We start from the raw sequence: 72089 nt of genomic DNA, 5'->3' as shown, positions 1-72089 counted from the left end.
AATCTTATTTGATATAATTTAGTTATTATACATATTAAGAAAAATATATTAAAATAAGAAACTAACAAAATTATCGGCAATAAAATATAATGTCGATAATATTATCGATATTTGGATGTTATCGGTAATGTCTTCCTATTTCATCATATGTAAATTTCATTTTGAAGATATTAACGATAAAGAAAAAAGAAAATAGTGACGAAATCGATCGTGCTAATATTATCAACGCTAGATTTATTGTCAGCAGAGTTTAACGAAAAAAAATACTAATGACCAATAGATAATCACTAATTTATTAATAACTTTATTTATGATAAAATTTTAATTTTTACTGATAAAAAATTTTCATCAGTATATTTTTATTTTCTTATACTAAATTGATATTAAGAAATTTATTATATTATTTTGTTAGATTTTTAAAAAATAGTGTCCATATTAATTTATATTTTTAATAGTAAAAAATATGTAAAGTATTTTAAATATTATGAAAATATTAATAATGATGTTAAAAAAATATTTTCAATGTGAAAAATTAAATATTAATTGATAGTTGGATATAAATTGATATACGAATATAATTTTTAATCGATAATTAAAGTGTTTGTTTGAAAAAAATAAAATATTTATTCTGAAATATAATATTTTATGCACGTTGAATTGTTAATGGTAATTATGAGATGTTCAACTTTTTAAATAATACTCTGTCGAATTTTCTATGTGGAATTATTTTTTATAAAATGTATATGTTTAACTTGTCTTTTAATTGCAAAGATGGTTAGAAACAAACACTTTTTGGTAATTACATATAATCTAAATTTAGAAACTCTTTGACCTCTGTAAGTGAGCCTTTGAGACCATAATCACATCCATCGGTTCACTCTTATGATCAACAACTAAGAACTCACAATGATCTCAGTCTTTGGCTATGAATAATTTTATGAGGCAATGGCAAATATAGTTGCATGAAGGAGAGTTATGAGTATTTTATTAATATTTTAAGGATAAACTATATTTTAGTCTCTGAGTTATACCATAATTAATAAAGTAATCCTTATATTTTTAAAATCAAACACTTAAACGCTCTATTTTCATTCCATCCAAATGTACAGTCCCCCATCAACTTCTCTATTAGTTTAAAGGTAAATGACTGTCAAATCTCTAAAAAATCTTTTTTCTTTCCACAGTACTCTTATTGCACCATACGGCACATATAAAATAAATTTTTACATCCAAAAATTCAAATCCTCCTTCTTCCTTTCTCAAATTTGCTGCAATTTTCAATTTCATTGCTTCAAAATTCAAGTAATTTTAAATATAAGTCCTATTTTTATATGTTAAAACACATTAAAAATTTGTATTTTTCTTAGATTTCCTACCTTTTTCAATTTCCTTAGTATAAATTTAAACTAAACAAATAACAATTAGCTCCTTCATTTTTTATATACTAAAAAATACGTCCTTGTCCAAAATAATTTGAATTTTTATGGCTTGTTGCATTTCTTAATTTTCTGGGTATAAAATTCAACTAATTATAAATATTTAAATTCTTCATATTTTATATATTAAAACACATCACTCCCTGCGAATAAAATCTGTAATTTTCTCAAATTTTCTATCATTTTTATTTTTTCTTATCTTTTACAGCCACAACAATCATTAAAAGACTAACACTTCATTCATTCAAACGTTTTATACAACTAAAATATTTATGCTACTATCACAAGTAATAAAAATATATAAATTAAAAATAAAATTTTAAAATTTTCTAATACATATTTAACTCTCCCAAACTTTTCTAAAATAATTTTAGAACTTTCCTCAACTTTCTTCACATTATAAAATGCCCCATAACCATTTGAAATGGAGATTTCTCCGCCTGCAATGAGTGACGGATGCAAAAATTCAGTTTAGGGGTTCAATTTAAATAAATATCTTCAGTTTTATTATTTTATCATTTTTTTTATTATTGTTCTAAAATTATTGTTCATTTTCTTTGGTTATAGTAACATATAATTGACTATTATAATTCTATTTATATTATTTCCAAATCAACCTATTATTAATTATTATTTTTTCAAATAAGTATTCAAAATATCTTTTAATATTTAATACAATTTAATATTTTTAATATAGTATAATTGAAAATTTAATAAAATAAATTATCTTTTTTTATATGTGTAAAAATTTTATATTCAGAAAATAAATTTTTATAAAAGTGAATAAATTATTATAATTAAATCATGGTAATTCTAATATATTTTTCATTCATTAAAATATATTTTTAAAGATATTATTATCGGCATTTGCAAATATATCCTTCAATATAATTTATTGATCAATTATTTGTAGTTCATCACTATAGAGTCAAATTTTAATGATATATACTATTGAAAAACTTCTTTCCACTATTGTTATAACATGTAAATTTATAAAAAGAATTATTAAAATAATATAATATTTTAATATAGGGTTTACTATTAAAATTTAATTTTTCTTTTTAAAAAAATATTCTAATCCATTAAAAATTATTTTCGTATAATTTCAATGGTATAAATAGATTAGTAACTAAGTGAGATAAATAAAAAAAACTATAACTTAATAATAAAGATGACGTATAAAAATAAATTAAATAATGAGTGAATAATTTAAGAAAAATTTACGTGAAGACTTGAATTTGAAATCTTGAAAATAAGAAGAAAATTTTTTAGATTGAAAAGTAATATAAAAGATGAGGGACTAAATAGTAAAAATTTATTTGATAAATGGATTAAAGAATTTGAAATTATAAAATATAATGATGATTTAATTAAATAATTTTGAAATAAGGATGAGTTGGTAAGTTTTTTAAATATGTAGGGATCTAATGATCATTTTTCATGTTTTAAAAAAATTACCTATATACCCTTAACAAATTTTAAAAATTTTAGGGGGCCCATAAATGGGTCCGTCTCAGCCTGCAAATATTATTCAGAGAAGAGAATTTTTCAGAGAAGAGAATGAGAGAGGAAGGAGTAGGAGTTGTATTTTCAAATGTAAAAGTTTTCTTTAAAAATGTTGTAGGCAGGGATGGGAACGGATCGGGTATTTTTGGGTATCCGATCCGACTGAACCATAATAAAATGGATTTGGATAGTTATAATCGGATTTGGGATGAATTCGGATTTTAAAAATAATACCCGTTGCGGGTTCGAATTTTATGTACATGGTATCCACTATTCGAACCTGTTTATATAAATAATTAATTTAATATAAAAAATATATTTTACAATAATATTTATAAATTTTTTTCATATATTTTATTTAAAAATTTAAATTTAAATATTCTTTAGAAATATTAGATTTTTTAAATGAAAATTATTAATGAAAAATATTTTTTTATATAAATTATTAATTAAAATATATAAGATTAAATGGGTTCGGGTTTTATTCGGATAATAATAATTGAGTTTGGGACGAATTCGGATAGTTTAAATTAATTTTTAATCGGGTTTGGAACGGGTTCGGATATTATTAATATAAATCAGATTCGAATTCGGGTAGTTTAATTTTTGTGGGTACCCTACACGTTTACATCCCTAGTTGTAGGGTACAATAAAAGTATTATAGAAAGAAAAATATATTTTGTTAGGTTTGATCAGCCATTTATTTTTGAAATAAAGGAGAAATGGATGGAGAGATTGTTCATTTGGACCGAATGAAAATAGAGGAGTGTAAGTGTTCAGTTTTAAAAATATAGGAATTGATCTGTTAATTATATTATAATTCAGAGATTAAAATGTAATTTATCTATATTTTAATATTTTATCAAATTTATTTGTATTATAGATTTTATTTAATAATATTATACTTACTTCTGTGTTGAAGTTTTCACCTAAATCTGTTTGTACTCATATCATTACTAGTATTTTAAAAAGCGAATTGATGTTAATGATGTTAATCGGAAAAGTGCCTCATATGAGATAAAAAAATTTTATTACAAATAATTTATGGTAGTAAATGTATTAGTTCTTTTGAAAAATATTTATATTTATATTTTTTTTAAAAAAGTGTCTCCTATAGTAAACCGGAAAGTATGGGGAGCATGGGGAATTGTTTAGAATTCAAGAGTAGTTGTGTAAAAAATATGTACATTTCCCTTTGTGATTGCTAGTTTTTATACTGTAGGAAAATGGAATTGAATATAGTATCTTTTGAAAATCTACCAATGATGTGGCCGGCTGCTTGATAAGAGATCTCACCAGCTAACCAGTCGGTGATCTCATGCTTATCGGCGTAATAGGAATATGCTGGACTATGTCTGCTAATAATAACTTTATGCTGAGACTCGATCTATTCAGGAAATGGCGAGTTTTGATGATGAATCGGTTGTTATAGTGTCCAAATCTTCCTTTTATCCGGTAGAATCATGTATTAATTTATCATATTTTTTTGCCATACAGTCTTATTTTATGGTAATAACTCATGATTTACTTTGCACGATTACAGTATATTACCAATATGTTTGTACAGTAAAGCTCAAGGTGGAAAGAAAAAGTTTAAATTAGTATGTTAACCTAATCTTAAGGATCCGATGCTTGATAAAAATTTGAACACCTTTAAATCCATTAATTATATTTTTTCATATTATCAAAGTAAAAAAAAAAGCTACTGAATAATTATATTCTTATTTTTATATTATTTTAATACATAATAATGTGAAAATTTTATTCTATATCTATCATAATAATATTAGAAATGAAACTTAAGTACGTAATTTATCAAATAAATATTGGTTGTTAAAAATTTTTAGCGATAAATAATTATCGTAAATGTTGTAGTTATTAATTAAAGTGTTTAGAAATAAGCTTTAATACTTTGATGGATAAAATTGATTTGGATAGTAATTTTATCTCAACAGGCTATCGAACACTCCTAAATATAATCTTATATGAATTTTAAATTTGTTAAAAGCAAGTAATTAAATTTATTTATAAATTTGAAAACTTAAATTTGAGCTTTCCAACAATTTAAAAGTTTTTACTTATTATACTTCATAAATTATTGAAAAATAAAATTACTTGAAAATTTTTAATTTTAATTAATTTAATCAAAATTCAATTTTAAAAATTTAGGTTTCAAAAATGGTTCCTTATTTTGAGGGCGTGCGAAGATTTCAAACTGAATTGAAAAATCGTACTAAACTGAATTAAAATAAAAAAAAATGATGGTATAGAAATTTAATCGTACTGTACTAAATTTATTTACATATTTAATTTTAATTTTGATTTTTTTATCAATAACCATACTAAAACTGAAATTATATCGAAATTAAAAAATTAATTTATATATTTTTTTAAAAATAATTTTTAATAATATTATAATTTTAATATATAATTTCAATAATATATTTTATATATCATATAATTTTAATAAAATTTTAGATTGTTTAGTTATTAAATATTTTTACTATTTTATTTAATTAATTTAATTAGTTGATTATAATTTTCTGCTATTTAAATAGATTTTATATATATATATATATATATATATATATTCTTATAATTATTATTATTTTTTTTTATATAATAATAATATAAAATTATTATATCTTTTAGTTATTGGTCAATTATTAAATATTTATAATTATATAATTTAATTAATTTAATTAATTAATTAAGTTTTTTTACTACCTAAATAGATTATGTATATATATTAGCTCAACCGTAATATAATTATACTAATAAAATATAAATTATTAAAAAATTTATATATAGATGGATGATATGTATATATAGGTACTTATAACTATTATTTGTAACTTTATGAATATATAATTATTATATATTTTATTCACTAATTAATTATTAGAAATTTATAAAAATATAATTTAACTAATTTAATTAATTAATTAATTATATATCATCTCCCCATTAATAGAATTTATATTAATAGAATATAAATTATTAAAATCAATTACATGTATATGTACTTTTAATTGTTATTATTACTTCTATATACACATAATCGTTAATTAAATTATATATATTAATAAAATATAATTTAATAAAATTAAAAATAAAATAAATTAAAATAATCATCACTATTTAAAAAAATAATATTTAATTAAATTATATAATTTTACATTTTTCTCGTAATTTTATATAAAATTACATGTTATAAAAAATAAAAAAATTAAATAAATTTACAACATATTTTTATTTTACAACATAAAAATAAATAAATTATTTATGAGCCTCGAAGGTTCAATTTGATAAAAACTCGATTGGATTCAATTTGATTTTTAAATAAATTAAACTCAACCTTAATTTTTTAAGTTTGTTTAATAAATGAGGCAAAATTGAGTTTTATAGTATTCAGTTTATTAAAATTCATGAGTTTAATTCATTTTTAAATTCATAAGAAAACTCACGAATAGATCTGTGGATAATTTTGCTAAGTAGGCTGAAATTAATATATAAAAAAAATAAATTTAAATTCTACATATACTTTTATGAGTCAAATCTAAATATATATATTTAGATCATTAAGATTTAAGAATTTATCTTTATAAATTTACAAGTTAATTTATATATATATTTATTTAATTAAAATTATTTAATTTTAAATTAAAATTTATTATATAAGTAAATAAATTAAATAATTTTTAAACTATTTAAAATTAAATTCGATAAAAACTCAATTTATCTAAACTCGTCTACTAACCGATCTAAATTTTAATTTATTAATATTTGGTTCGAATTCGAAATGAATAAAATTCTAATTCAAATTTAAGCTCGTAAAATTTTTAATGAATTAAATTTAAATTTTTTAAAATTTAACTTAATTCAGTTAATTTACTGCTTACTAATAATTATTAAATCGGTTAATATTAAATCGGTTAACGTAGTAAAATGTAGCCTAAATTTTTAATATCTTGATGGTGACTAATCATTTTTTTACAATTAAGAGGTAGTTGAGAAAATATCAAACCAATTCTATGTTAGGCAAGGACTTCATTTAAGAAAGAAAATCCTAGCTAGTCCCCACACTACTTGAAATTTTTTAAAAAATTTTTTTTTAATTGGCTCCCTAAATCCTTTTGGAACAAAGAGTTTAAAGCATGTTTTAAATGCATTGCCACCTCCCAAACACACATCTCACATGTGATGTATTAAATTTCATCCCGTTCCTGTTGTATATGAATCCAAATTTATATTTAAGCCATACTCAATTAAATTTTTTTTTAAATGAAAATTAGAGATTAAAAAAATAAAACATGAGAACTTTCAAATTTATTAAGATACACTTACTATCAAATTAAATCTATGAACGTTCAATTTAAAAATTTATTATCACATTCTAATATATATATAATCAACCAATAGAATGTAATTAATTTAAATTTAAATATAATATATTATAATTTTAATTTTATTACCATTTACTTATTAATGGGTTGTATGTACACTACTCGATTGCTATATTTCTAGTTTAAAATTTTGGTTTATTTTATAGAAAATATTTTTTAAAAAAATATAAAAAATATTTTTTTAATTAAAAAATTAAACTATTTTAAAAAAAATAATTTCTTTTGGGAGCGTACCGCCAAAATAAGAAGGTTTTAAAATTATGAAAATGATCTAAAATAAGGAGGCGAGAAAACATCATTGTCTCCATATTTAAATTCTTTATTTATTATTTTTTATTATTACATTACTATAATATTAATGGTAATGTCTATAGCCACTTTATTTTAAATACAGGAAGATTATTTTTTTTATAAAAATAAATTAAATTTTATATTTTATTTAAAATTTATTGTGAAGTGAATTTATTTTTCTTAATTATAAAAGATGATACATATATTTTCATAAAGTATTATTTTATGAAAAATAAATGCAAGAAAATGACTTTTTTATCCAGAAAGTCTTATTTATTACTATATATATATAATTAAAAGCTGAAAAGAGTTGGATAAACCTTTTGATACGTCATGTATTTTGTAGACAAAATTACCTAACCACCCTTTCCTTAACATTGTTTTCCTTTTTCAATCGCTGGTATTCTGCTCTCTCTCTCTCGCCCTTCCTTCTGCGACATTCTATCCTCTCTCTCAATTCTATTAGGCATCTTTTTATTTTTTTATCAATTAATTAAATTTAAAATTTTATTTATCTGTAAAAATAATTTACATTTAAAAAATATTTCATGTGAAAAAATATTTTTTAACAAATAATTTATTTTTTATTATTTTATTTTATTTTAAAAATAAATAATATTAACAAATTTATATATAAAGATTTTAATAAAATCTTTAAAATGTAAAAAATGAAATTTAATTTTTTTTAAAAATAACTTAATTTTTTTAAGTTAAAAAAATATTTTTCGTTAATTAAATTTTTAAAATAAATTAAATATTAAAAAATTATTTATTAAAAATTATTTCCTTTGTTTTAGTTTAATATAATATTATTTTCATCATTTTATTTAATTCAACTTAACAATTTCAATTTAAATTTTAGTTAATTTGAAATCAAACATTTTAAGGTAAAATTTTGATTTCTTGATTTAATCTAAAAGTCAAGATGCTTAATTTCTCAATTTTTGAGTTAAATTTCTTTTATTTTTTGAATTAATAATGATGATCTGAGATCCAAAAAATAGGGTTTACAAAGCGTTCTATAAGTTTAGAAATACTTGATTTTTTGTCGTACAGGCTCATACGCATGAATAATGCAGTGACCTTCCTTATGTCAGGCGGCCATTTAATTCTCTCGTGCGCGCGAGCAGACATGGTTGCGAAGTGACTGGACTTATTGTCCTTTCCTATCATGACAGGGTTGGAGAGAAAGAGACCGATCCTAGGAGAGATTCGGTCTCAGGACCGAATGGACTGGACCGGTCTGACTGGGAGTTTAGTAGGAGTCTAGTTTTGAAACTGAGTGGGATGAATCGGGCTCAATCGGGAAGTCTAAAGGGCTCCAAGTCGTGGACCGTTCTGATAGGCCAAGTCAGGGCCTGAAGTAAAGAAATCCTGCTGTTATCATATAATATTAATAAATTTTTTTTTTTTAATTTCTTTCTAAGTCAAATTTAAATTTCAAGTTAATTTATAACAAAATTAATAACATAAATAAAAAGAAAAAGGATAAGACAACGGATGTGTATGGATTTAATTTTTTTAAAATATTAATCCGAATTTTATAGGAATGAGCTGAAATTTGAAAATAACATATGATTAAAATTTTATATATTAGATATTCATAGCTTAAATTTATTTATATTAATAATTAATTAAATATTTTTTATATTTATAATAATGTTTACATACTTACATAGATTATTATTATGTTAAATATGTACAATTTGAAAATTTTTCTTAATTCTTAAATTTTAAAATATTTTATATGAATTATTAAATTAAATAAATTCAAATATTTTTTTATAATAATAATTAAATTCCAACGCGTAATACGCAGCATAAATATTTTTACAACTACGATTGTATTTTTAAATTTATTTTAAAATTAAATTAAGAAAAATATATATAGAATTGTAAAAAAAGTTTTCACCCTTAAATTATAATATAAAAAAAAGATATTAATAAAATAGTTCTGACCTGAACTGAACCCTTTTCACATACTTTCCCTGGGCCTTGGGGGCCAAAAGTTTATGATGGGCCCATATAATTATTGGATATTATCCTCTAATGTGGGATCCAGTTTGCAGACAAAAACATAGAAACTGGTATTGCCACGTGGCTCCAAATCTAATCCTCTTTATGCTTTCTTCAATGATAATTTTACTATTTAATTTCTCTAATAAAATTTTTTGATGATTCAATTTAAAAAAAATAGATTGAAATACTTGTATAATTTTAAAAAATATATTAAAATATTTTTAAAATTTTAAAAAATTATTATTAATCAGTTTATTAATTTTAATTATTAAATATTTTTTTATTTAATTTATATAATATAAAAAAATTTTAATTGATTTTTTAATTTTATAATATTTAAAATTAACTAATAAATTTTTTAAAATTTCACATATATTTTAATATATTTTTAAAAATCAATAAATTAATTAATAAATTTTTTTTAATATAAAGATTAATTAATAATTTTATTAATTAAAAAAAGAAAAGATAAATCATCCAGTAATGGTGAGGTCCACTCTATTCATAATAATAATTAAAAAAAAAATAAAAGATTGATTTTTTAGACTATATTTATTGAGAGGAGTAAGTTTTCCTTATATCTGAAGGTATATATGCAAACAATTTATAAATACCACATTATTTAAATTATGGTGATATTATAAAAAACTCTCCTAATTTCATATATTAAAACGAAAAATTTATTATTTATTTTTTATATTATAAAAAAATCATTGATTGTTATGTTGATTTTAAAAATTAATTAAAATATTTTTAATATTTTAAAATTTATATTTTCTCTATTTAATAATTTTTATTCACTTTATTTTTTATTTATATTAAAAAAATATAATTTTTTATTATTTTTTTAATTATATTCATATTAAATATATTAAATTTTAAATATTAAGAAATATTGTAAAATATTTCTTAGAAATAAAATAAAATTAAATAGGATTATAATAGTTAATTTATATGTTATTATAGTCTAAAAATAAATGGATAATAATTTTAAAACGATAACAATCAAAAACAGTAAAAATGAATAAAAATTATAAAATGAAAAGAGTATTAATTAATTTTTTATTAATTTTACTTATTAAATATTTTACTATTTAATTTTTATAATTATATAATTTATTAATTAATTTTTTAATTTTATAAAAAATTAATTAATTAATTTTTTCATATTAAGGCTATTTTAGAATTTTTATACTAACTAAATTACCTGATAGACTGATTACCATTAACATTCTATTAGTACATATGCATATGTCAAAGCTAAAAAGATACGGAATTTAAGAAATTAAACTGAAAATATCTCAAATTTACTCTACTACCCTTATCATCGGCTAGACCTGTAGATGTTATATCTATTTCTATAAAAGATATATTATAATTGCAAAGTTTCTTGCCATAAAAGTAAATTCTGTGTGTACAGTAAAAGGAAATTGAGGCAGAGCCTACAATCCCATATTATAAATACAATTCTCTTTTTCTCTCTTCCATTTCCAAAACAGAAAATACCCATTTGGCTCTCAAAGCAATTATATTTCAATTCAAGAACTCTCATCCCATGGAATTCACAGCAGATTTGCAAGGCTTTAGACCCTCTTTTCCATTCTTAGATATTAATCCAACCGTAGAATCTATGAACCAATTCACAGATTCATTCACTTCAAATTTGGATCCAATCCAGACCTTCAATACATATATGCCTTTCTCTACTGACTACTCCTTTACCCATCAAGCTCTTGCAGCTGCAGAATTTCCAGGGAACTTGGAAGGAAAGTTTCCAAGTATTTTCCGTCAAAACAAACAGAATATTGTTTTTCCTGTTTCTCATGGTCAGCAGTACAAAGGTGAATTTCTTGAAAGCAGGAAGAGAAAAGCAATGGATGTATCAGAAAGCTCTTCTTTGAACTCATCATCCCTGCAAGTTTCTCAGATTGGGAAGGGCAAAACTGTAAATGCATGCTGATTCTTGCTTTTCTATTGGCCTGTATTTGTATTTATATTGAGATTGAACCTCATGGTGTTTTTTGTTTTTTTCTTTAAATGATTTGCAGAGTTCAAGAAGAGGAAGGAGAGACAAAGCCAAGAAAGAAGAGAAGAAACTAAAGGAAGTTGTTCATGTAAGAGCTAGAAGAGGGGAAGCTACTGATAGCCACAGTTTAGCAGAAAGGGTAATATTTTTCTTCCATATTTTTTAAAATTGATAAAATAAATAATAATTTTTTATATAAAATGTTTCTAAAAAATAATCTAAAGTAAAGAAATTGATAATGAATAGGTAATTTTAATGAGTTTAATTTCTTGGATAACAGGTAAGAAGAGGAAAAATCAATGAGAAAATAAGATGCTTGCAAGAAATTGTCCCAGGTTGCTCCAAGGTAGAAAGAATAAATAAAATATTAATCAATTAATTGCTAATATTAATTAATTGTGGTGATTATTTTAACAGACCATGGGCATGGCAATAATGTTGGATGAGATAATTAATTATGTTCGATCATTGCAGAATCAAATTGAGGTAATTAAATTATAATTAGGAGTTTGAAGGAATGTTTTCTAATACCCAAATTGTTTTTTTTTTATTATTTATCTCTCAACTGATTTTTTTTTTGGGAATATTCAGTTCTTATCCATGAAGCTCACTGCTGCAAGTGCATTTTATGACTTCAACGCAGAGGCAGATGATATAGAAATAATGCAGGTGATTTATTTATTTTTCGCTTAAACAATCACAATTTTACATTTGTTAAATTTCACATCGGTTGTGAAAAGGAATAATGTATCCCTTATATGACTCATAGGCAATCCTTCTTCTTGAGCTAACTTTTGGAATGAGTTAGACCTGACACAAATTTAATATAGTATCAGAGTCTCCCCTTCTGATGTTGGGCATCCCATAAATGTGTCACGCACCAGTGCCCTTAGTTATACGCAATCCTCCCCTTGAGCTAACTTTTAGAATGAATTAAACCTGACTCAAATTTAATAACATTTAATTACTATTATAAAAAAATTTTAATATTATATTTAAATTTTTTAACTTTTTATAATTACAGTCAAATTTTAAAATAATTTTTTATCGATTTAAAATTAATGCAAATTGTCATGTGTTATTTATTTATTTTTTAAATATTTAATTAAATCTATGTAATAAATTTTTAACTTTAATTAATCCCACACCGTAAAAGTATTAAACTCTTAAAACTGATGTTTATTAGAGTATATGGTTAATAATAAGAGTTAAATATCTTTAGAATATATAGTTAATTAGAGTTAAATAATTGATTATATAATTTTAATTAATTATTTAAAAAAATAAATAAATAATACATAACACTTGTATTAATTTAAAATTACTTAAAATTATTTTCAGAATTATCTATAATTGTAAAAAAATATAAATTTTTTTGACTAATTTAATAAATTAGTTTAAAAATGGACTATAATTACAATAAATTTAAAAGTTTGAATTTTGTTATTAAAATTAAAGTTTTGATTACAATTGTGTCGTTATCGATAATTTTTTAGTATTTTTAATTAATTTTTTTAAAAAATTAATCATTATGAGTTTTGTTGAGAATATTAATTGAATGGTTGAAAATTTGCAGAAAGCAAAGGCACAAGAGGCAAAGGAGATGGTGAGGATGACGAGAGATGGATATGGAGGATTGAGTGATGACCACCACCAAACATGGTCTCTTTGACTTCATTCATTGGATATTGCTTCTTCTTTCTATACAAAATACATTAAGATTACCCATTTACCAATATTTTTCAGTCTTCATATATTTCTAAAATTTGTATCCAATTTCATATATACTTATGGGAACTCAATTTCTAATTCATAAAAAATCAATCCTTAATTACTAATATTTAAGTAATTTAATAATAAAAATATAATTTATCCTTTAAATTATACCTATTTGACTATTTTAGAATCAGTAATGACTAATCCCATCATACAAGATAAATATAATTAGTGAAGTCCATATCATCCAAAACATGATTAAGCCACCCATAACTATGATAAGACTTAATGTTGAGGGTGTTTTATAGCAAATTAATATTAATAGTGATTAATTAAATATTATAAAAATTAATTTTTTATAATTTATTTTAATGTCTAAATATTAGTTAAAATATTAAATACTAAACACTATTTTTAAAATTGTTATCCAACTTACATGTGATTAATTTGAAATTAAAAATTAAAATAATTATATTACTTTTTGTGGGGACTAAAAATGATACTGAGCAATTCATCTTAGATTTTATAACAGATTTGGATCGATCTTAATTTCTACCGGTGACATCTGTTAGAGGTCCACGATAATTTTTTGAAAAAAAAAAAAAATTCGAGACACACGACTTTTAAAAATATGACAAGGCCATAGAGCTGTTACAAAATCCGAGGTTAAAATTCTATAATTTAGGGATCAATTTTAGATTTTTATTTTTATTTTAGATTTTTTTATAATTTTTTATATTAGGATTTTTGCTATTATAAATAGTTATTTCTTAATTGTTTGAGATACTTTTAATTTTCGAGAATTTAATAAGAGATTTCGGTTTCTAACTTTTCATTTTTTAAATTTCGTCTTAGCCAAATGTTATTAGTTAAGATTCCGGAAGGAGTTTAATTAGTCTTATTTTAGTTAGTATCAGAGCGAAGTTCATCCATGACCGACAATCAAGAGGTGTGACTCGCTGCAATTGAGACATCCTTAGCAGAATTGAAGGATATGATCGGACAACTAGCCTTACAACAGAGTAACAACCAACCTGCTGCAGCCGAACACCCACAGCCAGTTCCAAATCCTATGATTGCAAATCCTGTTGCCACAAATCTCCAACAAGATTATCATGAAGGTTACAAGATAATGATAGACCTTCAAAACTTTTCTAGTTTGTTGGATGTAGAATATGTCCTTAATTAGTTGGCGGAGGTTGATCGGTTCTTTGAAGTTACGAATGTGGAATAGGATCGAAAGGTTCCGATTGTGGCTTATAAATTAAAGGGTGGTGCAGCAATATGGTGGAATTCTATCAAAACTGGCTGTTGATGAAGCATATGATTGAACAAGAATTCTTGCCTAGTGATCACGCTCAAGTTTTGTATAACCAGTATCATGACTGTATTCAAGGAAGGATGGATGAATATATAGAAGAGTTTTTGAGGTCGCAGGCGAGGTATGAAAACTGTGAGAATGAAGCCCAATAGGTTGCTCATTATCAGAGGGGACTGAATCATGAAATTCTCTGTATGATGGGAGTAGCTGCGATTTTCACTTTGGCAGATACCATTGAGATGGCAAAAAGAGCAGAAGAACGTATTGATTGGCAGCCTCGACCTCAACCTAATCGGAAGTTTAATTACAGAAATTGTAGTTCGATAGGACTCAGCAGTATAGAGTTAATTATAGCAGACAACCTTCTAAGGTTATAAATTCTGGTAATCCTTAAAATACTGTAGAAGAAAGAAGAGACAGTAAGAGAAAAGCAGTCACCACTACAGTAGACAAAAGAGGCAAAACCAATCCTTATTAGAAATCAACGGGAGACATATGTTATTACTGCAGACAACCTGGTCATCAATCAAATAATTGTCTAGAATGCAGAGGAGCTAATAATGATCACTGACAGGTTAATATGGTTGAGCAAGTGGTTGAATCTGAGGAGGAAGTGGATAACGACAATAGATCTATTGTTGGTTCTAAAGATGGAGAGGTCACCTATGTGGTGAAGAAAATTCTATGCTCGACGAAACAGGAGGATGAGACGCAAAGAAAGAAGATTTTCCAGGCGAAATGTCGAGTGGGAGAAGCGATTTGCAAGCTAATTATCGATAGTTGCAGTTGTGAGAATCTGATAGCTAAGCAATTGGTGGAGAAGCTGCAGTTGCCTACACAGCCTCACCCCTCACCATACAAAGTTGGGTGGATTAAGAAAGGTCTGACAATTGAAGTCAACAGAATCTGCAGTGTGCCTATTTGGATCGGTAAATCTTACACTGAATCTGTTAATTGTGATATTGTGGATATGGATTGCTATGGAATTTTGTTAGGTTGTTCTTAGCAGTTAATACATTGCATAAGGGAAAGAAGAATTCATACATGTTTATATGGAATCGGAAGAAGATTACCATTTTGCCTTCTGGTTCTGCGAAATATTCTAAAGTGAAAAGGGAAACTGCTATTGCTATTTCTACAAGGTGAAAAGGCTATCAGACGCAGTTGAGAAATCTGAAGGCACATTGGCTTTATTAGTGAGAGCAAAAGGTGCAGTGTAGAATGCACCATCTTTACCACCACCCGTTAAAGAGCTATTAAAGGAGTTTTCTAGGGTAGTGGAGGAACCCTCAAAACTTCTATCTTTGCAGGATATTCAACATCGGATTGATCTCATTCTTAGATCAGAATTACCGAATCTGCCTCATTACAAGATGAGTATAAAGGAGAGTGAAATCCTCCAAGAACGGGTTGAAGATTTATTGAAGAAGGGGCATATTCAGGAGAGCATTAGCCATTGCGGAGTCCCTGCCTTATTGGTTCCAAAGAAAGATGAACTTGGAGAATGTGCGTGGATAACAGAGTCATCAACAAAATTATAGTTTAGTATCGATTTTCTATTCATCAGCTAAATGACATATTGAATCAGTTATCAGGGTCTAAAGTCTTCTCTAAACTCGACCTTAAAAGTGGCTACTACCAAGTTCGGATTAAGAAGGGAGATAAATGGAAGACAACCTTCAAAAATAAGGAAGGCTTGTATGAGTGGCTTGTTATGCCGTTTAGTTTGGCAAATGCACCTAGTACATTCATGCAACTTATGAACTAGGTTTTGCGTTCTACATTCATGCAACTTATGAACTAGGTTTTGCGTTCTTTCTTATGAAAATTTGTGGTTATTTATTTTGATGGCATCTTAATAATTAGCCGTAGCTGTAACGACCCAGAAATCCGACCCGTTACCGGCGCTAGGATACAGATCGGCTTAAGGCCGCCGGGACCCGTAGCAAGCCTACATACCTCCTGTAAACCTGTGGAATCCCATACATAACAACATATACATGATCTGTAAAAATTTTTCTTTTCTCTTATCCAAGCAAAACCTGTGCATACACAACATTATACATAAACCCCACACTGGAGTCCTCATCAAATACTCCAATGGGGTATCATCATCATACATATCAGCTTGGATAATCATGGTCATTAACATCATTACTCATTAAACACTCTGTACATAATGGGGATTCACACACCTCTAGGTCAAGCACTACTATAATCCTCAATACATCATCAAATCATTCATTACATTACATGGTCATAAATACTTATTACATCATGTTCATGTCCACTACTATCTATTACAACATACATGACTGAACTTCACTCTAGCCGACTTCCTGATCTATCCTGTACCTGCAACTCTGGGGATAAAGGGAGTGGGGTGAGCTACTAGAGCCCAGTGAGCAGAATAATAAAACATCAATTTAAATCATGCTTTCATGTATGCGCCATAACACAAACATTTCACAACAAGGATGAACTTGTCACCATTTAGCCCCTATCTTTCTTACTTATACATGCCGGGGGCGTAGAGCCGTAGCAGGCACACCTGGACTCACATAGGCTATCATGACATACAAGGGCTAATGGATCATTCAACATTCATCCACATCAACAACAAAGTATGCAATGCAACATATTCGTGAATTCTAATGCAAACAACCTAATATATCTCATGGCATTCATGATGCGTGAATCATGCTAAAACATTTCATTAATTTGCTTTAAAACTTAAAGTTTATTCCACTCATCTCTGGCTAGCTCTGAAGAGACTCTGAAGCAGCTGGCTCACAGCTGGGGGTCTCGGTTCCTCGGGTCCGAACCTACACAGGTGGACTCAAATGAGGGACCAAACATACATGAACATGACTCTAAAATACTCCCCAAAAACCCCCTAAAACATCCTGAAAACATCACATGAAAACATGCAAGAAATGGCTGAACAGGGCACTTTCGGCGGCAGGTTCGGCGGCCGAAAGTCCCTCCAGAGACGAAAGTCAGGCAGGTTCGGCGGCACCTTCGGCGGCCGAAAGTGCCAGACAGAGACGAAAGTCTCTTTTCGGGGGCACCTTCGGCAGCCGAATGCTGCCTCCACAAGAGGGGTTCGGCGGCCGAAACTCCCTTCGGCTGCCGAACCTGGTTTCTGCCAAACGGGCAGAAACTTGGTTCAAATGAACCTCCTGCCTCCCAAAACCATAAATCATGCATAAACTTGATCTACAACATGCATACTTCACATACATCACACCTAGGGGTCTCAAACTATAAAATACCCCATCTACAACACTTCCAACAACACATAAACAAGCTACATTGTTCATCAAAGCATCAAAACCCATAAACTCAACATATACCCTAACATGCATTTCTACCCATAGATCTTGCATAAAACTTAGTTAAAACACATAAGGAGCTTAAGATCGGCTCTTACCTCTTGAAGATCGAGAGGGAGACGACCCAAACTTGGAGATCCACGAAAATGAGCTCCTGAGTTCCCAAAGCTCCAAAACTTGGTTTAAATGTTCAAAACTTGCAAGGTGAGTTTAAAACTCAAGAAAAATGGAAGAGATTTGGAGGAAGAACACAAGATTTGCTAAGGGAAGGTCGGAAGCTTGCTGTGGCCGAAAATGGGAGAAAACCTCGCCCATTTCAGCAAAGGGTCCCTTTTATAGTGGCTGGCCAGGCCACGTTCGGGGGCCGAAAGTGCCTCCGCATGCATGCAAGGTTCGGCGGCCGAACTTGACTTTCGGCGGCCGAACCTGGACTTCCCTCACTCATGCTTTCGGGGGCCTAACGTGCCTCCAAAACGCATGCATGTTCGGCGGCCGAACTTGACTTTCGGCGGCCGAACCTGGGTTTCCCTCCAAAGACTTTTCATGTAAAAACTCATTTAATTTCTTACTTAAAAACATGAAATACATGAAAACATTTCATAAAATCATAATTTTACCCTTCTAGAGGTTTCCGACATCCGAGGTCCCACCGGACGGTAGGGATTCCGATACCGGAGTCTAGCCGGGTATTACATTCTCCCCCCCTTAAGAACATTCGTCCCCGAATGTTCCTCAACTAACATACAAAGCATGGCATCAATCATAACATACAACATAGCATACAATATATCATACATGCAACACATAGAACAACTAACACTCACCTCAAAACAGATGGGGGTATTGCTGGAGCATAGACTCCCGTGTCTCCCAGGTGCATTCTTCAATATTGTGGTGGTTCCAAAGGACTTTCACCATCGGGATTTCCTTGTTCCTCAGCTTCCTGATCTGAGTGTCAAGAATCCGCACTGGCTGCTCTACATAGGTGAGATCCTCTTGGATCTCTACATCAGGCTCACTAAGAACCTTGCTCGGATCTGACACGTACTTCCGTAACAGAGAAACATGGAAAACCGGATGGATTCTCTCCATCGAAGTAGGCAAGTCTAGCTTGTACGACACATTACCGACCCTCTGAAGCACCTCGAAAGGACCGATGTACCGTGGAGCTAACTTACCCTTCTTCCCGAACCGAACCACTCCTTTCATAGGAGACACTTTGAGCAAAACCAAATCCCCCTCCTGAAACTCTAGCTGTCTTCTGCGGATATCTGCATAACTCTTCTGCCGACTAGCAGCAGTCTTGATCCTCTCTCTGATTATGGGTACCACCCTGCTGGTAAGCTCTACTAATTCCGGACCCGCAAGAGTCCTCTCTCCTACTTCCTCCCAGCAGATAGGTGATCTGCATTTCCTCCCATACAAAGCTTCATATGGAGCCATCCCTATGCTAGCATGATAGCTGTTATTGTAGGCAAACTCCACCAAAGGTAGATGCTGCCTCCAAGAACCGCCAAAATCTAGCACACACATTCTGAGCATATCCTCTATTGTCTGGATGGTCCTCTCTGACTGTCCGTCTGTCTGTGGGTGGAAGGCAGTACTGAAGTCTAATCTGGTACCCATAGCGTTCTGCAGACTCCGCCAAAACCTGGAGGTGAACTGGGGCCCTCTATCTGACACTATAGATACCGGGACCCCATGCAGTCTGACAATCTCATCTACGTACACCTGCACCAACTTGTCCACAGAGTAACCACTCCTGACAGGGATGAAGTGAGCAGATTTGGTGAGTCTGTCCACAATCACCCATATGGAGTCCAATCTGTTGGACGTCGCCGGTAACCCCACTACGAAGTCCATAGCTATATTCTCCCATTTCCACTCTGGAATCGGTAGTGGATTCAACATTCCAGCCGGCTTCTGATGCTCTAGTTTCACCCTCTGACACACATCGCAGGCTGACACGAACAGTGCCACGTCCTTCTTCATAGCTGGCCACCAATACACTCTCTTCAGATCCTGATACATCTTGGTGGCTCCAGGGTGAACACTATACCTGGTATTATGGGCTTCCCCCATAATATCTCCCTTCAGACCAATGTCATCTGGCACACATAATCTGTTCCCGTAGTGGAGGATCCCCTTATCATCAAACTTGAACTCATTATTCTGGCCTGACTGAACCGTTCTGGCTATCCTGACCAACTCTGAGTCCTCATGCTGTTTCTGAGCTACCTGCTCCAGAAACACGGGTGTCACTCTCATCTGAGCCACTAAGGCACCTGTGCCAGACAACTCCAACTGTAACCCCTCACTCATAAGTCTGTGGAACTCCTTCACCACCGGCCTCCTCTCTGCTGAAATGTGGGATAGACTGCCGAGTGATTTCCGGCTTAGGGCGTCTGCCACAACATTCGCCTTACCCGGATGGTATTGAATCTTGCAATCATAGTCACTCAACAGCTCTACCCATCTCCTCTGCCTCAAGTTCAGTTCTCTCTGACTCAGGATGTACTGCAGGCTCTTATGATCTGTGAAGATCTCACATTTTACCCCATAGAGGTAATGCCTCCACATCTTGAGTGCAAAGATGACTGCTGCCATCTCTAGGTCATGTGTGGGGTAATTCAGCTCATGCTTCTTCAGCTGCCTAGAAGCATAAGCGATCACCCTCTCATTTTGCATTAGCACACAACCCAGTCCCACACGGGACGCATCACAATATACTGAGAAGTCATCATCACTTTTTGGCAGAGCTAACACCGGTGCCGAAGTCAACCTCCTCTTAAGCTCCTCAAAGCTTTCCTCACACTGATCGGTCCATATGAATTTCTGATTCTTCTTTGTCAATTTGGTCATAGGAGCAGCAATCTTTGAGAAGTCCTGAACGAACCTCCTGTAGTAACCTGCTAAACCCAGAAAACTCTTGATCTCGGTCACTGTGGTGGGTCTAGGCCAGTTAGCTACAGCCTCTACCTTCTTGGGGTCTACCTCAATACCCTGTTCTGACATAATGTGCCCCAAGAATGAAATGCTCCTAAGCCAAAACTCACACTTGGAGAACTTGGCATACAAGCCATGCTCTCTCAAGGTCTGCAAAACTGTCCTCAGGTGATGGGCATGCTCCTCTGCATTTCTGGAATACACTAAAATATCGTCTATAAAGACAATAACGAAGTGATCCAGATACTGACTGAATACTCTGTTCATGAGGTCCATGAATGCTGCAGGGGCGTTGGTCAACCCAAACGGCATCACAAGGAACTCATAGTGCCCATACCTGGTCCTGAAAGCTGTCTTCGGTACATCTTCATTCCTTATCCTCAACTGATGGTACCCTGATCTCAGATCTATTTTGGAGAAACAACCTGCTCCTGCTAGCTGGTCGAATAGATCGTCGATCCTCGGCAAAGGGTACTTGTTCTTGGTAGTGACCTTGTTCAACTGTCTGTAGTCGATACAAAGTCGGAGGGATCCATCCTTCTTCCTTACAAACAAAACCGGAGCACCCCAAGGTGAAGTACTCGGTCGGATGAAACCCTTATCTACCAGCTCTTGCAACTGTTCCTTCAGTTCTTTCAATTCAGCTGGTGCCATCCTGTAGGGAGGGATAGAGATCGGTCTGGTACCAGGCATTAACTCAATCTCGAACTCTATCTCCCTAGCAGGTGGTAACCCTGGCAGCTCGTCTGGGAAAACATCTAAGAACTCACTCACCACAGACACTGAGGCGGGCTCTCTGACATGACTATCTAACTCCCTCACATGAGCTAGAAACCCCTGACATCCCCTCCTAAGCAACCTACGAGCCTGAAGAGCTGAGATCAGACCTCTAGGTGTACCCCTCTTGTCTCCTCTGAAGACGACCTCTGACCCATCCTGATCTCTGAATCTGACTACCTTGTCTCTACAGTCCAAGGTAGCACCATGGGTCGATAACCAATCCATCCCTAGAATGACGTCAAAATCTGTCAAATCTAGAACCACGAGGTCGGCGGAAAGGCATCTTCCCTCTATGAAAACTGGACTACATTGGCAGACTGCCTCTGCCACTGACGGGTCACACTTGGGTCCACTGACCCATAGGGGACACTCTAACCCAGAGACCATCAATCCTACCCTCTCCACGACTCTCGGAGCAATAAAAGAGTGAGATGCACCCGGGTCCATTAAGGCATACACATCAGAACAACCAATGATGAGATTACCTGCCACCACGGTGTTGGATGTGTTGGCCTCCTGCTGAGTCATAGTGAAGATCCGTGCCGGAGCTGATGGACCTTCACCTCTGTATCCTGCTGATGAAGAGGCTGACCCTCTCCCTCTGCCTCTGCCGCTGGCCTGTGTTGCGGCTGGAGCTACTGGCTGCACCACACTGCCGGAGGCTGTCTGCTGAGACGGTGCTGCAAAGGCTGCTCTAGGACAGTCTCGAGCCAAATGACCCGCCTGTCCGCATCTGAAACATGTGTTTGTCCCTGCCAGACATACTCCCTTGTGTGGTCTCCCACATCTCATACATGCTGTAACCTCTGCGCCAGAGCTTGAGCCACTGCCTAAACCCAGACCTGACTTGATCTTGTTCCAGAACTTATTCTTCTTATATTTTCTGTGGCCTCTGTCCCACTTCTTACTGCTTGCAACTGTTGCACTCAGAGAAGAAGAGTCTAACCTTTCCCCACCTGGGGTCTTGGAACCAGAAGACTGTGCCACTGACTGTTTTATCTTCCCCTCAACGATAGCACTAGCCTCCATTCTCCTAGCCATATCCACTATGGCATGGAAACTCTCCCTCTCTGCTGACTGTATCAAAGAGGAATACCTGGAGTGCAGCTTCATAATATATCTCCTCGACTTCTTTTGATCTGTGTCCAAATTCTGCCCAGCATATGGCAACAACTCCAGGAACCTGTCTGTGTACTCCTCCACACTCATCTGTTCAGTCTGCCTCAACTGTTCGAATTCTATCATCTTCTGCTCTCTAGAGCTCTCAGGGAAAGCCCATCCTGCAAACTCATTTGCGAACTCCCCCCAGGACATACTGTCCGCTCTCGGGTTCACATAGTTCTTAAACCAATCACGTGCCTTCTTGCACTCCAATGTGAACCCAGCCATCTGAATGGCTCTACTGTCATCAGCCCCTATCTCATCTGTAATAGTCTTGACCCTGTTCAGATACTCAAATGGGTCATCGCCTGCTCTGTACTGAGGAGCACCCAACTTCATGTAATCGGTCATCTTGACCTTGCTCCCTCCAGATGAGGTAGGTTTGGGTACTTGTGTTTCCGGGACAGTAGGTACTGGTGATGGTGGAGGTGCAACATCCCCTGGGGTAGGGTTTGCTGTACTGGTATAGGGAGGTGGAGGTGGGTACATGGGGTACTGAGAGTATGGTGGGTAGTAAGGTGGGTATGGCATATGTGGAGGATAAGGGCTAAAACTGGGGTAATCCGATGTACCTCCTATCGAATACCCTGGATGGTGTGAATAGGGTGGGTAGTGATGTGGCTGGACATAACTCGAGGCCTGAGCGCCTCCTTCTGATTCTCCCATGCCCTCTTCCGGCATGCTCACACCGAGACTGTCATCCCTCCTCTGATCTACTTCCATATCCTCAGACATTCCTCCCTGCACTGTTCCCCTTACTGATCTGCTTCTACCCAGATCCAAAGACCTTCTAGGGTCTCTAGCTACTCTGTCTCTGTTGGACCTACTGGACATTGCCCTAGGCAAAGCTGAAGGACGGGCATCAGCGCCCTCGTCCTGAGGTGGCACTCCAGTCAATAGTGCAGATCGACGAGTTCCTCTCATTCTATCTTCTGAAAAACAGCACACAGTATAAACAATCATTAGCATCATATGGTTCATGTGGAAACACATGAACCCTCATCACATACATAGCATCACATCATAGCATTTATGCACATGCATATCATCATGGCATATCATATCATCATATAGACAGGACTCTACATCCTATCCTAGTGGACATGATCTTGCCTATTGTGCTTGACCTTCCATAACCTCCATGAGCCCGACACTCTAGGTCCGACCATATGAACCTAGGGCTCTGATACCACTCTGTAACGATCCGGAAATCCGACCCGTTACCGGCGCTAGGATCCAGATCGGCTTAAGGCCGCCGGGACCCGTAGCAAGCCTACATACCTCCTGTAAACTTGTGGAACCCCATACATAACAACATATACATGATCTGTAAAAATTTTTCTTTTCTCTTATCCAAGCAAAACCTGTGCATACACAACATTATACATAAACCCCACACTGGAGTCCTCATCAAATACTCCAATGGGGTATCATCATCATACATATCAGCTTGGATAATCATGGTCATTAACATCATTACTCATTAAACACTCTGTACATAATGGGGATTCACACACCTCTAGGTCAAGCACTACTATAATCCTCAATACATCATCAAATCATTCATTACATTACATGGTCATAAATACTTATTACATCATGTTCATGTCCACTACTATCTATTACAACATACATGACTGAACTTCACTCTAGCCGACTTCCTGATCTATCCTGTACCTGCAACTCTGGGGATAAAGGGAGTGGGGTGAGCTACTAGAGCCCAGTGAGCAGAATAATAAAACATCAATTTAAATCATGCTTTCATGTATGCGCCATAACACAAACATTTCACAACAAGGATGAACTTGTCACCATTTAGCCCCTATCTTTCTTACTTATACATGCCGGGGGCGTAGAGCCGTAGCAGGCACATCTAGACTCACATAGGCTATCATGACATACAAGGGCTAATGGATCATTCAACATTCATCCACATCAACAACAAAGTATGCAATGCAACATATTCGTGAATTCTAATGCAAACAACCTAATATATCTCATGGCATTCATGATGCGTGAATCATGCTAAAACATTTCATTAATTTGCTTTAAAACTTAAAGTTTATTCCACTCACCTCTGGCTAGCTCTGAAGAGACTCTGAAGCAGCTGGCTCACAGCTGGGGGTCTCGGTTCCTCGGGTCCGAACCTACACAGGTGGACTCAAATGAGGGACCAAACATACATGAACATGACTCTAAAATACTCCCCAAAAACCCCCTAAAACATCCTGAAAACATCACATGAAAACATGCAAGAAATGGCTGAACAGGGCACTTTCGGCGGCAGGTTCGGCGGCCGAAAGTCCCTCCAGAGACGAAAGTCAGGCAGGTTCGGTGGCACCTTCGGCGGCCGAAAGTGCCAGACAGAGATGAAAGTCTCTTTTCGGGGGCTCCTTCGGCAGCCGAATGCTGCCTCCACAAGAGGGGTTCGGCGGCCGAAACTCCCTTCGGCTGCCGAACCTGGTTTCTGCCAAACGGGCAGAAACTTGGTTCAAATGAACCTCCTGCCTCCCAAAACCATAAATCATGCATAAACTTGATCTACAACATGCATACTTCACATACATCACACCTAGGGGTCTCAAACTATAAAATACCCCATCTACAACACTTCCAACAACACATAAACAAGCTACATTGTTCATCAAAGTATCAAAACCCATAAACTCAACATATACCCTAACATGCATTTCTACCCATAGATCTTGCATAAAACTTAGTTAAAACACATAAGGAGCTTAAGATCGGCTCTTACCTCTTGAAGATCGAGAGGGAGACGACCCAAACTTGGAGATCCACGAAAATGAGCTCCTGAGTTCCCAAAGCTCCAAAACTTGGTTTAAATGTTCAAAACTTGCAAGGTGAGTTTAAAACTCAAGAAAAATGGAAGAGATTTGGAGGAAGAACACAAGATTTGCTAAGGGAAGGTCGGAAGCTTGCTGTGGCCGAAAATGGGAGAAAACCTCGCCCATTTCGGCTAAGGGTCCCTTTTATAGTGGCTGGCCAGGCCACGTTCGGGGGCCGAAAGTGCCTCCGCATGCATACAAGGTTCGGCGGCCGAACTTGACTTTCGGCGGCCGAACCTGGACTTCCCTCACTCATGCTTTCGGGGGCCTAACGTGCCTCCAAAACGCATGCATGTTCGGCGGCCGAACTTGACTTTCGGCGGCCGAACCTGGGTTTCCCTCCAAAGACTTTTCATGTAAAAACTCATTTAATTTCTTACTTAAAAACATGAAATACATGAAAATATTTCATAAAATCATAGTTTTACCCTTCTAGAGGTTTCCGACATCCGAGGTCCCACCGGACGGTAGGGATTCCGATACCGGAGTCTAGCCGGGTATTACAGTAGCAAAGAAGAACATTTACAGCACCTCCGTCAAGTCATGACAATCTTGTAAGAAAGTGAGCTGGTTATTAATTTAAAAAAATACATCTATATGATGGAGCGTGTTCTGTTTTTTGGATTTGTTATTGGTGCAGAAGAAATACATGTTGATGAGAAGAAGGTAGATGCAATACAGAACTGGCCTATTTCCAAAACTATTTCAGAAGTTTGTAGCTTTTATAGACTTGCTACTTTCCATCGACAGTTCATCAAAAATTTCAGCAGCATGATTGCCCTTATCACAGATTGTTTGAAGAAAACGAGAGTGCAAAAATTTTCTTGGACTGACACTGCCAACAAGAGTTTTGAAGAGATTAAAGATAAACTTACTTCTGCCCCTATTCTTGCTCTACCTAATTTTAATAAACTGTTTGAGGTTAAATGTGATGCTTGTGGAGTTGGGATTGGCGATGTATTATCGCAGTCTAATAAGCCTATTGCCTTCTTTAGTGAAAAATTGAATAATACTAAAAAGAAGTGGTCTACTTATGAGTAAGAATTATATACAATATTTCAGACCTTTAAAACTTGAGATCAGTATTTGATAGCGCGAGAGATTATTATTCACATAGATCATCAATTTTTGATTCACTTTAACCCTAAAAAATATGTGAATAAGATGCATGCTCTATGGGTAACTTATTTTGGAGCTTTTCATCATGTCATAAAATATAAGGCTGGCCATAGTAATAAGGTTGTAGACGCTTTGAGTCGGAGGGCTGCTCTATTAATTACAGTTAGTCAGGAGATCATAGGTTTTGAATTTCTAAAGGATTTGTATGTTGTAGATAATAATTTTGCTAATATATGAGCGAAGGTCCAGGCTCGCTAGCCTGCTGATGGATTCTTAATACATGATGACTTTCTTTTTAAAGAGAATAGGTTATGTATTCCTCGTATTTGATAGGGCGAGAGATTATTATTCACATAGATCATCAATTTTTGATTCACTTTAATTCTAAAAAATATGTGAATAAGATGCATACTCGATGGGCAACTTATTTTGGAGGTTTTTATCATGTCATAAAATATAAGGCTGGCCATAGTAATAAGGTTGTAGACGCTTTGAGTAGGAGGGCTGCTCTATTAATTACAATTAGTAAGGAGATCATAGGTTTTAAATTTCTAAAGGATTTGTATGTTGTAGATAATAATTTTGCTAATATATGGGCGAAGGTCCAGCCTCGCTAGCCTGCTGATGGATTCTTAATACATGATGACTTTCTTTTTAAAGAGAATAGGTTATGTATTCCTCGTTCTTCTCTGCGAGAATAATTGATTTGAAAGGTCCATGGAGAAAGTTTGAGTGGTCATTTGGGGCGTGATAAGACTATTGCTAGTTTAGAGAAGCGTTTTTATTGGCCACAATTAAAAAAGGATATAGGTCGAATAGTTCAGAAGTGCTCAGTTTGTCAAATTCAGAAGGGTCATTTGCAAAATACGAGCTTACACACTTCATTGCGTATTCAAGAATATCCTTAGGAAGACTTGTCTATGGATTTTATTCTTGACCTTCCATGTACTCAACGTGGATCTGATTTCATTTTTGTTATTGTTGAGGGGTTTTCCAAAATGGTGCATTTCATTCCTTGCAAAAAAAACTAATGATGCTTCTCATATTGTAAAACTGTTATTCAGGAGATTGTTCGTTTACATGGTATTCCTAAGACTATTACTTCTGACAGAGATATAAAGTTTCTTTCTCACTTTTAGGTGACTTAATGGAAGCATTTTGGAACTGAACTTCGATACAGTAGTGCTGCCCATCCCCAAACTGATGGCCAAACTGTAGGGAACCACACTTTTAGCAATCTTCTGTGTTGCATCTGCAGTGATAAGAAAACTGCTTGGGATTTTGCTCTTACCCAAGCAAAATTTGCTTATAACAGTTATGTCCATAACTCTACAAAGATGTCACCCTTTACAATTGTGTACAGGAAAATTCCTGCGTATACAGTTAATCTTATTGTTCTTCCTACAGGTTTTCATAACAGTATTGCAGTAAACAACTTAGCAAATCAGTATTTGGACATTTTCAAACATGTACAACAATGCCTTACGGAGGCCAATGACAAGTATAAAGCTGCAGCTAATAACTGTAGGCATTTCAAGTCTTTCAATGTTGGTGATCAAGTTATAGTATATTTGTCCAAGGAACATGGTGGAGAATAGAAAAAGTTTGACCGAAATAAGATTTGTTCATTTCGGATTATGTAAAAAATTAATGACAATACCTATGTTCTTGACCTTCCAAATTATATGTATATTTTCAAGACGTTTAACGTAGCGGATCTATTTCAGTATTATCTTGCTGATGACAACTCGAGGTCGAGTTCTTTACAAGTAGAAGGAAATGATGCGGAGCAATTAGTCTTAGATTTTATAACAAACTTGACCAGACTTAACTTCTGCTGCTATCGACGTTTGTTGGAGGCCCACGATAACTTTTTGAAAAGAAAATTTCGAAATGCACAACTTTCAAAAATATAACAAGGGCCGCATGCCTATTGCAAAATTTGAAACAAAAATTCCATCATTTAGAAGTCAATTCTATATTTTTATTATTTTTTTAATTTTTTCATAATTTTTTATATAATCACTTTTACTAATATAAATAATACTTTTAGTAATCGTTTGAAATACTTTCAATTTTCAAGAAATTAATAAGAAATTTCAATTTTTAACTTTTTATTTTCTAAATTTCATTTTAATAAAAGATTATTAATTAAAACTCTCGACGTAATTTAATCTATTTAAAGGTGATTGAAATAGGTTTCCATTACAACAAAATTTATAATCTTGGTGAGCCTAATTCAAATTATATTCATTATGGTCAATGACATAACAGCTATTATCCCTTACCAAATGGGTGTATCATACTTAATTAGAGCCCATTCAATGACTATATATATTAGTTTGGTTTAACCAATAAATTTAAATTTAATTTCTTACATTCTGAGTATTCTATTAAAAAAAATATTATATGTTAAGAATTACTTCATATAAATTATGGAATAGATATTTTGTAAGAATCACTATACAAATTTTTAAAAAATGTATTAAAAAATTTGTAATAGAATATGTAAGAGATTCTATCGGGGTGATGAAAATAAAGTAATAAAGTCATTAAAATCTTTTTTTTTCTTTTAAGGGTAATATATGTTTAAAAAATATGATAAAATAATAAAATTCGAGTCGTGTTGACACTGTTTTTAAGGATTTATTTTGTAATTTCTTAGAATTAAACATATTTTTCTAAAATTTAATTTTCAGGATCAAAACAATAAAAATTTATCTCTAATTTATAACTCAACAGAAAATATGAAGAAAAAAAAAAGTAAAAAATTGAGTTTACCTTCCTTTGTAAGTATGGAAGCAATTTATAGTGGATGAAAATTATTTATAATAGAAAAAATTACCGTCGTAAGTGGTTATAAAAATTTTAAGATAATATAATAAAATCATAAGGATCATATTTAATATTAAATTTAAATATGAAATCTATAACGATAAAAAAAATTTATAAATAAAATTTTCAACGACTATAAAATTTTTTAAAATCTAAATTAATTTCACAACAATATAATCATTAAAATTAATTTAATACAGTGGTAATTTATTTATTTATTAAATTTGAGCAGTAGTTTAACTAAAATTAAAATAGTAATTTATATTTAATCTAAATATAATAAATAAGTAACTTAAAAGATTAAATAAATTAAATGACAAAATTGATAAATTTAATGAGATGTGAGGGAAATTTTAATAAATTTAGTGGGGTCAATAGAAAATTAAATTCTTAAAAATATAATTTATTTTCCATGCATGAAATATTAAAAAATTTATAGTATTTTATTTGTGAATAATTAAAATTATTTTATTTGTGAATAATTAAAATTGCAATAAAATTATTGACATTTAAATATATGCTAAAAAATAAATATGTTTATATATTTATTTATTTTTATTCGTTAGAATTCCCGTTTTACAATTTAATATTATAAAAAACTCATTATTTTCATAAAATTAAAAATATTATTATTTGGTTAATCCATTTTAATTCGATAAGATTAGAGTTATTATAAGATTATTTAGACTCCGTCAAGAATTTTAACTAAAATCGCTTGATTAAAATGATATAAGAGAAAAATAGATTAGAAGTTGAAAAATCTTATTAAAATTTTTTGAAAGTCAAGTGTAGGGGTGAGCATTCGGTCGGTTCGGTTTAAAACCGAACCAAACTGAATAAACCGAAAACTGAAATTTTAGTGTTTATGAAAATCGAATCGAACCAATTTTGGTCAGAAACCGAATCGAACCGAACCGGTCTGATTCGGTTCGATTCGGTTCGGTTAGATCAGTTTCGATTTTTAATAATTTTTTTATTTTTTACACTTTATTTTTAATACTTTAAAATTTAATTAAAATATTTTAATTTTAATATGATTTAATTTCTCTATATTATTTGAAAAAACATATTATTATCACTAATCGATTCGGTTCAGTTTTTTCGGTTTTTTTCTGATCAAAATCGAACCGAACCGAAATAACTGAAATTTCTAAAATTAAAAATCGAACCGAACCGAAATATATAAAAAACCGAACCAAATTTTCAAATCGGTTCGGTTCGGTCGGCTTTTTCGATTTGAACCGAATACTGCTCAGCCCTAATCAAGTGAGTGTTTAATAGCGAATGAAAATTATTTATAATAGAATAAAAAATTTAATATGTAAAATTATAAAAATATCTAAAAAATAATTAAAATGTAAAATTGACTCTTTAAACGATTAAATTTTCATATTAAACTTTATAATAAGTCTATGGCTTTTATCATAATTTTGAAAGTCGTGGGTCTCAAAATTTTCTTTTTAAAAATTTATAATAAGTCTCCAACGAACGTCGGTCCTAAAAATTAGGGCCAATTTAAATCTACCGTAAAATCTAAAACTAATCGGTGAATGTTATATTTTTAAAATTATAAGATATTAAATAACAAAAAATTAATAATGACATGTCATTTTGTTGAATCCACATAGGCCAAAGAAAAAAAGTGATGGAATAGATGGATATTCAAAATCTCATGGATGTTGCCAATTCATTAAGTGAATGATTGAAGTAGAGAAGTTTTTAATTCCATATTTAGATTAAGGGTTGAGATTGAAGTAGTAACTAATATGGGCAAGTTCAAGGATCCAAGAAGAAGTGGGCTCATCATCATCGTCAACAAGCTTTTAAGGAAGTGGTGGAGAGGAATTGGTAGCTTGTGATGACACATGAGATCATTTTCAATTTGATTACTACTCCAAAATCTCTTATATTAAAAAAATATAATAATTTATTCAATTTTCTTATTATAAATGAAATATAATATTATAATATAAATTAACGGTTTATCTCAATAAAAAAATATAGTTAAAATTATAATTTTATAATATAAAATAAATTATTTATTAAAATATATTCTTATATATATATATTGTAAAAAATTTAATTTTTTCTATCACAATTTAAATTAATATTAAATTATTGTATTAACGGTAATAAGATAATAATTTTATAATTTTATAACGGCTGCTATAATATTATTGTATAAATTTTAAAATATATTAATAAATTTAAATATTTTATAAATATACATTAAAAAAATTATTATTAATTAATTTTATTCTAATATAATAAGAATTTTTCACAATTAATAATTTTATATTTTAATTTTCATTCAAATATTTTTATTAAATTTATTCATTTATAATTTGAAAGATAAGGAATTTGTTAGCCTATACAATTTTTTATTCTTAATTATTTTATTTTAATATAATAAAGAATCATTTTTTCCAAAGCTTTTCTTTTTAGTTTTGATATTTCATTTTAATAATACTAGTATTTAATTATTTAAAATAATAATTAGTTATTAAAGTTATTTGAGAATAATAAAAAATGAAAATTTTAAATTGGCTAAATATATTTTTCCTTTTCAATTTTCATTTTTATATTGTTTTATTATTAATAATTAGCTTTAGTATTATGCAGTATATTATATTATAACTCATTAGTTATTTTTTAAATATGAATACATAAATAATTCGTAATAGAAAACTAAATATTAAAATAAGGTAAAATTATAAATCTTTTATTTATATATTCACATAGAAAATTTCAACCTAAAAAATTATAAATTAGTGTGTTAATCTAATCTTGAGGGTCGGTTGTTAATAAAAATTTGAACACGTATAAATCCATTAATTATATTTTTTTTTTTCATATTATCAAAGTAAAAAAAGCTATTGAATAATTATGTATTAAAATGTAAAATTTTTATTTTATATTTATTATAACAATATTAGTGATGCTACTTAACAATCGTTTAAAATGAATAATGAGTTATTAACACAAAATAAAGTTATGTGGTTAGAATCTTATATGCAGTTTCACCCGAGAAAATGAGGATTCAAACACTTTAACACTTTATTCTTTATCAAGACCACCCTCCCTTAAATAGATCGAGTTTCCGCATACAATTTAACGACTTTCGTTATGTCTGTACTCACGAAATTTCATATCAGAACTCGACGGAATCTCTTATTAAGCAATCGGTCATATCATCACCATATTATTAAAAAATGTTATATCTATCTCCAATTTCTTACTATTTAAAAGGAGAACGATCATAAAAATAAAAATACGTAATTCTCTTACACAATTAGTTAGAACTATCTGAAATTCTAAGCAATTTGATCTATTGCCGTGGGTACCCACCACCTTATATTATCTTTGTTGCGAACTCTAAACCCTAAACCCTAAGGGTTAATTTAGTCTCTTATTTAAATCCATCAATATAGGATCAGACTTAAAGGAATCAAGAAGGCTAAGAGCATAAAATTCACACACTCTAATAAGGTTTGTGCTATGTCTTCAAGAGCTTAATACAACTAAATTTCTCTTTAAACTAAATTTGTAAAATGTACTTAGTATATTTCATGTATCATAAAAATTATTATAATATTTTTGGTTATTTACATCTAAAATCACGAAGATTGATGAATGTATGTGACATATGGACTTGATTAAGGAATTCATAGTAGTAAATGAGCTTATAGTAATAGAGATGAGAGGTTTAATCTATTTTAAATTCATAGTAGTAAATGAGCACCTAAGGTTTAATCTATTTTAAAAATTTAAAAGACTTATTTGATTTATTTTAATAGTTGAACCCTATCGAAATTAAAAAAAATTAAAGATTTATTTGATGGTTAATTAATATTTTAAGGCCAAAATAAAATATTTTGTCAAATAAAATAACAATAAGTTTAAGATTACAAATTAGGGGAAAAATTAGAATTTTTATTTAAGAAATATGATTACAAGCATTTTCAAATCCAGATTTGAAGTTAATTTCATAAAAGGCTAGTATTTTGTGAGTATAAGGTGTTGGCAAACAATATATAAAAATGTTGAGCTAAAATAATTTTATTACTATTGATGGAGTTATAATAAAAGTATATACATGTTTTGATTTCAAAGACACTTATATTTTCTAGATTATCAATCATGTTACATTGTATTTATTATGAATTCCAACAATCTTATATTGATCTAAACCCTAACAAGTAGGGGTGAGCATTCGGTTGGTTCGGTTTAAAATTAAATCGAACTAAATAAATCGAAAATCAAAATTTTAGTATTTATAAAAACCGAACCGAACCGATTTTGATCAGAAATCGAATCGAACCGAACCGGTCTGGTTCGGTTCGGTTCGATTTGATCGGTTTCGATTTTTAATAATTTTTTAATTTTTTACACTTTATTTTTAAAATTTTAAAATTTAATTAAAATATTTTAATTTTAATATGATTTAATTTTTCTATATTATTGAAAAACCATATTATTATCACTAATCGGTTCGGTTCGGTTTTTTCAATTTTTTTCTGATCAAAACCGAACCGAACCGAAATAACTGAAATTTCTAAAATTAAAAATCGAACCAAACCGAAATGTATAAAAAACCGAACTAAAATTTCAAATCAGTTCAGTTTGGTCGATTTTTTCGATTTGAACCGAATATTGCTCACTCCTACGACCAAGAGTGACCTTTTCAATTTGAGATTGTTACATGATGAATTTAATCATGATCGAGTTAAAATTTTATTTTGCATTCAATTTTGTTCACAAGATTTTATAAAATAAAAGTATTTTATTAAGCATTCATAACACAAATGTGGTTTGAAACTAACATCCATTAATGGTATCTATAAATTTATGTTATCTACTTTATCTATTAACAAAATAATCAATATATAAGATCATAATAAAAGTAGTGATTTAGATTATGACAAAGAAAATAAATTAATAAACATTTTGAATCATTTAAAAATCATCAATTTATTTTAGGATACACAAAATATTTATTAGTGATTTAGACTATGAAAAAAGTAATAAATTAATAAAAAAATATTTTGATTCATTCAAAAATCATCAATTTACTCTAAAATACACAAAATATTTGTAATTTTGGTGAAGTGCTTTGATCGACTTCAATTGAAATCATAGTCTAATATTTTTTTTATCTTACTTTAAAATTTAAAAGGTTTATTTATCTTATTTTATAATTCAAAGAATATATATGCACCTAAGGTTTAATCTATTTTAAAATTTTAAAAGAATCATTTGATTTACTTTAATAGTTTAACCCTATTAATTTTTTTTTTTTTAAAAAATAAAGATTTATTTGACCATTAATTAATATTTTAAAGCTAAAATAAAATATTTTGTCAAATAAAATAACAATAAGTTTAAGATTACAAATTAGAGAAAAAATTAGAATTTCTATTTAAAAAATATGATTACAAGCATTTTCAAATCCAGATTTGAAGTTAATTTCATAAAAGGCTTAGTATTTTGTGAGTATACGCAATTCAAATGTTTAGAGTCCTAACGGTTTAATTGGGATTTCATTTTTTGATTGTAGGTAAGCTACCTAAAAAAAAAAAAAGCACTTAGTATTTACAATTCCCAAAATTCAATTGAGAACTAAAATAATCAAATTAAATTAAATTAACCACAATAAATAAACTAATTTAAATTTCTTTAATCATCGAAATTTAATATCAAAAACTTACAAACAGTTCTCTCAACTTAAAGTAATTTTCTTAAATTCTTCAGTAAAAGACATTAAATCACTGCAATAAATGAACATTAATTATTTCAAAGAATGTATTCCTGGATGGAGGAAAATTTTCATTTAAAAAAAAAGAGAAAGAACTATCAGAAATTCTTATTTGCATCAAAATCAGATTCAAATAAATAAATAAATTTCTACCAGAAAGAAACTCTTCTGCAAAATGAAAATTTAATTAAAAAAAAAAAGAGTAAATTATCTAATATTCGTGAAATTCATTTATCCCCTCCATTGTAGAAGAAGAAGATGAAATGGACGTCCTCATATTAGGAGTGGTGAAGAACAAAGAATCTGTATAATTATAAAATGGCTGATTTGCACATAAAAAATCAGCTGAATTTGGTGTAAAAATCGGAATATTAGTCATATAAGGATTTGAAGGCTCAAAAATCGGAGGAACAAAACAAGAATTAACTTGTCCATCACCTATGCTTCCACAATTTTCTTCTGTAATCACTGACGAAGATTCATTATCATCGTTTCCATTTCCAGCCCTCTTCCCATTGCTATTATTCTCTTCCTCCGGCGAAGAATTACCCTTCTTTTGTTTTACATGAGCACTCTGATCCTCATCGGAGCGTGATAATCCAGTAAGTTTTTGCACTAATGCCATAAAATCTTTAGGATGTGTGTGAATGATTTTAGGAGAATGAGTATATATGATGACGGGATGGCGTTGATGGGGCGGCTTGGCGGGTCCGACAACGCCCAGTGAAGAAGTGGAGGAAGAAGAGGAAGAGGAAGGCGGTGACGACAAGGAAGAGGAGGAGGATTTCTTGATCATGTGAGAGACCTTGTTGATTTTCAAAGGAGGAGGACATAACCCATTATTGTTAATGTGGTTAGGTTTTGCGTGGTGATCATGGAATGGTGTAGGGCTCATTTTTTTTAAAAAAACAATTTCTCTTGATTCTTTCTTGATTTTCTTGATTTTCTTTTTTTTTCCTTTCCTTTTCCTTTGTGGGTTTGGTTTGAATCCACTAAATTCTAAGGCAAAAGGGTGTAAATAGCATTAAAATTAGGCATAGGGTTGGTTTTATATAGGGAAATTTTGTACCTGAATTTGTGGTATTGATGTGTGCGCATACTATATAGGAAAATTGGCAACTCATTGTCCACACAAGCACTTTGCTACCCTTTTTTAAGCTACTACTTTCTTATTGGGTTGATAAGGGACATTTTGGTCTTTTCATAAATTTCATACGCTAAGTTTTTTATATATTTATTTAGTTTTTTTAGTTTTTAGCCAGTGCCAGATCAGCTTTGGCCGTTAGGTTGCTGATGTGCCTAAATTCGAGTGGTTATAGGAAAAACAGTTGGAGCTTTTTCTCCACGTGTCTACTTGTGCCTCTCATATCGATCTGTTGGGCAGTGGCGCCGAATTTGGCGGGAAAATAAAGGTTGGTTTCTAGGAAGCAAAGATTTCTCCTTTCTCGTACTCGCTCGATCCACGTGCCTATCACGTTCATACTTTTTTTTTTTTAATAATAAATATTAATAATATATCCATGTTTTTGCAATTAGATTATGTTAATTAAATATAGATTTGATTTTGAAGTTAATTATAAATTATTGTGAGATAGATTTTGTAATATTTTAGCAAATCTTTCAAGTGAATTTTTTTTTTGTTAGGTTGTTAGGATAATAACGATAATTTACTGGTTTCTTTTACCTAAATTATCAATAGATTTTATAAATTTATTTATAAATATAAAATGTATATTATTATTATTATTTTTATCTACATGGTCTGAAAAATATTTAATATTTTTTATTTAATTTATTATTTAACGTATTTAGTATGCTCCTTTCATATTAAATGATAATATTTTTTTGATTAATTATGGACACGTGTTTGATTCACATGTTGTTATTATTTTATGGCAATTTCTAATAATACTTAATTATTTGTAGCCAAAATAAATTTAAAAAAATTTAAATTTATTAATAATCAAATATAATTTTATAAATAATTCTAATATTACTAAATTTAGCAAATAACTTCGTATCGATAATTAAAATATTGACTTATACTCTATAGAAAATTTTACATTTTACTTATACTCTCTAGCAAATAGCTTGTATCGATAATTCTAATATTACTATTTTTTTAGGCACGTTGATTTAAAAAGGTTCTACTTATTTATATTTTAATTTAATTTTTTTAATTTTAATTTAGTTGATTTAATTTTTATATTTTAATATAATTTTAATTGATTTATAAATTTTTAAATTTAATAATTTATATAATAATTTAATAGCTTAATTAATATATCAAATATATTATTATTATTATTTATATATAAATTAATAATAAATAACTGAAAAAAAATCAAACGCTTCTATTATTTTATATTTTAATTTAAACGTTTAAAATTTTAAATAAATCAGTTCAAAATTTATATTTGGGTGTTATTTTAATCAAATTTTAAAAATTAAAATATAAGAGTTTGAATTTAATAGTAAATGTAATATTTTATTAGTTTTAAGTATAAATTAATTCATATATATATAAATAAAATTAACTGATAATTAACCATAATTAAATGATATATTTAATTTTAAAAATAATAGTAATTTAAGTGTTAAATATGTAATCGATGTTTCAATCATAAATAAATTTTATTTTATATTAATAATTATGAATATTTTATAATAAATATATTATTTTTAATTATTTTGTATATACTATAATATTGAATTAAATAATATGTCTGTTATAAAATATTGATAATTATTGCTGTAGAATAAAATTAATCATTGTTGAAAGAGGTAAATTATATATTTAATAATTAAATTACTTAGAGTTAATTTTGATATCGAAAATTAGCAAAAAAATTTTATTTAAATATAAATTTAGGTTTAATTTATTCAAAATTTAAATATTTAGATTAAAATATAAAATGGCACGAAAAATTTAAGATTTTTTGAGTTAATTAAATAATTAAAAATTAATAATAATGTACATGACTTACACAGTTAAATTTAAAAATTTATATATTAGTAAAATTATATAAAAATATAAAAATTGAGTCAATTAAATTAAATTTTAAAAAATTGAATTAAAATATAAATACAGATAAAGATTGAATTTTTTAGATCAATCAACTTGTTTTAAGAAAAAAAAATAAAGATTTTAAATTCAAAATTTGGATATGTATGGAGCACTTTTAAAAGGGAGAAAATTATTTGTTCCATTGATATATATTATGTAGGAATTTGAATTAATTAAATTAATAAATTTTAAATATTTAATAATAAATAAAAAAACAAAAGGGTGTGCACGGTGAGCCTACTGATTTTGAATATCATCTCTGTTGTTTTACTCCTGTTAACTTTTTCTCACATTAATAATATTTAATTTTTTATTTAATCCCAAGTGGTGGACTATTTTAGCAATAACTTACCAACATTTCATTAAAAATAATTTAATTTAATATTGATATTAATATTTAAGATATTTATATAAAATTTAATATTTTTAAGTATCATATACATATTTATCTCATTTTATATAAAAATAAGTTTTACTTGATTCGATCTCATATGTTTTTTCAAAAATTTTATTGCAATAAATTATTATGTACTATCACTCTTATACGTGCTTATATTTATTTAATTTATAATAATATTAAGAATACTGCGCATAGCTTATTCCAGCAATGATATCAGTATGACCTCGAGAGAGGGAAGGAGCTAATTTCAGCAAATCACTTGTCAGTTAATCACCGGTTAATTAACTATTTATCCTTCTCTTTCTTATGGTGCGAGATAGATTGCATTAAATACGAGGATGAGGTAAAAGTTTTAGTGCTTAGACTTAATTTTTATTGGTGGCCAATTAATCATTCTCTTGATGAGTTTTATAAATAAATAGACTTTCACTCTCTCTAAAGAATTTTAGGAATAAATAAACTTATGGTAATAAGAGATATCGACATGTCTCATATGACACATTTAAAAATTAAAGAATGAGAAAAAATTTCATTAAATTGTCTCGATTCTTAACTTTCTACTAATTTATACTAATAATATTACTTTTTAAAAATTTTAATGTTGAAAAATTATAGTTTTTATCCTTGAAAACTTTATGATCTTGATTGAGGAAATGAGCCAATTCCAGCAAGTCACTTGCCAATTAGTCATATGTTAATTCTACTAGCATTGTTTATCCTTGTTTTTTTTATGATGTGAGATATATTGCATTAAATGTGAGAATGAGTTAAAAGTTTTAATAATTTTCATATCTATAGCCAACTGAGAATTTTAAAAATAAATAAACTTATGGCCGGAGGAGACAAACATGTATTATATGACGCTCCCTCAAAATAAATACACGAAAATAAATTATAGCAAATTGTCGCATCCAACTTCCTACTAATTTATACTAATAATATTGCTTTTGAAAATTTCAATATTAAAAAATTACAGTCTTAATCCTAAAAATTCTATGACCTTAACAGAGAGAATAAGTCAATCCCAACAAGACACATGTCAGTTTTAACGATATTCACATTTATTATGGATGGCGTATAAATTGTCTTTTATGAGATATTAGGCATGCACATAGCTTATTAGTTTAACAATGATTTGTGGGGCGTTATGAGATTAATAAGATTTTAGCCTACCAAAATTTTATCTTTTAAATATTTTGAAATCATAAATATATTTATCTCAACTCATAAGATTTTATTATTATTGCACATTTTATTTGTGAGATTGTTTTATCATAAATTTAATATTTAAATCTAATCTTAGATATGATATTATGTAGATTTTGCTATACATTTTTTATACTTATTTATTTTTAATATATAAAAGCACATATTATTATGTTCTTAAAAAATTTAAAAATAGAAAAATAGTATAATTAATTGGACAATTATTTCAAAAATGTTTAATCGTTCGGACGTATTTATATTTTAATTTAATTCTTTTAATTTTGATTTAATTGGCCTAAGTTTATATTTTGATGCAATTTTAGTCCATCTATAAATTTCTAAATTTGATGATTTTATATGATAATTTGATAATTTAGATGACATGCCATATGTATTATATCAAATAACTGAAAAATGTTCAACGTTATTTTACGTTTTAATTCTTTAATTTTAAATGAATTGGCCCAATATTTATATTTTGATGTAATTTTAGTTAATTTTTAAAAATTAAAATGTAAGAATTCAAATAGAATGTAAATTGTAATATTTTATTATTTTTTTAATATAAACTAATTATATATATATAAATAATATTAACTCATATTAAATTGCAATTAAATGATATATTTAATTTTAAAAATAATAATATTCTAATTATTAAATATGCGATCGACAATTTTAACAGAAAATAAATTTTATTTTTATTAATAATAATAAATATTTTATAATAAATATATTATTTTTAATTATTTTTTATTAAATAGTATATCTATTATAAAGTATTCATAATAATTATTATAAAATAAAATTTATTATCGTTAAAAATGTGAAAGATATATTTAATAATTAAATTATTTATTTTTAATTTTAATTTTAAAAATTAATTAAAATTATATTTAAATAAATATTGGATCAATTTATTTAAAATTTAAATATTTATATTAAAATATAAAATAACATAAATATTGGGCTTTTTTAATCAATTAATCAATTAAAAAATAATAATAACATGCACCTATATAATCAAATTACTATATAAACTATTAAATTTAAAAATTTACAGACTAATGAAAATTATACAATAATGTAAAAACTAAACCATTTAAATTAAAATAAAAAAAATTGAATTAAAATATAAATACACATAAATATTAAATTTTTTTGAATTAATTGAACTAATTAATAATATACTTTTTAATCTCAATAAATATAATAAATCATGATCCTCAATGATTAAGACAAAAAAAAAAAACAACATTTACGGAACAAATGAAATGATGTGACTGAGTCATGTAGTAAGGTCAGCGGGATTGTGAGCAATAACAGATTTAAGAGAGTACCGTAGGATGATCTCACTCTTAAAATTCTTTTTTTTTTCTCCATATTTTTAATAAATTGTTATTTCAATTTCTAAATTAAAAAAGAATAAGAATTGATTTTTTTTCCAAGAAAATAAAATTTTAATGAGTACAAATTTGATAAATTATGATTATATTTTTATTAAAATTTAATTTTAATAAAATTAGAAGTAGTTTAGTATAATTATAATAAATTTTTAAATTTATTAAGGGTATACTTTTAATTAATATAAACATAAACTATCCATGCATCATATCTTATGAATCAAACAAACTATCTATGATCTGAGATCCAGAAAATATAATTTTACAATGATTTAGTAAGTTTAGTTTGAGAGGAGGGAGCTCCTCTCCTTTTATTTTTTTTCTTTGTTAACTAGCGGGGTCTAACGGTCCTGCCACTATTAGGCTATCTATTTCTATTATGCGGATACGTACGTACTGAAATATTAGACGTCTGCTCCATGCTAAATGGCATTTAATTTCCCCCTAGCGCGTGTGTAATAGGTCTGCCTGACGTATGAGCCGGCTGCCCCTTATCGCATTAGGCTTCAGAGATGAGCCAGGTGTGAAAGGACTGAGACCCACGGGAGGCCCGACCTCAAAACTGGGTGGTCCAGGCCGGCTCGTTGAAGAGGTCCTATGACCTTTGGATCAGGGTCGCCATCAAGGGTTAGGCCTTATACGGGGTGATAAAGCCCAGCGGTCATCACTACCTATAAAATCTCCACCATATTTATTTCAGAATTTAATCACATATTAATGAACATGAATTTAAACATTTAATCCATGGTCTAAATTTACGCCTTATATTTGGAGAATTTATTTACTAATTAGAAAAAATATAAAAAAATTATTTATTAATTAAAAAAATATAAAAAATCATGTAATTTTATAGTTTTTCATTTCAGTATTTATAGTTTATTTCAAGATATGTTATTCAATTTTTATATCAAAATAATATTTTATATATCGTGTTATTTATAAATAATGATAATTTTTAAATTTTAAACTAATATAACTAATATGAAAATCATATCATAAATTATTATTATGAAATAAAATTAAATCACAGATTTTAAAATAAATTACATTACCGACATCAAACTAATTTTTGAGTTATTTTAAATTTAAAAATTAATTATTAACATAAATTATATTATATATTATATACATATGATTAAGCGTGAAATTAATAGTATACGTATACCAATTAATTTACATTTTGATTATTATTTTATTATATAATTTTAATTATAGGATAATATGTAGCAAATAATAAAATATACTATAAATATATACACTTATAATTAAAAATAATGAAGTTATTTAATATTTTTATATCTAAATTTATTGAGAAAGGGTAAAAATGAATATAGTAATTCCCTAGGCATTGACTTATTTTTATATTTTTCTCCATTTATTTTTATTTTTATTTTTAACATAATATTTTTTGGATATGAGAGACATAGGAATTTATGTGTTGTAGAATAATACAAATTTCAATTGAAGTTTCTAAAATATCCCTTAGACAATTTTTTAGTTTCTGATAAATTTATTCGCGTTGAAAACACTGATAAAGAATAAAGAACTATAAAATATTCTGTAAAATATAAATGTATTAATAAAAATAAATAATATATTATTTTTTTTAGGTAGTAGCTACAAATGTTAAAATTATTTTTTTATAACTTTGTTTTAAATTATTATTAAAATATTAAAATATTAAATAAATTAAAATAACACTGAATTAATTGAAAAAAATGCAATTTATCTATTTAAATTCTCACAAATAATAAGTTTATTTAACTTTTTAATGATAATTCAAAAATAAATTTAGATGAAAAAATACATTTTTTCTATATTATATGAAGTGCCAGTATTCAGTTCATACTGAAAAAATTGACTGAATCGAATCGATTTGAAATTTTAGTTCGGTTTTTTATACATTTCGATTCGGTTCGATTTTTAATTTCAAAAATTTTGGTTATTTCAGTTCGGTTCGGTTTTAATCAGAAAAAATCGAAAAAATCGAACCGAACCAATTAGTGATAATAATATATTTTTTTAATATATAGAGAAATTAAATCATATTAAAATTAAAATATTTTAATTAAATTTTAAAATATTAAAAATAAAGTGTAAAAAATAAAAAAAATTATTAAAAATTGAAATCGATCAAATCGAACCGAATCAGACCGGTTCGGTTCTATTTGGTTTCTGACCAAAATCAGTTCGGTTTGATTTTCATAAACACTAAAATTTCGGTTTTTGATTTATTCGGTTCGATTTTAAATCGAACCGACCGAATGCTCACCCCTAATTATAGGAGTAAAACTTGAAACTTTTCAAATTTATTCAGATGCACTTACCACTAAATTAAGTGTGTGAGTGCAGTCTATTAAATATTAAAATTATAAAATAATATAATATGTAATTTGGTTTGAAATTAGATTACAAAATTCCCAATGTTTTGACTGTTTTGTGTTGTGATTCTATTGGGTGAGAGGCTAGACACTTGCACCCAGAAGGGGAATCCGTAAATTGAATTTCTTCAATGGTGACACTATGAGGCCATTCTTTGATCACCATAAGATTATTTCGAATGAGCCAAGGTCGAAATGACATAACCTGTTGGGGCATCAGCTTCATCTTCGAAATGGAATAGGAAAACGTTGTCTTCTGGCTACAACTGAGAATTGAGAAACCCATTTTGATAGGCCAAACCTTGGAAAAGATCGCCTTGACAGTAACCGCACTAAAATACTTCTCAGTCATTAATTTTCCCACCAAACATTTATCTTTTTCAAGGGTGAGAAGTGGATCATTGATTCCCCATATGTTCCTTAGCTGTCAACATGAAGTAAGAAAAGGAATTACCAAGGATGAGAGAATAGCTAGAGAAAACCACAATTCTGATATATCACAATACGAGACTAACATTTCAGACAAAGGGTTGCGTATTTAAAAAGCAGGATCAACATTCGGTCAGTTCGATTTAAAATTAAATTAAATTAAAAATTAAAATTTTAATATTTATAAAAATCAAATCAAATTGATTTTGATTAAAAATCAAATCAAATCAGTTTAATTCAGTTCGATTTAATTTGATTGGTTTAGATTTTTAATAATTTTTTTATTTTTTACACTTTATTTTTAATATTTTAATTTTAATATAATCTAAACATTCTATATTATTGAAAATAATATATTATTATCACTAATCGGTTCGATTTAATTTTTTCAATTTTTTCTGATTAAATTTTTTTTGATTAAAATTGAAATGAATTGAAATAAACAAAATTTTTAAAATTAATCAAATTGAATTAAAATTATTAAAAAAATCAAATTAAAATTTTAAATTAATTCAATTTAATTAATTTTTTCAATTTAAATTAAATACTGTAGTATCCTATTTAAAAGTTAAAAGAGTTTGCAACTATGAAAAATTTTTTTTTCCACAATTTTTCATTTTATCATCATTTGTCATTCAATTATTAACTTTTTATTCAATAATTATTTTATTAATTAGCACTTGTATTTTTATATTAAATTCTATAAATTATTATTATGCATTTATTTTAATTTCTTGATAATATTAACAACATAAAGTAATAATAAATACTTACATAAAAAATATTTACTCCACTACTTTTATTTATCTAATCATATACTATTCATTTAATATTTAAAATTTTTATTCATTTAATATTTAAAATTTTTAAATATTCATAGTCTGATAGTGAATGTATCTGAATAAATTCGAGAGATCTCAATTTTATTTTTTCAATTAAATTGATTTAAACAGAATGTAGAGATTATAAATAATTTGGATTTTATATATAAAAGTTGAACCAAAAGTATTTTTTAATCTATTTCAAAAAATATTATTTTAAGTAAAATTTATTATAGTTATTTTTTTGCTATAAAAGTTAAATTAGAATCAAATATATCAAATTTCACCTTTTTATTTAAATTTGTTTTTTCTTAACTATTATTAAAATATTTAGATATATTTCAACTTATTGCCCTTTTAAAAATAATCCAAGGTAAAAGTATATAAAAAATAAAATTTAATATTTTTAATTGCTATTATATAGTTAGATCACAAATTTAGCCTGCCAGTTTTATTTTCTTAATATTTATAATAAATTAGTTAAATTAAAACATTTGATACAACTAATAAAATAAATAACCTAAAACATTGATAATTAAAATTTGCCATGTCAGCAGTTCCATTCCAGGTCAGCCTTTACAGCAGAAAATATCCCATTTTCTGGCATTTCCCAAAATGAAAATCTTATCTTCCATTTCCAGTCACCCTCAAATTTTCTCGCCATCCAAACAAAACTAACAGATGAAAACAGATCCTCCCAATTGAACTGAATCTGCTAATTGTCAAATGGCAATTGCAACCGCAAAATTATCAGAATTGCCACTGAGAAATTCACTGCCATTCCCACTCACCTGCCACTCCCTTTTCTCTTCTACGTTAAAGCCGCCCTTTCAATCCCTCAGAAAGTCTTTCCGTCTTTCCTCTTCACTTCAAACCAACGAAAACCCTAAACCTACGAATCATATTCCCTCCCCCAAGGCCCCCTGGCTCTCCAAATGGGGCCCTGATAATCCCCCTCCTCCTCCGGCTACCGCTTCTGCTCCGGCTCCTAGAAAGGTTACTCAATCCAGTTTTCAAGATAAAACTCGGTATTTGAACAAAGACAAAGGGCTAAACGCGATAGAGAGAATCGTGCTCCGATTGAGGAATTTGGGGTTAACTTCCGACGATGAGGGTGATGAAGAAGAAGAGGCAGCGGAGGAAATTGAATTCAGAGGTGGCGATTTAGCGCCAGTAACCGGGGAGGAGAGATTGGCAGATCTATTGCAGCGAGAGTGGGTTCGGCCAGACACTATCTTTAGCAATCAGGACGATGAAGAGGACGATGACATGGTATTGCCGTGGGAGAGAAAGGAAAGCGAGAGGAAGGGCAGAGAGGAGGGAGAGGGAGGGAGGGAAAGGAAACGAACTGTCAAAGCTCCAACATTAGCTGAATTGACCATAGAAGATGAGGAGCTGAGAAGGCTGAGGAGGATGGGGATGTTTGTAAGAGAGAGAGTTAGCATTCCGAAAGCCGGACTCACGAAGGATGTATTGGAGAAGATTCATGATAAATGGAGGAAGCAGGAGTTGGTTAGGCTTAAATTTCATGAGGTGCTCGCCCATGATATGAAGACTGCCCATGAGATCACTGAGGTTGGTAGGCTCCTTTGTTTTATTGTCATTTGTCACTCACATTATAAATTGGTTGCCTTTCATTTTATGGTTGATGCTATTTTATGTGCTTGCTTAGTAGTCTGGTGTAAGAACTTTGGATGCTCTTCCTGCTCAATGTAAATCGTGCATATTTAGGAATAATATAGAGCATAAATGGTAAAATTTTGGAAGTGTAACTAACTGTTGGCATGATGGTCAGCGTCGGACAGGGGGATTAGTCATATGGAGGGCAGGAAGTGTTATGGTTGTGTACCGAGGAAGTAACTATGAAGGGCCTTCATCCAAATCTCGAACTGTTGATAGAGAAGGGGATGCTCTTTTTGTTCCAGATGTTTCTTCTGCTGACAATGCAGCAGTGACAAGCGACAATGTTGCACTTGCAGCTTCGACTCCTGAAAAGAGGGAACCAACAATGGGAATGATAAACCGTGCTGAGAACATGACAGAAGAGGAAGCTGAATTCAACCATCTGCTTGATGGTCTAGGCCCTCGTTTTGAAGAGTGGTGGGGCACTGGAATACTGCCAGTGGATGCTGACTTACTTCCTCCAAAAGTTCCTGGTTATAAAACACCTTTTAGGCTTCTTCCTACTGGAATGCGGTCAAGGCTTACGAATGCAGAGATGACTAATTTGCGAAAACTTGCTAAAACGCTTCCTTGTCATTTTGCCCTTGGTATTGCTCACCTTATATAAAATATTTTCTTTACATTGTCAATTCATTGAATTATTTTGTCCTTAATTTTGTTTTATAGGGAGAAACAGAAACCACCAAGGTTTGGCAGCTGCAATACTCCAGCTTTGGGAGAAAAGCCTTGTTGCAAAGATTGCTGTGAAACGAGGTATCCAGAATACAAATAATAAACTAATGGCTGAGGAGATAAAGGTTAGTTGCATGCTTCTTGTGAAGGCATTATTTATTTGTAGTTTCTCAGAACGTATTATCCTAATAGTATCATAGTCCAAGGCTTCAAACTGTTGATTGTATGGTGAAATCCCAAGGTCATGTTTGTTGCAATTTTTTTTTTCTGTGAAAATTTCCTCTGGGTTTCTGCACCTTGCTGTTAGTGCTTTCTTTCCAAGAGATGACATTTTCTGAAGCATGTTACTCTTGCAAATTAAAATTACTTTATAGTGTCATAAAATTAACTTTCATTTACTTTTGCAGGCATTAACAGGAGGTGTCTTATTGCTTAGAAACAAGTATTACATTGTCATATACCGTGGAAAGGATTTTTTGCCAACAAGTGTAGCTGCCGCTTTAGCAGAGAGAGAAGAATTAACAAAACAGATTCAAGATGATGAAGAAAAAGTGCGAAGCAAAGGAGTGGAGGCACCATTATCTGGGCACAATGAAGGAAAGGCCCTTGCAGGTACCTTGGCAGAGTTCTATGAGGCTCAAGCCCGGTGGGGCAAAGATATTTCTTCTGAAGAACGTGAAAAGATGATTGAAGATGCTTCCAGAGCAAAAAGGGCCAGAATTGTCAAACGAATTGAACATAAGTTAGCTGTTGTAAGTATCTCTTCCTCTCTCCCCTTCCCCCAATCCCTAACCTTCTCTAAAAACCAAAATTGCATTTCCTAATTATCTGTGTGCTAAAGCACTCTCAGGTCTCTTTTTTAGAGAAAACATTTTTTTTGAGTTTCAAGGAAAATTACATTCTGAACCTTTTAATACTACTTAAAGATGTTTTTCATAAGTCCATGTTTTTTTTTGCTTATTTTCATTCTGACTTCATAACTTTTCTTTTTTTGGTAATTTATAACCTAGTCCTCGAGATTTAATAAAATCCGTAGTTTAGTTTCTACCATTTTAATGATAAACAATTTAGTTCCTAAAGATTTATTTCGTTAATAAAATAGTCTTTATGTTAAAATTCACTTTTATACTATAACAATTTAGTCCTTCAAAGTTCACTTTTTATAACAGTTTACTTCTTTTAATTTTAATAATTTGTAACAATTTAGTCCTTATAATTTTAATATTTGTAACAATTTAGTCTCTTTAATTTGAGTTAATTTTTTCAATTAACAATCGACTAATGGTAATTTTAATTAGAAGAACTATTTTGTTAATAAAATAAAAATTCAGGGGCTAAATTATTTGTTATTGAAATAACAGAGGTTAAGTTGTGGGTTTTGCTAAACCTCAAGGACTATACTGTAAATTACTTTTTTTTTAACAAGTCTGAAGGAGTTGGTTGTTTTAATTATTCTAAAGGGCCAATATCTAGTGCAATTGTAAAATTCTTTTATTTGCATCTTGCAACCATGACATGCGAGTTTGGAATCCAAAGAATAGCTACTTTATGTTAAATATTGAAGAGAAGCTTCCTGCTGGTATTCCACTTTGGTGGATTCATGATAGTGTCCTTGTTTTGCTATGTTTAATCACACATCACTTTATTTTCTTTCTTTATGCTGCCATAAGATCCTATGTGCTAGTCTAACCATGCAAATTTTCTTCTTCTTTTTTTTCTTTTTCTGCTCTACTAGACAGTCATCTCTTAGCATTGGAGCTTATTATTTCCATGGTTTAATGTTGCTTGGACAGGCCCAAGCCAAAAAGCTTAGAGCAGAAAGACTGTTAGCCAAGATAGAAGCCTCTATGGTTCCTTCTGGTCCTGATTATGACCAAGAAACAATTACTGATGAGGAACGGGCAATGTTTCGTAGGGTTGGCTTAAGAATGAAAGCATACTTGCCTCTAGGTGGGTGACTTAGTCACAGAGCAAGCTTTGAAAGTGTAACTAAATATTTGATAATCCTTATTTAATGATGTGCCAGGAATTCGTGGTGTTTTTGATGGTGTCATTGAAAATATGCATTTGCACTGGAAGCACAGAGAACTAGTGAAGCTGATATCCAAACAAAAGACTCTTGCATTTGTTGAAGATACAGCTAGGCTGTTGGAATATGAGAGTGGAGGGATACTAGTGGCAGTTGAAAGAGTACCCAAAGGATTTGCTCTTATTTACTATCGGGGAAAGAACTATCGACGGCCTATTAACTTGAGGCCAAGAAATCTCCTGACGAAGGCAAAAGCACTGAAACGTTCTGTGGCCATGCAACGCCATGAGGTATCAATTTTGTCCTGAGCTTTTGCTATCATATTTTTCCTGACAACGTTAGAAGTCCCTGAAACAAGATCTAATATTATTAATTTTTTTTCATGTACTCTGCCATTTCTTATGACTTTTTTGTCCATTACTATGATATGCATCCTATATATTACATGACTTTATGTGAAACATGCAGGCTCTTAGTCAGCACATATCTGAATTGGAAAGAACCATAGAGCAAATGAAGAAAGAAATTGTAAGTATTATTTTCCTTTTTCTTCGTTGAAATGAGGCCAAACTCATCCTCATGGGTTTTTGGCGCATTATGGTAACAGATATGATTTTGAAAAGTTCCCCTTATTACAACTTGCCGTGAGAGGATGGTGTAGGGGAGTGGGTGTGGAGGAGCAAGGGTAGTTCTTATAGTTGGTGATATTTCTGGTATTGTTTGTGTAGAATGTTTCGATCACTGATATTTAGATATGAACTTTTTGTGGTTGCCTATCATTATTTAGCTTGTTATCATCGTCATCATCGCTTGCAATTAATAAACTGGAGTTCTTTTTGTTGATCTACAGGGTCTTCCTCTAGAAGAAGATGACAAGAATAATTGGACCTCAGAGGAACAGGGGCAGTTAAATCATGTCTCAGAATTCAGCCAGGTTAAATATTATGCTTTTTTCCTTTGCTATTTATTCATCTTTATACTTTTTTCCTGTTATGGATGATGGATAGACCAAATCCATAAAAAACAGATTTTATTTATCTAGTAGTTTCTACTTGTTATGGATTTGGTCTATCCATTATCCATAACATTTCCCCTCTGATACAATAGGGTATTATTTCCTGCATGGTCATCTCGACTTCTATTTCTACTTTTCTTGCTATGATGAAAGAATGAATAGTTTCTTGCAATGTAAAATATCTGCTTTTTTTGCAGAGAGAGGATGAATCTGCATTTTTTGGATCTGATGAGGAAGGGGATCATGATGACATTGATGAAGATGACGATGATGACATTGATGAAGATGATGATGATGACCTTGATGATGATGATGAGGATGATGCTGATTGGGAATCCAGTGGAGATTTTGAATTTTTAGGCTTGCAAGATGGTGATCATCCTTTGGACAAAAATGGTTGACAGGTCTTTGAATTTTTGAAGTGACTGGATGGCATTTTTTCTTGCATATGTCAAAATGCAGGTATTCATTATGCTTCATGCTGTTTCACCAGTTCAGTCTTCTTTTAGATGTTATCATACAAGTCAATGCTCAAACTATATTCACCTCTTTGGGATTTGAAACCTTCTGTTATTTTTTTAAACAAATGAATGAATCTAGATCTTCTGCCGTCATTTTGCTCCCCATTTTCTAGCATCAGGTTGACACAGCTTGGATGATTCTATGGATGATGTAGCTGTTCGAGCATTATCTGGGCTAAGCTGGAAGACAATTTTGATTTGATCATTAAATACCTACATGTTGACTTCATCACAAGCACCCTTCATTGATCAAATGCTTTACTGTGTTCTATGAGCTCGCTATTTGTCTGAAACCCTTTTTTTTTTCCTTTAAATCTTCAATGACAACAAAACCAAACCGTCGTGACCATGTATTCAACGACTAGTGTGCCAAAGTGAGGAGCTTTTTCCAAGATAAAAGTTGTGTAGCGTACTAGTAAGGATGACGATGGCTTCCATTTTGTAGTGTTATGATGTCTCTGTTTGATATGTAGAGCATTCTATCATCTTTATTATTGTATATTGTTTTGGGGTAACAAAATCGAATTCAAATATATTGTTCGGTTACAGTTGCACTTTTGAACTTGATGAGCAATCTGTGTGCAGATAACCATTCTGTTTCATTATCTGTCGTGCGAATAAATGAAACAAGAAACCAGAGTGCTGGTAGTAATAGGATTCAAGTTTACTTGATAATTGAAAAGGCTTCAATGTTTGCACAGGTCAAGCAAGCAAAAGGCAAACAGAAAAAGAATGTTCAAGTAAGATAGTATCGAATCTCTGATATGGACTTGTACAAGTGAGTGAGTAATTATCAAAAACTTCTTTGAAGATGACAAAGAAGGTATAGTTTATGATGAGCAAATTAAGAAAGGATAATCTTAATTGATGATGAGATGACAAGTAATACTTTCTTAATTGATGATGAGATGAAAAGTAAGAGGGGGTTAAGTTATGAAGTTGAAAATGATGTAGTTTCATGGGAGTAGGCAATAATGGCTAGAGAAGTGGAGTGAATAATGTGGATTTATTTCTGAGAAATGGTTTCTCTTTCCGTCCATTTTTATTTGTCATTTTTCAATTAATTGTCGCTTTTTTTTTCTTTTCCTTATATCAGAAAGTTAGATGATTTCATTAAAGAAAAGAGTTCAATCCCAAATACTATATTCAAATTACAAGACCTCCAGGTCCAAAAGTTTAAGCAAAACAGGAAAAGCCCAAACTCAAAGGCCCAACCATGACCCAAGAACTGATTCAATAGCAGCAGCAAAAATATTAAAAATAATAAAATATTTTTTAATTATTCTTTTAACTCTTAAATATAATATTAATTTATATTTTTTAAAATTATACTAATATTTAAAGTAAATTTAAAAAAATTAATAAAATAAATAATTTATCAAAAAATTCTATATCTTTAATTTTATTATAATTTTATTCTAAATTTTTAGATTTTATCAATTTAAATTCTACGTTGAAATTTGTTGATGTAGCATAACAAGTGATAACGAGTGATAAAAGTAAATTCCGATAAATTTTTAATAGCACAAGTAATTACATACTATATTATAACTTTAAAAGGTCAGATTTTAATTAATAAAAAATATATATAATATAATTAAAATAAAATTAAAAGTACATGTTTTACCGTTAACTCTAAATATATTAACCTAACTACCTAAGGGGAAAATGTATTTAGAATGGTAAAATTCAGAAATTATATAACAATTTGACTTTTTTTTTTCTTAAGTTTTTATTGCTCTGCTTGTTGTGGGCCTAACTACCTCGGGGAAATTTTTGTGAGATGCTTACACACAGAATGACGAATGCACAAAACTGGAACTGCATAGGATCATAGTCAATATCACAAGAAGTCCACTGCCATCTCGACAATCTCAACTATAGAATTCATAAAGTGCTGACAATCGATGCAGTGCAGTAGCAAAAGTAATTCTCAACGCATTCTATACCCTGTTTCAAATTCTATCTGATTTTTCACCTGCATTCAATTGCCAACTGAGATGAATTAAAGTGAGGCTGCAGAACTGAACATGTCAACTTTGAAGCAAAAAAAGACCAACTAGTTTCATTGGCGCAGCATTTGCTGCAGCTGAAGCACTTGATTCCTTTGCTCAGGAGGAAGGAGATTTATCTGTTCTGGTGTGAGGCTCATGACCTGCTGAAGCAGTGCTTTCTCCATCTCAGGAGTCAACTATATCACAAGCAAACCAGAACCCCGTTGGTAAATAAAAAAATTAATAAAAAAAAAATGGAACCATTAGAAAGATTGGCAGATAATAAAATTTGGAATTCAGTGTCAAAAAAAATTACCGGTGGAGCACGAATGGGCTGATTGCCAGGGCCCATCTGACCAGGAACCATTGGCTGCGGTCCAGGAAGCAGCGTCATTGTCGAGCTCTCTGGCGGGCCAGCCATCCAAGAAGGTCCTCTATCGACTTGCATTGTATTTCCAATTTGATTATTGAATTCAGCCCCCAAGTGCGAACCTCCACCCTTAAAAGCATCAAGGTTCAAAAATTAACAGGAGTAGCAAATTTCAACAATTACAAAATTGTGGGAACATGACAGCATGTGACAACTATTCAGAATTGTTTATAAAAGCAATAAACTGCATCCTCAAGGGGATATCCCAGAGATAAAGGCTTGGATCTCTATTAGGAGGAGGTTCTGGGTCCTGCTAGTGGAATGAGGAGAGTCACCCTCACTGTGTCACTTATCCAAAGAAATAACATAGAACTTAGAAGCAACAACAGCACATGCACCAAGCCTGACCAGCTGATAAGATGGCGATGTAGCAATGGAAAATGGTCCCTTAAGTTGAAATCAAGGAGCTAAAGCACAAGCATACCTGATACAATGATGGTAACTGACTTGGAAGAGCCGGCTGTCCCTGTGGAAATGAAGGCCCCAAGCTACCTTGAGGTTTGCTACCAGACTGAAAAATTTTGAAGTAGAGTTATTCAAGCTATATTGCATACGTTTAAACAATGAATTATTGACCACTATCTTCAACTTACATGAAACATGGGTTGCGAAGGATGTTGAGGAGCACCAGCATGCTGGAAACCCACATTGGGCCCCATTTGTGGTCCATACTGATGATGAAAGCTTGGAACAGAAGGTGGTCTACCTTGAAGAGGCATTGGTGGCTGCAATGGCAGATGAGGAATTCCAGTTGTCTGTAATGGCTGTTGCAACTGAGTAGAGACACTGGGCATGTGAGGTTGGTGAAGTGGAGGTGGCTGTGAAGCAGAATGAAGAGGTGGAGGTAGGTTTGGAAGTTGAGAGGATTGTGGAACAGAAATTTGGGGCATTTGTGGGTTCAGATGTCCCTTAGGTAACTGAGGTGTCTGTAGAGGGTGTGAAGGTGTAGGCTGAGATTGAAGACTTGAAGGAGGAGCAGAAGTAGAAGACATTGATATCGAAGGTTGATTTGGGTGTTGCTTTCTCATTGGAGGTTGGTTATGTGATGCTACTGTTTGTTCCTGTACAATTTGTCCAGGTAATGAGTGTGCAGCCTGAATGTTTGACTGCTGAGCTGGTTGTGATGATTGTTGAGGTTGTTGTGGAGCTGCAGGCTGAATATTTGGAATCTAAAGCAAAATTGGAATTAGAATATGAGCATAGACAAATTCATCAATGTAAAGCCAGAGAAACGGTTAAATTTGGGTCAGGGCTAACTCACCCAAAAACTAGCTCAAGCCTAATTCACCCAAAAACAAACTCAAGCCTAACTCACCCAAAAACTAACTCAAGGAAGAGGGGTGCCTAAACGCACATTACCCTATCCCAAACCGACGTGGGATTTAACTCACCCCTTCACTCTCTGGAGCGTCCCGTAAATCGTCACATATTTACGGGAAGCCCAACATCGGTAGAAGACTCTGATACTATGTTAAATTTAAATCAGACCTAACTCACTCCAAAAACCAGATCAAGAGCGAAGGGTGTGTAAGGTTAAGGGGCACATTAGAAACAAATTTCTTCAAAAAAAAAAAAAAGAAGTATACCACTTGAGGAGGCTGCACCATTCCAAGCATAATTTGTGCCTGATGAAACAAGGTAGAACAAATAAACATCAAGTGAGTGATCAAAGGACAAGTAAAGAATTGAAAGACATGATTTTAAAATAAGCTAAGCTAATGCTTCAAATTATTTGTTAGGTTAGCAATCCAAGTTCAAACAGCCAGGTGTGAGAACTATGGAACTCAGCTAGCTTGAACTCATGAGCCAACTAGTCTGTAGGCATAGTTCCAAGCTCATCTAGAGAGCTACTACTAACATGATTTTGACTTCCAAGTTTCATTCACATTTATTTACAACAAAGCTAAAGTAATTTAACAGTTTTTATTAGGGAAAAATAACTAAAAGATATATAATTCTCATTATAATAGCATATAATGTTCCTAGAAATTACATGTTATTCCACATAACAGTCTTAAGGAAGAACAGGCATTTCCAACACTAGCATATATCCTGTTGGTACAAATTTGGATACAAGGATTAGCCATTCCACACTACAAAGGAAAAAATGAATGAAAATAATTCCATTTCTTTGGTCTTCTCAGCTCCAACCCCCCATAGGAAAAGAAAGAGAGAGAACGTACAATAAATTTAGCATTTTTCTAATGAAACAACCCTTGCCAAAGTTTTCTCCCATCAGATATGAACTCAGCACAAAGGTCACCAAAATTTACTAATGTTATAGTGCTCAAGCATCAAGCGGCCACACAATTATGGGAAAAGCTACAGTAAAGATGTTAGAACATCAAATCACAATCGAGTACCATGTTATGGACTCTTTTTTAGTATTTGATTTATTTTAGGATTAGATTGTTAAGTATTTAATTTATTTTAGGATTAGATTGTTTTATCTTATCTTTTTCTTTTCTTATTTCTTAGGATTTCTATCCCAATAAAATTGTATTAAACAATAACACTGTTCCCAGTATGTATTGCTAAAAAATCAAAAATAAAATAAGCATATTTATTTCATCTAATTGAGATCTAAACTCTCTCTTGAGAGCCTTGGCCTTAGACACTGATTTTATTGTAAACGGATATGTGATGCAATCCGTATCCAGAGCCTAGCATCATGGGAGATCTACAGCAAAAGAGGGGACATAACAAAATGGTATCAGAGCCTAGCATCATAGGAGATCAAAATGTTAAATTTGGGTCAAGCCTAACTCACCTCAAAAGCTAGCTCAAGAGGGAGGAGTGCCTATAGCCCATATAAGGGGCACATTACCCCCTTTCCACAACCGACGTGGGATTCAACACACCCCCTCACGCCCAGAATTTTTACTGGTGCGTGGCACGTTTATGGGGCGCCCAACATCGGATGGCGAGACTCTGATACCATGTTAAATTTGGGCCAGGCCTAACTCATCCCAAAAGCTAGCTCAAGAGGGAGGAGTGCCTATAGCCCATATAAGGGGCACATTACCCTTTTCCACAACCGATGTGGGATTCAACACAAAATAATCTACAGCAAAAGTTAGAATCCCATATCAAACTCACTGAAACGTTACCAACAACAATGTTAGGAACAAAGAGAGGTTTAAAGATCACTTGAGACCATAGCTAAGCAATTAACCAATAGCCAATCAAACTTTCCAAAGAGAATTGAAGATCGGGTTGATGCTAGATACTGTAGTACCATGCTGTGGTAAGCTGGGCTTCCCTACTTATGAAGAGCAAGAGCCGACAAAGTGGGACTCGTGACATTCCATATGATTGGAGAGGCTCAATTATAAATTTTTAAACTAGAACAGGAAGAACTAAAGATAACTTGGGGGACTTTTAAAAATTATTACCATTTGCGCTTTGGATCTCCACTAAGAAACAATCCTTTCTTTGGGTGAGATGGCCAACTTGAAACAAACCAACAGCGTGGAAGAGTATCAACACAAATTTCAAGCTTTGTTAGCAAGGGTACACTCAATCACAGGAGCACAATAGGTAATTTCAAGCTTTGTTAGCAAGGGTACACTCAATCACAGGAGCACAATAGGTAGAGATATTCACAGCTGGATTAACTGAATTGATCAGAACAGATGTGGAACTTCAAAATCCACCCAATCTTGCAACAGTCATGAGCTTAGCAAGGACCTTCCAAAAAAGACAAACTTTGATGCAAAATGGAGCTGTAGAAAATTTTTCACCAATTTGGATAGGAAATAAACAGTATGCACCCTCATCATCCACTTTACTCCAAAACCAAAGCACTAATACTCAGGCAGAGTCCACAGTTATTCACAGTAATAACCCTCAGGACCCTATGATAAAGTGATTAACTAAAGGCAAAATGGTGAATAGACGTGCAAAGGGGCTGTGTTACAACTGTGATGAACATTATATTAAAGGCATTAATGTAAGATATTATTTTGGTTACAGGTCAACGATTGGTGTGATCCAAGTGAAAGCACATTGTGACTAAAGAAGCAATTGGAAGGTTTTAATTTAATAGACCTTTGAGCTTGAGGATAAGCTCTTTGTCCAAGGGGTAAAGACATTATGGACTCTTTTCCAATATTTGATTTATTTTAGAATTAAATTGCTTTATCCTTTATTTTAAGATTAGATTGATTTATCTTGTCTCTATGTTTTCTTATTCCTTAGGACTCCTATCCCAATAAAATTGTGTTAAACAGTAACACTATTCCTTATATATAGTGCTAGAAAATCAAAAATAAAATAAACAGATCTCCCCACGTTGAGTTCACAACAACAACAACAATTGGGCAAGGAAAAAATCAAGAAAAACCAACAGCTTCAACCTTGGATACCGATTTTATTGTAAACAGGCTTGTGACACAATCCAACATACCACAATTTATCTGGATCAAATTCCCACATGAACTTGATCATAGCTTATATAGACTAATAATTAAAACGAATTTTTGTGTTACATTTGACTCATTAATGAGGCACTTTATGGAACATAAGAATTGGAGTAATAAACATCAAAAAACAACTACTAAATTTTAAAGAGAAACTAATTGGGTTTGGCTATACGAATCTTCTTTTGCCATTTAGCTAAGGTAGATACCTAATCTACATCAGTGTCCAAAATTTATAATCCTTTGATGCCACTCCCTCCACATTATCCTAGATAGCCCCTTCCCTACCAACTTACCACAGTCCTGTATTAAGGCATTTTGATGATTTACACAAACCATCTTAGATGATCCTCTCTATTTTATCACAAATATGTGCTACACGCAACCTCTGATGAATGTGGCCATTTCTAATCAGTATTATGTTACCAGTCATCGATTTTAACATCCGCATTTCTACCATACTCATCTTATGAGTATATTGTACCTTACATGCCCTCCGTTCACTTTCATACAACATAGCTAAACAAACTATAGTCTTGTACAACTTTTCACTTTGAGGGGTTCTTTGGCCACATAATACACTTGCTGCAGTCCTCCATTCACTCATCTTGTATTAATCCTACGAGTTATATTTTCAACTAAAGCTCCAATCTTTTTATATGATAGAAGCTAAATACTTGCAGTAATTGCATTAAGGCACCAAAACTTCATCTAGAGAAACCTCACCTCCATTCTTCTGTGGAAGCCAACCTTGCACTTGCATTCTGTCTTAGTTCTACTTAGATTTAACCCTTATTCTCAAGAGCCCTCTTCCACCACTTCACTTCTAATTAACTCCTTCACTAGTTTCATCTACTAAGACAATAGCATCTGCAAATAATATCCAGCATGAGATATCATCTTGAATATGAATGCCTAGCTCATTCTCATTCATAAGTTAAGTACTAACTCAATTTCAATCTCTAATATAAACCAATTGCTAGGAGAAACTCGTCCATATCCTCTCCCAATGTTCTTAATAACATTTATATGCTTGAGATTTATTGTTCTATTCTCAAAGACTCACCAGAGGACTTTTCTTAGTACTTTATCATATGCCATTATAACTACTTAGTCAATAAATACTATGTATTGTGGAGATTATTTTTCCTTCCCATATGTATTTTCTATAAAGTCATACTAGTTCTCCAATACCTTAATAACGTCCCTAAAGTAAATAGGTACAAACTCAAAGTCATTTTATGATGTAAAACTCACTATTACGGGAAACCCACTCATGTCCTCTCCCACTGTCTATACACTTATAACGGTCCTCTCATACATGTTCTTAATAACATTTATATACTTGAGGTTGACACTTCCATCAAATAACTTTTTTTAGAACTCTATCATATGTCTTTCTAAGTCAATGAATACAAAGTGGAGATTATATTTTCTTCCAGTACATAATTCCTATAAAGCCAAACTAGTCCTGTGATACCTTAGTAATATCTCGAACAATCACTGTTTCCCTTTTTTCCATCTTGTGAGATATAAATAGAGTAATAAAATATTAGTAAAATGGGTTGATTTCCCACACGGTCAAACTTATAATTGAATTTTAGTATGACAATCAAACTTCAATTTATTCAATTTATTAAGTCAAAATAATTCAATTTTCAATTCAATAAAGTCAGTTAGGTATTTTCTGCTCAATTCAAGTTGCATCTTGCTGAAAATATCATCCTAATTCAGAGGGTGGAGAGACAGAGTGGAGTGGGGTGGGGTGGATGGGTTGGGGGGAGTTGAACCTTTAGCCTAGAATTGCCATTTCTGTAATTTAGGAAAATAGCTTTTCATACTGCCGCCAGCAGATCTCCAGCAATTTTGTGACCTTTTTGAAAACGTTGTGATCTTTCTGCAAATTAAAACTTAGTTACTCTGCAAATTTAAGATGTAACTTCGCTATTGTGAATAGTCCTCTGATCGTCTCTAGTGATTTAATTTTAGTCAATCCAACTAATTCAAGCAAGGTAACCAGTTCCATCATCCTTTTTCATTTTTCCTCTACCGAAAGGAAAGGATTGACTAAGGGGCTAAGGGCTCAAACACCTGTCTATCTAGTATAATCCCATCGAAAGCATAATTTCATCTATTATCGTTGAATGGGGGAAATCTCGAGCAAAACCCTAATTCTGCATAATATTATCACAGCAACAAAAACATAGAAATTCACACAATAGAAAGCTCAAATGCAGAAAGAAACTAATAATATCACCCAAAAAGGATCAAAATTTCTTTATTTGTAAATATACAACGACAACAGGCTGTGACATTTGAGAAAATAAACAAAGAGAGATCAAAAGCAGAAACCTGGAAAAGGGCCTTCGTCAAGAGTGGATTCTGGATGAGGATCTCTCTTGCTTGTTGCTTGTTCTGCTCAATTAATGTCTGCATGAAGATTAAAAAGAAAATACACAAAAACAGACATGAATAAGTTACATTTCGAGTGGTTTGAAAGAAGAAATTGTTGTTTGCATGATAAGAAGATTGTAGGAAGAAAAAGAATAAAGAGAGCATGTACCTTCATCTGAGACATAATGTCATAGAGCTGGTTCTTCGTCATACCGGCGAGATTCTCCGTTAATCCATCGCCGGGAATTGGCTTTGACGCCATTGCTTCACACACACAAACACACAGCGAGCGAGCGAGCGAGAGAGAGAGAGAGAGAGAGAGAGAGAGAGAGAGAGCGAAACCGCGGAGTAGGTTGATTGCCAAGCGGTTGGAAGATGAGGCCCAGCCCAGCTTCTAATTTACTTTTTATTATATTTTTACTTTTTTTTTAACGGAACAAATATGAGAAACTAATTGGAATTTGTTAATCCCAGTTTAAAAATGAATAGGATTATAAAAGCTTATAAGACCAAAAAAATTTCAAATTTTACTATTTTTTATATTTATATTTTAAGTTTATAATTTGGAAAAATAAATTTAATTTTTTCACATTCACCTTAATTTTAATTAAACTTTTTTAATTATATAAATTATTATTTTTAAGACTTATTAAATAAAAAAATTATGTTTACGATTTACATTTATATTTAAAATTTTAATTTTAAATAATAAACTATAGTGAAGAGAATTAAATTAAATATAGAAAAATTAATAATAAATTATAATATAATTCTTAAAATTTTGTTTAACTAATATAATAATTTTAAAACACATATTTTTATTTTAATAATATCTTTTTTATTATTTATTTCTCATTTAACTTTTATATATATAGTATATTAATAAAAATTTAAAAGGTAAAAAACTTTATAGATTTAGACTCTATTTTATTTGCAAAAAATAATTTATATGTAAAAATATTTAACAAAATAAATTATTTTTTATTATTTAATTTTAATTTAAAAATAAAATACATTAATAAATTTATATAAAATTATATTAATAAAATTTTTAATAAACAATTTAAGCTTTTTTTAATTAAAAAAATATTTTTCATTACTTAATTATTTTAGTATCTAAAAATTAGAAAATATAAAATACATTTTCTTAAAAAATATTTTTCGTCAAACAAATAAAAACTTAAATATATAATATTTTATTTTATTTAATATTATTATATAAAATATAATTTTTTTATATATTAAAAATATGCCTATAATATATAATGTTGAGTTGTGATATTTTATATAATAAAAATTTATTTGTAATAAATATATATTTAATATAATATATTTAATATTGTATATAATAAATATAAAATAAATTTATTTTTAATATAAAATAAATTGACTATATATTTTATTAATATAATACTTTATAAATTATATTATAATTCACTGTTAATTTTTTTAAATTTAATTTAATTCTTTTAATTATAATTATGAAAAATTATGAAGGAAAGATTTTATTTTATTATTAAAAATTAAAATTTTAAATATAATTATGAATTAATGTAAATTACACAATTATGAAAAATTATGAGAAATTGAAAGATTTTACTTTATTATTTAAAATTCAAAATATAATATAAATTAATGTAGATATTTAAATTAAAAAAATTAATTAAAATTAATAGTTAAAATCTAAATAAATATAAAAAAATAATTTTATTATTAAATTTTAAATTTAGGATATAAATATGAAAATTTATAATTTTTAAAATTTTTTAATCTGATAGACCAATTATAAATAAATCTACCTGCTATGAATTATTTGAATTTTATTTAATAAAATTTAATTATATATTATTTAAATTTACTTTCAATAAATTTTGATAAAATTAAATATTAAAAGTGTTGTCGTGGAATAAAAACAAAGAGGCTTACGAGTTTAGTGCGATTGTAAAGGTATGTACTTAAATTTTAAAGTATTTTAGATTTAACATTTAAATTTTTTATTTTTAATAAAAAAGATATATAAAAAATTTTATTAGGTTTTCTGATTTTTCTTAGTTCTTTATCATTTGAGATTAGTATGGTAAACAATTATTTCTAAGCATATTTTATTTAATTGATTATCACATCCAACACATTAAAAACTACAGAGTCAATTTGACATGCAACAATTTTGGTTAGCTTTTATTGGCAGTTTCTATTATTTTTATCTATTAATTTTTGTGATAAAAAATGTAAATATTTGATCAGTTCGAGTTCAAATTTTTAACAGTTATAAAAATTGAATTGATTTTAAATAGAAATTAATTTAAATTAAATTAGTCTGATTCAGTTTAATTCGATTCGATTAAAATAGACTTGATTTTAATTAATTCAATTTAATTTTATCGATTTTTCTGATCAAATTGAAATAATTAATTTTTTAAAATTAAAATCGAATTGACCCATCCAAAAAAAATAAAAAATTTAAAAAGAGCATAAATTAACAATACGACATAAAAAGGCAAGTGCATTATGATTTTTGAAAATTTCAAACAATAACTTACAGCAATTTTCAACGTGATCTTTAATGAGTAATTTATTTATTATTTTTTTCGTTTATAAAAAATAACTTACAGCAATTTTCAACGTGATCTTTAATGAGTAATTTATTTATTATTTCTTTCATTTATAAAAAATTTTAAAGTATAGTTATGATGGTAGACCATTAGGACTAAAACAAATCATAAAATTACTTAATGAAATATTAAGATTTTACATAAATGAGAGCCGAGTTAAATCTGACTTAAAAAAAAAATTTAACTGAAAAATAAAAATATCAAGCATCAAATTGCAAATAAAGGAAGAAATGTTTCATTAAAAATGAAAGTACATATTACAAAAAATCAAAAATATAAAAGCAAAACACTATTACATATTTACAAATAGAAATTAAATACTAGCCTGTTATATATTTACAAATAGAAATTATTGAAAAAGAGAAAGGTCTTCAATTCTCCTCAGAAGAGATAACGTCTCCGGTCAGGTTGGACTCAACTTCGAAAGTTTTCTCTAAAACATTAACAATTGCGACGGTCGGAGCTGCTATAACATCACTTGCCAAAGGAGAATCCGTAGTGGCATTTACAGCCTCAAGCGCAAGTGGACTTTCACCAATCTGATCGGTGTCTTGATCGAACTCAATGCCAAGCCAGCCAACGCCCCTTTGGGAGGAGGACACACTTTGGAAAGAGCGCGCTCATCAAGGTTGTATTGCACTTTTTCGCCACTGGAGTCATACTGTACAGCCCGGAGAGTGCTAAGAGGAGCAGCCGGAGACTCGCAAGCTTTTAGGAGGTCATCGTTGAAGCCCATCGCATAAAAGTGGATGGAATATTCAAAGACCTTGCCATTAAACTCATCTAACTTAAGATATTTGTTGACCTGACTCCAAACGATCTTCTTTTCATAGTCATTGCATCATGCAGAAAGATCGTGGACCTCGCTCTCAAGTTGTCTCTTCATAGCTTCAGAAGCACTCGAGCTCCCTCGAACATTACTCAACTCCAACTTGACCTCCCCCAATTCCCGGATAACTATGTCATCTCCCCCTCAAGCTGGGCAGACCGGGCTGAAAGACTTCTTTCCCTCTGATCCGCAGAAGCATTCTCTTGAGCAAGCTTAGCTTTTGTAGCAGATCTCTCCTCAGCAATTTGCAGTTCCAGGAGAGCAATCTTCTCACCCTCGGCCTAGTTATCTTGAAGAAGCCCTTCCAGCCGGTTCATCTCCCCCTCGTATTAGCTCTTTAGTGTAGTAATTACTCGAGCAGTTTCCTCTCCTTTAGCTTTTTCAATATCTTGGAAGGTAGCTTACCGAGCACCGACTCTTTTATTCTCAAGCTCTAATAGAGCTCCCAAAAGCTACAAAAATAAGCAAACAAATTAGAAAACGACCAAAAAACCTAAAGGCAAAAGAAAGAGTAAAGAAACTTACAATAAGAACTTGTCTCTTAGAAGCTCCAAAAAGGTCCTCCTCCATCCGAATAGTGAATGAGTTTGACTGATCGGTGGACTCAATCACCCTGCAAATTTTTCTCACCATCCGATGATCAGTCAAATCAGGGGATAGCCCGAAGACGTGATTGCTCAGCAGCTCAGCAATTGAGGTAGGAGTAGAATCAAGGCTCAGTTAGAAAGACAGCCTTGACTCATTGGAAAGCCTCTTGAGACTGGCCCTCCTTGCCTTTGCCCTTGCTCACTTTAACCGAGGAGGGTTTTCTTGAAAGAGAGGAAGATGAAGTCCTCTTCTGAGAAGAGACCAGCTCGGATTCCTTCACTAGCCTCTTTTTCTTTCCTATCATCCCTGAAGCAGTAGCGGTCGTCTCCTAAGGCAGGCGATAATTTTTAGCTTCAAGCCTCCACCAACCTCCTCAGCAGGAGAAGACCTGTCAAACACAATCTCAGTTTAATCGAAGCTGACTAGAGCCAATTCCATACTGAACCTAGTGGAAGACAAGGGAGGTACAACCTGAGTTGACACAGGCCCATGGTTTTCTAGGTCTTGAAAGCCTCAACAGCATGCCGGACAATATCACGATTGAGGAAAAAATTATGGGGAGTCGAAATATCCTCTATGGGGACTATGGAAGCTGCAAAAAGTACCAAAAATAAATAAAAACATAAAATAAGCAAAGCTAACAAAGAAGCAACAACAAAAGAATAGTTAAATATTGGCAGCATTACAACCTTCCCACGGTCGAATATCCAAACACTTGAAAATGTCATATTTGAAAGAAAAGAAGGAGATCCGATAAAGTACAACTGCTTTCACTCAGAGAGAAAAGGAAAGACGCTACAAAAAGTATCAATAGTCCCCCATCCTAACTCTAAGCCCCAATCAAAGTTTCTTTTGGCTCCAATTATGGTGACACTATCTATCCAATACTTAAAAGAGTTCTTATGGCTGGTAAAAATGGCTATTTCTGCCACAGAAACTCAGGAATCTATTATTAGCCTTTAAAATCTTGAAAAATACCCTAAACAAGCTCAAGGAAGGAGTAAAACCCAACCTCAATACATTGCCTCAAAGGCAATCATGAACAAAATGGAATTCGAAGTCAACATCCAAGTGGTGACTTAGTAAAATCTAAAAACAAAGTGGACAAACCTAGAAAAAGGGAAAGAAATGCCATAATCAATTTGTTTCAAATAGAAAATGAGCCTCCTCTCAAATTGGGCGTCCACTGGACCAGGGAGAGAAGGCAAGGAGAACAGGGCAATTCGTTCGTTTGGATTCAGAGCTAAAATATAGTGAGTCTCCATAGAAAGGAAGGATCGATGGAAAGCTTCCTGAAGAGAGATGGGATTACCCTAGAAATGATCTTTTCAATTCGGGGGAACGATAGAGGAGTCATTAGAAGAGAGATGCGTACCTAAAACTTAGAAAGCTGAACAAAGGAAGAAAAAAGCGAGAGGGACTCTAAGAATAGCAAATAGATAGAGCAAGAACAGTGAAGGCTGTGAAAGTAAGAAAGTGGAGATAAAAACCTATTTTTATACTCAAAATAAAACATTTATGGGCATTCAAAGAATCGCGCTTTAGTAATCCAAACAACAGCAGCCATCAAGACGCGTCTGGAAGGACGTGCGCGTGTGTCATGTATACTTAGGACCACTCCTCGTAACTCGAAAAGAAATTAACAGGGACACATCTGGCTATAAAGTCCTGGATACGATTCGTTTCTCCAACCGTCATAAATAACCATCAGAGAAGTGAAAGGACATCTGATAACATAATAAGAATAAATCCTGTTGAGATTATGACACGTGTATAGGAGAAACAGGAGAGTCTTGCACACCAGGCCAGGCCATCCGGTCTTATCAGACAGTAGGAGGTTATCTATACCTGGAGTAAGCAAGTTGGCCTTACGAATGCTCGAAGCAAGTAGTCCGACCTTTTTAAAGTGTCTTGGACCTCACTAGAGCCATAATTATACATGTTGTAGGGCTAACAGAAATGACGCACATGATGAATAGAGTATGGGTCAAGCGGCTCAGTATTTATTAGCCGCACACCATTAATGAGCCACCTGACATACTTGCCACGGCATGTCACTGTCCAATCCGAAGGGACAGCTGCCATAACGTCCTAGTATAACTAGGGTATAAATACCCCCGGACCAATCACCTTTGGGGCAGATTTTTTAGCCACTACTAATACAAAAAAATACACAGTCTCTCTTCAAAACCTTAACCTCCATGAACTAGAAACCTTTCTGCCCTATTAAGAGTCATTAACTTCTTTGTGAATCAAATCTTTAACCTTTCTGCCCTATTACGAGTCATTAACTTCTTTGTGAATCAAATCTTTACTTACGTGTCACCATCCCATTATCTTACCGAATCTCAGGCATATCAAAATCCAATCAAATTTATAATTCCAAATCAATAAAATCTAAATAGAAGCTCACAATAACTATTTCTAGCAACATTCCATTTCAATACTCAAATCCACAATAGGCACACATGAACAAATTTAATAATAATAATGACTAATGAGTGCGATTGATGAGAAGCGATGCCGATGCATAAACCTGGAAATGGATCTAAAAACACTCTTAGATCTAGAAACATTGATGAATTCACTTCTGCAATTTGGTTTGCTAATTTGTGACTAGAGATTTAAAACATCTTTTTGTATGATTCATATGAATTAAAAATAGTGAATTTGTGATTAAGAGGAAGAAAAAGAGGAGGAAGAAGAAGATGGAGATAGAAACATCAAAAAAGAAGAAGACAATGGAGGCATTGAGGCAACTTAAGGCCGGGACTTTTGGTTTACGAGGCCTGGGTGAAAGAGAAATTGGAGATGAAAGCTTTTGATTAAGAAAGCATTTGTATATATAAAACACTAAAGTGCAGCATTTCATATTTTTTATTTAAATCAAAAACTGCTTATTTCTAAATGCATCCCTATTTGCTAAGGTGGTGGTAAAACGAATACAATGTTTGAATTAAGCTTATCATTTAGATAGTAAAAGAGATTTGTGTTTTCAAATTAGATAACTACTTATATATATATTTGGTTTTCAGTTTTTCAACTTATTTTGAATTTACTTAATACATAATTAATATTTTAACTCTAATTTAAATTATTCTCCTAAAAATAAATTTAATAAGTATTCACCTTATATTCTCAACTTCTTCCACTGCATATACATCATAATAATAATTTCTTATTTGCCATATTTTAAAAAGCTCAATAATATTGTTTCAATAATAATAATAATAATGCTATAGGTAAGTATAATATATCTCATCATATTAATATTAAATTATATTTATACCGAATTAATTTACTAATAAATAAAATATTTTAAGTAAATATTTATTTAATTTATAATGATCGAATCGTCCAACTCATTGAATCAAATCTAATTAAAAATTATCATATCGATTTTTTGAGATCATTCGTTTCTAAATTCATGTATAGTAAGGATATGAACATAACAATTATTAATTAAAGAACAAATTACCCTATAGCTAGCTACTTCACATTGATAATCAACTTAACACTTGAATATAAAGAAACATAACCACAATTTTCATTTTTTGAAAGTTCTCCAATGTTTACATCTAAATTACACCAACCATTAATCATTATTCTTGTGTGATGCATGCATGAGCTGTTGGTGGTGGCTCCATTACTAACGTGTCACGAGGGGAAAACATGGATAGACCGAATCTACATGATCCATAGTATAAACACATGAAATTTCATATGGATTCCACCGTCATTTTGAACTAGGGATCCACGAATTTTCCCATGTGATACCCTTTAACATTTTCAGCTTTGGTTGAAGATGACTAAGTACAGAAATGAAGTTAGTTTTTCAACTTTACAGCTTTCACCAAATGGAGTCCAAATTGAATGGTTGCTCCTGCTGTAAAGGTTGAGGTAGCGTTTCTAAAACCTTAGAGGAAGAAGAAGAAGAACAGCCATGGAAATTTGAACTTAAATCAGCTCCAAACTGAGAAATAATACTCCCTTGTGTCAGAAATGAATAATGATCACTACTACTTGGAGCAACAGCAGCAGCAGCAGCAGCAGCAGCTTCTCTTTGATGATAGTTTCTCATCTGTAATGCCTTGAGAAGCAAGGCATTCATAGTAAGATTTGAGCTTAGCAAGCTTGAAGGCCATGAAAGTGAAGGTTGTTGTTCTCTTGTTGCAGCCCAATTATGAAGGTTCATGTTCATATTTACGTTGGTTTCGTTGTTGCAACTACTTTGTGTCAGGAAAGTGTTGAAACCATTTGATGAGTTTACAATGTTGTTTATGTTTGGTAACTCAATATCTCCAAACTCATTGACTATGGAGTTTGTATCACATGGAGACTCTAGAGATTGCTGCGAGGATTCTGTCTGCTGTGGGTTTTTTGTTGCTTCTGAGCTCTTTTGGAATACCCTGCAAACCACCCATTCCTCCTGCAAGAATTTAATTTCAATCCAAGAAAAATCAGAGAATATATACTAGTCTTATTTCTATACTTTTTATTTTAATTTTTTATATTAATATAAATTTTTTATTATTTATAAATTTTTAATAAATAAAAATTATAAGAGGAAAAGAAGATAATGCGTATTAACTTAGTACAAATAATATACCTTAGTGGGCTTGAAAGGATGCTTATTTTGGAGCCTGTATTCATGCATAACCCAATTAGTTTTCTGACCCCTTGGAGCTCTACCCTGGTAGAAAACTAGGGTTTTTTTCATACCCACCAGTATTGCACCACGAAATATTTCCTTATCCTTTCCTGTGGTTTTCCAATACCCTGCTTCTGTTGCTCTATTTGTTCGAAGTCCTGTTGGGTATTTTCTATCTCTCAAGCTGAAAAAATACCATTCTTTCTCCCCCATGGATGCTTTGCCTGCACCACATTTTAAATTAACCTAAATATGTTATCAGGTCTAAAGAATTTTATTAATTTAATAATGCTGAAGTCATCTACCGAATTATCAAGTTTTACGTTTAAATCTCAAGTCAAATCTCGAATTCGAATTTTAGGTTTTGTAGAGAAAAAAGAAGGAAAGAAGAGTAATTAACTCAGACTCTCAACATGGACAACATGCTTATGGTATTGCAGAGGCAAAGAATGTAAGTAGATAGAGATCAGAACATATAGAAAGCATTCAAACTGCATCCACATGCAAAATAAGAGAAAAATGAAGAAGACGAAGAAGAAGAAGAAGAAGAAGAAGAAGGTACCTGGGAGATCCCATGGTTCACACTTATTGAGATCAGCATCGACAATAGCTTTAGACGTGAAACTAACATCAGAAACCTTTGGTGTAAGATAAAACGTAATGAGCTCTTCATCTGTTGGATGGAATCTGAACCCTGGAGGAAGATTTTCCTCCATATTTTTCAAGATTCAACAACTGATCACTGAAAGCAGTATATGAAGCCCTAATGGCATCAGCAAGAAAGAGTTATATTAAGGCTGTGGCTTCTTCCCTGTAAAATCAACCTTCAAGAAGAAGCAGCCATGGCTAGCTAACTAGTCCTCCTTTTTTATCTTGATAATTACAGCTAACACTTTGACAAAGATGGTTCATGAACTCTTAATTTTACCAAAAACCCATCACTATATACAAAAATCACCCATTGACTACAAGAGCCAAAAGAAATATACATTAAGATTCCATCTTTAAAAAATATTTTTTACATTGGAATACGAAATTATTTAATAAAATAAATTTTACTTTTTAAAAAAATATTAAGTTAGTCTATTGATTTAGTCTGATTAATTTTTTTTATTTTTCAAATTTTAAGGCGAAAAAAATATGTAAATTTCGAATTTGAATTTTTAATTTATTTATTGAGAAATATTCACTTACAATTATTAAGCAGTAGTGGTGAACATTCAGTCGGTTTGATTTAAAATTAAATCAAATCGAATAAATTGAAAATTAAAATTTTAGTATTTATAAAAATAGAACCGAACTGATTTTAATCAAAAATCAAATCGAATTTAACTGGTCTGATTCGATTGAATTCAATTTGATTAATTTAAATTTTTAATAATTTTTTTTATTTTTTATACTTTATTTTTAATATTTTAAAATTTAATTAGAATATTTTAACTTTAATATGATCTAATCTCTTTATATTATTAAAAATAATATATTATTATCACTAATCGGTTCGATTTAATTTTTATAATTTTTTTATCAAAATCAAACTGAATCAAAATAATTGAAATTTTTGAAATTAAAAATCAAACCAAATAAAAATAAATAAAAAATTAAATTAAAATTTTAAATTAATTCAGTTCGATCAATTTTTTTTATTTAAACTGATCATACTCTAATAAGTAAAAGTAAAAAATTCGATTATGTAACTTTAATTAATTAATTAATTAAATTAATTTAACAGTGAGAGTAAAATATAAATAAATTAAAATTTAAATTAAAATTTTAAATTAATTCAATTATCAATTTTTTCTATATAATCCAAATATTCTTCGTCCTAATAAACAGCAGAAATGTAAGACTCAGTCATGTAATCTTTAATTAATTAATTAAATTAATTTAACGGTGAAGGAGTGAAAAAATTTCCTGCACGAGGGTTAGAATCTTGTTTGCATATGAAATGTCGGTTTTCTTCTATGATCCTCCAGCCCAACAACCTTCACCCATTTCTACCCACCAAACCCTATTTCAGGCCTTCACTACTATTTTCACCAATATTTGATTGACACTTGTTTCCTACTTACATCATCTCTTTTTCTTTCATTTCACATCACTGTATATGCGACTTTGTCATTGGTTTTTTCACTAAATCATTTATAATTTTAATTAATATTCAGCGACAGTGATAGGTAATACTAATTAAATAAACATTTAAATTAATATACTCATATCCCATATGTAGAAGCACGAAAAATAAATATTTTAATGTATAATATTGAAAAATTTCTTTAATCGTTTAATCAGTTCGATTTAGAATTAAATAGACTGAATAAATTAAAAATTAAAATTTTAATATTTATAAAAATCAAACTGAATCGATTTTAGTGAGAAATTAAATTTAATTTATCTAATTCAATTTCTTTTCATTCGATTTTATCGATTTTAATTTTTAATAATTTTTTTATTTTTTATATTTTTATTTTTAATATTATAAAATTTAATTAAAATATTTTAATTTTAATATAATATAATATATTTATATTATTAAAAATAATATACTATTATCACTAATTGATTCAGTTAATTTTTTTTCATTTTTTTACTAAAATTAAATCGAATCAAAATAATTAAAATTTTTAAAATTAAAATTTGAACTGAATAAAAATAAATAAAAAATTGAACTAATTTTTAAATTAATTTGATTTGATCAACTTTTATAATTTAAATTGAATACTGTTAAAAGAATTCGACGGTAAAATATTTATTTATGAATAAAATAAAAATAAAGTTTTATTATGTTAAAGTATAAAGCCAATAAGCATTGGAAAAAATAGAATATTTAGAAAAATGAGACTGCGAGATCTTACACGGGTGCTCCAATTGTCCTGTTGTTTATTTTAATATAAGTAGACAAAAAGAATACTAGGAGTTGTTAAAATGGTCACCAACCCACACGACCGTGTCTCTTTGGTAAGCATTTTTGTTTATTTTCATTTGTCTTTCTTAATAACCCTCCATTAATTTCAATCCTAACTAGAACTTCTATGTACTTGCTTC

General features: G+C 30.4%; 5 protein-coding genes and 1 long non-coding RNA gene across 11 annotated transcripts; 2 read left to right on the top strand and 4 right to left on the bottom strand.

Moving 5' to 3' along the window:
- Positions 1 to 11091: 11091 nt before the first annotated feature.
- Positions 11092 to 13486, top strand: LOC110607716 (transcription factor BEE 3). Its single transcript, XM_021746866.2, has 6 exons — positions 11092 to 11603; positions 11707 to 11823; positions 11965 to 12030; positions 12102 to 12170; positions 12276 to 12353; positions 13261 to 13486. The coding sequence occupies exons 1-6, from the start codon at positions 11214 to 11216 to the stop codon at positions 13354 to 13356; spliced, it is 816 nt and encodes a 271-aa protein (XP_021602558.1). The 5' UTR covers positions 11092 to 11213; the 3' UTR covers positions 13357 to 13486.
- Positions 13487 to 35619: 22133 nt separating this feature from the next.
- Positions 35620 to 36592, bottom strand: LOC110624632 (VQ motif-containing protein 20). The gene has a single exon (XM_021769848.2). It carries the CDS (start codon positions 36391 to 36393, stop codon positions 35710 to 35712), a length of 684 nt encoding a protein of 227 aa, XP_021625540.1. The 5' UTR covers positions 36394 to 36592; the 3' UTR covers positions 35620 to 35709.
- A 9221-nt stretch (positions 36593 to 45813) lies between these two features.
- LOC110624429 (CRM-domain containing factor CFM3, chloroplastic/mitochondrial) lies at positions 45814 to 51687 on the top strand. 4 transcript variants are annotated; one of them, XR_002489416.2, is made up of 10 exons: positions 45814 to 46780; positions 47001 to 47475; positions 47555 to 47685; positions 47968 to 48312; positions 49354 to 49510; positions 49587 to 49879; positions 50058 to 50117; positions 50440 to 50523; positions 50802 to 51066; positions 51281 to 51687. XR_002489416.2 is itself a non-coding variant. In XM_021769569.2 (9 exons), the coding sequence occupies exons 1-9, from the start codon at positions 45932 to 45934 to the stop codon at positions 51003 to 51005; spliced, it is 2598 nt and encodes an 865-aa protein (XP_021625261.1). In that variant the 5' UTR covers positions 45814 to 45931; the 3' UTR covers positions 51006 to 51218. The 4 variants fall into 4 exon arrangements, 1 of the variants encoding a protein (XP_021625261.1); XR_002489415.2 differs by having other exon boundaries at positions 51245 to 51687; XR_002489413.2 differs by having other exon boundaries at positions 45815 to 46780; positions 51239 to 51687.
- Positions 51688 to 52924: 1237 nt separating this feature from the next.
- Positions 52925 to 60719, bottom strand: LOC110626635 (cleavage stimulating factor 64). Of its 2 annotated transcripts, XM_021772676.2 has the most exons (8): positions 60534 to 60719; positions 60323 to 60400; positions 55136 to 55174; positions 54143 to 54718; positions 53974 to 54060; positions 53436 to 53618; positions 53186 to 53316; positions 52925 to 53103 (listed from the first exon to the last, which is right to left on the bottom strand). In XM_021772676.2, the coding sequence occupies exons 1-7, from the start codon at positions 60624 to 60626 to the stop codon at positions 53191 to 53193; spliced, it is 1182 nt and encodes a 393-aa protein (XP_021628368.1). In that variant the 5' UTR covers positions 60627 to 60719; the 3' UTR covers positions 52925 to 53103; positions 53186 to 53190. The 2 variants fall into 2 exon arrangements, with proteins under 2 accessions (XP_021628368.1, XP_021628364.1); XM_021772672.2 differs by having other exon boundaries at positions 52925 to 53316.
- A 2547-nt stretch (positions 60720 to 63266) lies between these two features.
- LOC110628405 lies at positions 63267 to 66190 on the bottom strand. 2 transcript variants are annotated; one of them, XR_002490050.2, is made up of 3 exons: positions 65083 to 66190; positions 64331 to 64985; positions 63267 to 64257 (listed from the first exon to the last, which is right to left on the bottom strand). It is a non-coding gene; the product is annotated as an uncharacterized LOC110628405 (long non-coding RNA). The 2 variants fall into 2 exon arrangements; XR_006348579.1 differs by having other exon boundaries at positions 63268 to 64257; positions 64331 to 64781; positions 64865 to 66190.
- Positions 66191 to 67834: 1644 nt separating this feature from the next.
- Positions 67835 to 69869, bottom strand: LOC110619616 (NAC domain-containing protein 100). The gene is made up of 3 exons (XM_021763131.2): positions 69607 to 69869; positions 69003 to 69268; positions 67835 to 68822 (listed from the first exon to the last, which is right to left on the bottom strand). Exons 1-3 carry the CDS (start codon positions 69758 to 69760, stop codon positions 68244 to 68246), a joined length of 999 nt encoding a protein of 332 aa, XP_021618823.1. The 5' UTR covers positions 69761 to 69869; the 3' UTR covers positions 67835 to 68243.
- Positions 69870 to 72089: the final 2220 nt, after the last annotated feature.

The sequence above is a fragment of the Manihot esculenta genome, chromosome 1 (assembly GCF_001659605.2).
Source record: "Manihot esculenta cultivar AM560-2 chromosome 1, M.esculenta_v8, whole genome shotgun sequence".
Lineage (NCBI taxonomy): Eukaryota > Viridiplantae > Streptophyta > Magnoliopsida > Malpighiales > Euphorbiaceae > Manihot > Manihot esculenta.
This window is presented reverse-complemented; position numbering and strand designations above follow the sequence as displayed.

What these genes read in the sequence shown, in the direction of transcription:
- LOC110624632 (XM_021769848.2), bottom strand. Translation starts at nt 36,393, where the DNA reads ATGAGCCCTACACCATTCCATGATCACCACGCAAAACCTAACCACATT.
- LOC110626635 (XM_021772672.2), bottom strand. Translation starts at nt 60,626, where the DNA reads ATGGCGTCAAAGCCAATTCCCGGCGATGGATTAACGGAGAATCTCGCC. An exon ending in ACATTATGTCTCAGATGAAG is followed by an intron (nt 60,401 to 60,533) that starts GTACATGCTCTC and finishes ATCTTCATGCAG; the next exon opens with ACATTAATTGAGCAGAACAA. An exon ending in TGACGAAGGCCCTTTTCCAG is followed by an intron (nt 55,175 to 60,322) that starts GTTTCTGCTTTT and finishes TTGTTTCATCAG; the next exon opens with GCACAAATTATGCTTGGAAT.
- LOC110619616 (XM_021763131.2), bottom strand. Translation starts at nt 69,760, where the DNA reads ATGGAGGAAAATCTTCCTCCAGGGTTCAGATTCCATCCAACAGATGAA. An exon ending in TGAACCATGGGATCTCCCAG is followed by an intron (nt 69,269 to 69,606) that starts GTACCTTCTTCT and finishes AATGTGGTGCAG; the next exon opens with GCAAAGCATCCATGGGGGAG. An exon ending in ATCCTTTCAAGCCCACTAAG is followed by an intron (nt 68,823 to 69,002) that starts GTATATTATTTG and finishes AAATTCTTGCAG; the next exon opens with GAGGAATGGGTGGTTTGCAG.
- LOC110607716 (XM_021746866.2), top strand. Translation starts at nt 11,214, where the DNA reads ATGGAATTCACAGCAGATTTGCAAGGCTTTAGACCCTCTTTTCCATTC. An exon ending in GCCACAGTTTAGCAGAAAGG is followed by an intron (nt 11,824 to 11,964) that starts GTAATATTTTTC and finishes CTTGGATAACAG; the next exon opens with GTAAGAAGAGGAAAAATCAA. An exon ending in TTGTCCCAGGTTGCTCCAAG is followed by an intron (nt 12,031 to 12,101) that starts GTAGAAAGAATA and finishes TTATTTTAACAG; the next exon opens with ACCATGGGCATGGCAATAAT.
- LOC110624429 (XM_021769569.2), top strand. Translation starts at nt 45,932, where the DNA reads ATGGCAATTGCAACCGCAAAATTATCAGAATTGCCACTGAGAAATTCA. An exon ending in TTGAACATAAGTTAGCTGTT is followed by an intron (nt 48,313 to 49,353) that starts GTAAGTATCTCT and finishes TTGCTTGGACAG; the next exon opens with GCCCAAGCCAAAAAGCTTAG. An exon ending in TGGCCATGCAACGCCATGAG is followed by an intron (nt 49,880 to 50,057) that starts GTATCAATTTTG and finishes TGAAACATGCAG; the next exon opens with GCTCTTAGTCAGCACATATC.